Source organism: Neodiprion fabricii, chromosome 3 (assembly GCF_021155785.1).
Source record: "Neodiprion fabricii isolate iyNeoFabr1 chromosome 3, iyNeoFabr1.1, whole genome shotgun sequence".
NCBI lineage: Eukaryota > Metazoa > Arthropoda > Insecta > Hymenoptera > Diprionidae > Neodiprion > Neodiprion fabricii.
The window spans coordinates 13463634-13535722 of record NC_060241.1 but is presented as its reverse complement, the minus strand read 5'-3'; the positions used below and the strand labels follow the sequence as shown (position 1 = coordinate 13535722).

At 37.3% G+C, this 72089-nt stretch overlaps 1 protein-coding gene across 1 annotated transcript; it reads left to right on the top strand.

Annotated features, from left to right (window-relative positions):
* Positions 1-46322: 46322 nt before the first annotated feature.
* LOC124178246 lies at positions 46323-50542 on the top strand. Its single transcript, XM_046561484.1, has 4 exons — positions 46323-47047; positions 47549-48330; positions 48382-48666; positions 49005-50542. The coding sequence occupies exons 1-4, from the start codon at positions 46323-46325 to the stop codon at positions 50540-50542; spliced, it is 3330 nt and encodes a 1109-aa protein (XP_046417440.1).
* The last annotated feature ends 21547 nt before the right edge of the window (positions 50543-72089 follow it).

The following is a 72089-nucleotide window of genomic DNA, read 5'->3' as shown; positions in this document are numbered from 1 at the left end:
ATTCTTGTACTTGCTGATTCGAACTCGATCGTCTACACTGAATTTCCGCGCTCGATCACTTCGTTTGATTTGCCGAGGCTTGTACACGCTACGATACAGCTGTTTTTCATTCTCCGTGCTAACATCCTGTAAGTTTTATTTGAATCGTGCGATGTTTGGTGTTGTTGTAGGACTTCATTAAATCATCCAAAATATTAATCCACTTGTGAAATCCTAAGAGAGTAAACCACATCCACATTTTATTTTTTCAATGTTCGACTAAAAACGTTCGCATATCGACGCCTTTATGTTGCTGAGTGTCAAATACATGTTGATATTGTGCTGCATCATGAGGGCTTTCAATTTGCTGTTGTGACATTCTTTGCATTGATCAACGTATAGATGTGCAGGTATACGGCTCTGGGTTAGTACAGATTTCATAGCAGCAGCCGCATCTTTCCCCCTCCCCACCACGGATGAGGATGAAACAAAAATGTGACAACGGTGTTAAAGTGGGTAAGCGTGTCAAGGATGCGAAAACTGCAACGATAAATAACATCACGTTTAATGATTATAAGAACCGTCTGAGGGGCTTACCAAGAGTTGATCAACCCCACAGTGCTTAATACGTAGTAAAAAAAATGCGAGGTTAGCTCCAATGTACTGAAAAAATTGATCATGAGTTGACAAGACGGTAATATGCAACCGATACCTGGGCAAACAGGCACCAGAACTTGGAGCGTGTGCTGCAACCCCGCAATAAACTAGCCGTAGGCTGGAACTGAGGGCATAGAACCGTTGTAAATATATGCGTTTGACACCCATGGCGATAGTTCATGAAGCAGAGACGTTTCGCCGGCAATACGATATTGAGCAGATCGAAGTTTTAAAATTCGAATACCGTGTAAATTCATGTATTCATCAATTATTTATTTATTCATTATTAATATATTGAACAATTATTCATATTTATTCGTTTACCACGAGAAAAATTTTCAGAAAATGGAAAAAAGTTTCCAGAAAACGAAAAAAAGTTTTCAGAAAATTAAAAAAAGTTTCCAGAAAACGAAAAAAAGTTTTCCGAAAACTTTTTTCCCATTTGATTAACACGTAAAAAAAGTTTTCAGAAAATGAAAAAAAGTTTCCAGAAAACGAAGAAAAATTTCAGAAAATGAAAAAAAGTTCATCAAAAAATAAAATGAGCATTAATCGTATCGAAAAATTATAGATTATCATTATTATTATTATTATCATCATCATTATTATCATCATTTGAAGGCCTTTGATCACGGCAGGCGATGGTGAAGGTGCCCCCCTGCTACCAGGGTCCGGCACTATCGACGTCGAGGCCGCCTGCAGCCCCTCTCTTCCGCAGTCTAGGAGGACCGCGATCCTCGCCCCTTCCAAGGTCGTCGCAAGAACTGTCATTGCTCGCGAAGTAATGACCCCTGGATTTAGAGTTCGCATGATTGAGCTACGCATACGACGTCCTGGCGCGGAGCTTCAGGGGCGGCTGTGTCCTAGCATTTCACAAGTGGACTAATATTTTGGCTGTGCCGCCTCGAAGCTCCGCGCCAGGACGTCGTATGCGTAGCTCAATCATGCGAACTCTAAATCCAGGGGTCATTACTTCGCGAGCAATGACAGTTCTTGCGACGACCTTGGAAGGGGCGAGGATCGCGGTCCTCCTAGACTGCGGAAGAGAGGGGCTGCAGGCGGCCTCGACGTCGATAGTGCCGGACCCTGGTAGCAGGGGGGCACCTTCACCATCGCCTGCCGTGATCAAAGGCCTTCAAATGATGATAATAATGATGATGATAATAATAATAATAATGATAATCTATAATTTTTCGATACGATTAATGCTCATTTTATTTTTTGATGAACTTTTTTTCATTTTCTGAAATTTTTCTTCGTTTTCTGGAAACTTTTTTTCATTTTCTGAAAACTTTTTTTACGTGTTAATCAAATGGGAAAAAAGTTTTCGGAAAACTTTTTTTCGTTTTCTGGAAACTTTTTTTAATTTTCTGAAAACTTTTTTTCGTTTTCTGGAAACTTTTTTCCATTTTCTGAAAATTTTTCTCGTGGTAAACGAATAAATATGAATAATTGTTCAATATATTAATAATGAATAAATAAATAATTGATGAATACATGAATTTACACGGTATTCGAATTTTAAAACTTCGATCTGCTCAATATCGTATTGCCGGCGAAACGTCTCTGCTTCATGAACTATCGCCATGGGTGTCAAACGCATATATTTACAACGGTTCTATGCCCTCAGTTCCAGCCTACGGCTAGTTTATTGCGGGGTTGCAGCACACGCTCCAAGTTCTGGTGCCTGTTTGCCCAGGTATCGGTTGCATATTACCGTCTTGTCAACTCATGATCAATTTTTTCAGTACATTGGAGCTAACCTCGCATTTTTTTTACTACGTATTAAGCACTGTGGGGTTGATCAACTCTTGGTAAGCCCCTCAGACGGTTCTTATAATCATTAAACGTGATGTTATTTATCGTTGCAGTTTTCGCATCCTTGACACGCTTACCCACTTTAACACCGTTGTCACATTTTTGTTTCATCCTCATCCGTGGTGGGGAGGGGGAAAGATGCGGCTGCTGCTATGAAATCTGTACTAACCCAGAGCCGTATACCTGCACATCTATACGTTGATCAATGCAAAGAATGTCACAACAGCAAATTGAAAGCCCTCATGATGCAGCACAATATCAACATGTATTTGACACTCAGCAACATAAAGGCGTCGATATGCGAACGTTTTTAGTCGAACATTGAAAAAATAAAATGTGGATGTGGTTTACTCTCTTAGGATTTCACAAGTGGATTAATATTTTGGATGATTTAATGAAGTCCTACAACAACACCAAACATCGCACGATTCAAATAAAACTTACAGGATGTTAGCACGGAGAATGAAAAACAGCTGTATCGTAGCGTGTACAAGCCTCGGCAAATCAAACGAAGTGATCGAGCGCGGAAATTCAGTGTAGACGATCGAGTTCGAATCAGCAAGTACAAGAATGTATTTGAAAAAGGCTATACATCCAATTGGACGACAGAAATATTCACCGTGAGTGAGGTGAAAAATACCAATCCATCCACCTACAAACTTACCGATTATCAAGATCATCCCATCGAGGGGGGCTTCTACGAGGAAGAGCTCACCAAAGTGAAATATCCCGACGGCTACCTTGTGGAGAAAGTGTTACGCAAATGGGGGAATCTGTTCTATGTGAAGTGGTCGGGTTTTGATAATTCGCACAATAGTTGGATAAATAAAACAGACATGTAACATAATTTGTATGTATTTTCCGAATTACAATAAAAGATTTTGAATATACAAATATTTCCACATTTTATCTCCTTTGTGCGCGCATGTACTACGAAAATAATAATAATAATAATAATGATAATAATAATAGTGATAATAATAATGATAATATGCAATTTTGCCGTACGATTGTTACACGTTTTATTTTTTGGAAAACTTTTTTTCATTTTCTGAAAACTTTTTTTCGTTTTCTGAAAACTTTTTTTCATTTTCTGAAAACTTTTTTTCGTTTTCTGAAAACTTTTTTTCATTTTCTGAAAACTTTTTTTACGTGTTAATCAAATGGGAAAAAAGTTTTCTGAAAACTTTTTTTCGTTTTCTGAAAAGTTTTTTTCATTTTCTGAAAAGTTTTTTTCGTTTCCCGAAAATTTTTTTTCATTTTCTGAAAACTTTTCTCGTGGTAAACGAATAAATATGAATAATTGCTTGATATATCAATAATAAATAAATAAACAATTGTTGAGTATATGAATTCGCATTTTGAAACTTCAAATCCATTAAATATCGTATTGATCATGAAACGTTTTCGCCCGATGGTGGATCGTTCGAGGCGTCAAACATCAAATATTTACATCAATTCTATGTTTAAAGTTTATCCTATAGCTATTGGGAGGCTGGGACAAACCCCCAAGGTACGGTGTCGGTCTGTCCAGGTATCAATTGCCGCTTGTCATCCTGCCAACTCAGAGCCAATTTTTTTGTACGATCGTGCTTACTTCGTGTTTTTTGCTGCGTATTAAACACTGTAGAAGAGTCAACTCTCGGTAAGCCGTCAGACAGCGCTTATAATCATCAAACGTGATGCTATTTATCGATGAATTTCTTACACCCTTGGCACGCTTACTCACTTTTACGCCACTGTCATATTTTTCCCCATCCTCGCCCATCGTAGTAAATGTGTACAGCTTTGCTCGCAGTCCCATAAACTCTGTCATAATTTTACCATTATTTTCATCCTTCATTAGCCCTAGTTGTTTTTTGTTTTTAAGGGGAATACCATACACATTGTCGGGCGGATAGTCAGAGGTGTCAGTGACGACGCGCTGCACATCGTCCAGAAAGGCGTCCAAATTTTTATGACGGAGATTTGTGACAAACCCCGTTCTGATTCGGCTGGCAAAAGCGCTATCCACGTCGTCCCATTGTACACCCGCAGGAGTACCGATATTTCCACCCGTCACCACTGTGCGCACTGCGTTCTGCGCATATCGGAGAGTAAAATGACGTCAGAGATGCGCATATCGGAGAGTAAAATGACGTCAGAGATGCGGTGCGCACTGCGTTCTGCGCATCTCGGAGGGAAAAATGACGTCAGAGCCGACTGGGCCCACCCTTTATCCGACCGGCCATCCCTAAATTTTTGAGTTTTATTGCCCTCCCGGCTCTGCAGTGAAGATGAAATTCATGTGAAAAATGAGGTCAGAGGCGACGGGGTCCGCAGTCCCCCTCCCGCCATCCCTAAATTTTTGGGTTTTATGAGTCGTTAAGCAGCGTGAGCCATGTGGTGGGAAAAATCGGTCAACGAAAAGCGAGTGGCGAACAGTGTTTGGTGTCAGAAAAATCTTATCTTGCCCGCTCTTCACCGGATGGTATGTGCACATGCAGTTTTGGGGTTTTACGACTCTTGATAGCGAGCAAGTCCGAGCCTGCACATCCCCAACCATATTAGCGTGGGGTATGCAATGGAAAGCTGGCGAGCTCTTGAGAAAATTTTCTCCTAGCTTATACCGCCTCCCCCGCGTTACTCTTTCGTCGAAAAATCGGTCAACGAAAAACGAGTGGCGAACAGTGTTTGGTGTTAGAAAAATCTTATCTTGCCCGCTTTTCATCACCCTCCCGACTCTGCAGAGAAGATGAAATTCATGTAAAAAATGGCGTCAGAGGCGACGGGGTCCGCAGCCCCCCTCCCACCATCCCTAAATTTTTGGGTTTTATGAGTCGTTAAGCAGCGTGAGCCATGTGGTGGGAAAAATCGGTCAACGAAAAGCGAGTGGCGAACAGTGTTTGGTGTCAGAAAAATCTTATCTTGCCCGATCTTCACCGGATGGTATGTGCACATGCAGTTTTGGGGTTTTACGACTCTTGATAGCGAGCCTGCACATCCCCAACCATATTAGCGTGGGGTATGCAATGGAAAGCTGGCGAGCTCTTGAGAAAATTTTCTCCTAGCTTATACCGCCTCCCCCGCGTCACTCTTTTGTCTCTATGTCACGTGATGCGTGCTCTACGAATGATTGGCCGGCTGGGTTTTGCTCGGTGGGGGGCGGGTGCGAGTCCTTTAGTATTTATTCAAACAGTGGTTTGAAAACTTCTCTAGTAATTTTGAAAAATCCTTCGTGTCAAAACAGACGTTTTTGATAAAGTGAGCTGTGAGAAAGAAAAATATCGGTGTTCATTGGAAAAACCTCAAGACTTCAACGAGTTTATATTTTTTTGTGAGTACTTTATAGAATACACATATATATATGTATGTGCTGCTACGCCAATCCTCTTACGATAATGTTGATTTGAATTCCGTAATGATTATCGCATTTGATTAGTATGTTAACAAAAGTTTTTTTCGATTTGTTTTAACTTTTCTGTATTCCCTATCATCGTATCCATAAAAATTCTGGAAAAATTTTAGAATCATATCGAAAAAGTATGAACGGACAGAAAAGGGGGCCATCAGACTCCCCACCCCATTCATCACCACGATCGCCGACATATAAGCGGGTGTGCAGAGGGGCGGCTTATTATGAGGAGGATGATGAGGATGAATTGACTGATAGTGATGCTGATACGCTAATTATCAACCCCGAGCGATGTATTGACGATAGTGTTGGTGATGATCATCGCGAGTTTGAACATAATTTGGCTGGCGAGCATCATCTCGAATCATCATCATCATCGAGTGATGTGGAGGATGAGGAGGAGGAGGAGGAGGAGGAGGAGGAGGAGGTGGAGGAGGTGGAGGGTGTTTGGAATGGCGGTAATGACGCACGCTTTGAATTCGGTTTACTTCTGGATCAGATTGATGAAATCCGTGAAATCCTGGGAGACATAGATAGAGCTGACGATGATGGTTATTATTCGGGCGAGGATTGGTGAGTAGCACTACATTAAAATAAAATTCTAGTATCTTCCACACCTTCTCCGTATCACTCATTTTGAATAGGTGGAAACTTTTTTGAATTGGAGATTTATCATGCATATAAATGATGAGTGCAGCAGCATCAACTTTTCTATTTCGACTTGCTCTTTTTACAGATTTTTCATCGCGAATCAATTTTGGGAAGAATGTCATCTCATTCGAGTGATGATAACGACGAGTGGTCGAGCATTGATTGGGGCGAGGATAAGGAGGCTGAGGAAGAGATAATTATAGGCTTTTCCGAAGCAACACGCGAGTTCTCGTTGGAGGAGCTTCGGGATCTCGTTGAGGATGCGCGAGCTGCTCGAGTGAGACCAAACAGCCAATATTATATAAATTACGGTGATATATGTATGCAAATAATTGTAGAAAAATGGGCGAATGAAACTATTGTAATAATTATAGATGATGAAAATAGCGATGATGATGATAATGTTAACGAACAGGATAGCGATAATGATTTTATGGATGATTTCGAGGAATAAACCACGCAAAATTCATAATTATTGATTATATATTTTTTCACAAGTAAAAATTCATAACATTTACATTTTGTATGAGGAGAATGGGTAAAAGTTATAAAGATATATATTTGTAATGTATCCTATTTCTAGATTATAATTTTATCGAATAGTAAATTTTTTTAATTCTATGTATAAGCTATGATATAATTGACATTAATTCTATCGAATATTCTACATATAAACGCGAATATATTTGTATATATCGTAATAAATTCTATTGTTATTTTGGTAAATATTGTCCATATTATCTATACACACGATTGCAAGCTAAACAGTCTTTAATTAGAGGATTCGGTCCATTCACGATATCGCCATCAGGTCCTGGTGTATAATGTATGCTACATCTGCGGAACCTTGCGACGGCGTGGTCCATTTTCATATTCTCTGGTAGTTTATCCCACACATCATTGATGGAGTTTGATGCGAACGTGCAGATAAATTCTTTTGGTAAAAAAGCTATATCCTCGGACATCATTCCCCTTAAACCATCCAATTCTTTGTACAGACGGAAGGATTTCTCGAGGGAGCTGGTACACTCCTTCGAATACCAACTCCTTAGTCGCTGCACATTTTCAAACGCGCAATTGTATGCCGGGATGTATTCAGAGTTGTCATCATACCAAATTGAGCCTGGCGCTGCTGCTTGCTGGAGGTTATTCGCTGGAGAGTATCCATGGTTCGCGTCGTGCCACGATGCCGCTTCCATATACCTCAATTTTTCCAGTGCAGGGGGTATGATATGCAAATCTTCCATATTAATAACCCTCGTTGTACCATCGACGATCTCCGTCAGCCATGCTTTCTTCTCCGCCCCTTTGACGTATACGTAACACGCATTTTCAACCATTTTTCTCACAATCTTCGTCACATCCTCGTGAGATTTGTTGCCTGCGTTCCATGATATTCCATGATGATTGTGCGTCAACCATACATTGGTAGCTCTACATTCAAGTGGTAGGCTTGCCAAATCATAGGGCGGCTTGAAAATGATGTAATCCAGACCCGACCCGTTTACATTCACGACTGCGACTTCCTTGGGTACAAACTTCATGTTATGACCGATAAAACATTGCACGTCTAGGATCATCGCCATGTTGAGGAGTCGGAATGTTGCGCTCGATTATATACTGACGGATTGTATGTGGAAGACTGACTATTCCATCTCCAGCACACCCGCTTTTACCCCCTCGTGGATGAATTTTGTGGAAGTAGAGGGGGGTCGCATAGTTCATTTAAGGCGCATAACTGCATGAAAATTCGAACTTGTTGAATTCTCCACCAAGGTATTTCATTTGCAGACGATTTTCTCCGGCCATGCTACACATTTCAGTCAGCTGACTGGAATCTTCTTGTAGAACTCTTGCGATTCTCGGCGGTAAGAAGACGTTGTATTCTCCATCGATTGTCGCCAGAACACGTACCCCGAATTTTGTTTTGACCAGTCGTAACCCGATGACGTCATACACTCCCCCAATTTCGAGTTCCGACATCTTCTTGGTTGGCAGATTCTCCAGGCGGCTGACGTGGTTAACTTTTGCTAGATCCATCGCGTTTCGAGGTTATTTCACGAGCGAGAACAGTTCACAATGAGAATACGATGAGAACAGAGTGACGATCACGATAGACGTACGCTTTATATACCACCCACCACCACTACAATTTTTCCATTGGACAAGTCTCGACACGCATATTGTGCGAGGAATTTTTATGGGGACCACTGCCCCAGATTGGTTTAAGTGCATTGTCGGCACCATCTCAAAGAGCAATTTCCTGGAATTTTTTCAATAGATCTAGCGGGTTTTTACCCTATCCGATTTGTGTGCGGCTTTCCGGCGCCAAACAAGTCTCGACAGGAATTATTTAGTGTGTGTGTGGGTGTGTGTGTGTGTGTGTGTGTGTGTGTGTGTGTGTGTGTGTGCGTGCGCGTGTGTGTGTGTGTGATCCTATGGAAATAGCCGCCGAAAATGACCGGGGCGGGGGGGGGGGGGGGGGAGGTGCGCCGCGGGTCGGGGGGGGGAAGGGTGCACGTGGGGAGACGGTGCGCCGCGAGTCGAGGGGGGGGGGAGGCTAGGGGGGCGCTAGGGGGGAACTAGGGGGGAACTAGGGGGGAGCGCCGCCATCTTTGAGTTAGAACTCTCATATATATACTACTCACACAACCGTTATTATTTCTAGTTTACGCGTCCTCAGCGGGGTACTCCAACCGAACTCGATACAAAATAGGCAATAACTACTCTGAACTAATTCTTTCTTTGTGAATTCTGTATTTCGCGCTTCGGCGCACGCTCATAAGGTACTTGGACGACAACAATCCCGACCACCGAGGGACCGATAGCTATCGTCTCCAGCTCTCGACGACTTCGCCCACCGACGGTCTAACCAGATTATACTGGCTACCTTGGTGCACTTCCTTTGCTACCGGGGTAGCATCCACCCGAACCTTCCCTATCGCCACGACTGCCGGTGAACAGGAAGATGAAAATCCTCCCGACGGCCGAGGGCACCGCTCTTCAAGAAGGAACCAGCCGCCCGCTCTATCGGGTGCCGTAAGGATGGCGTGAAGGGCAGACCGTAGCCTGCCATCTTCCGACTTACCGGCCTGGTGCTGGACCGACCCCAAACCACTACGTCCAGATTGATAAAGACATCGTTCCGAGGATCGACGCAGCCTTCCTGTCGGCAACAGCGAGGCGTCACTTTCCACCCGGTAATTCTGACCGAGAGGCACCCTGTGTATGCCTCTGTCAAAGAAGTCCGCGATGATAGGCAATCTGGACAGTAAACCGAAGCAGCTATTAAATCGGACGAGTTGGTGTCAATGACGAGATAATGGGCAGCACATTACGCCACATCTAGCGGCAATCGTCGAAAACGCATGACCACGCCGTAACCAATCTTCGCCACAGGGGGATGACCTATTTGCGGTGGGGGTCAACCAACCAATCAAAGGGAAGAAGACTCACGTCACGACAACCGCGAGATCGGCTAGCCGAACTCCGACCTCCTTCTATTCTACGCCTGACCCGCTGAGCGACAGCTGTCTCAATCCGTATTCTTCCGATTATTCTCCCGTTTCGAGCTACCGATCCTTCCTCCTTTACCGCTATCGATTTTATCACCACTATCGTTTGTTCTATCGCTAAATTTCTCCTGTAAATCCGTTTCATCCTTCCATTCTTCTGTTCCGTTTTGCTAATTCTAAGTTAAAATTAAAAATAAATTCAGTCTTGTGTGCCTGAAGTCACCGATTAAGGTAAGGCTTCTGCCTCAGTATTGTATCGTTACGAAGTTGCTCATAATTTCTATTCTTTCTTATGGTATTCGTCGACTTTGTGTGAATCATGGTCCACGAATTGAAGTTGCAGTAAGCCGCCGTGTGACTGCATGATTTCAGTAATTAAATATTTTCGTGTCTGAGTGACCTCGTAACTGCCGAATAATTAATTCTTCTGTATTTATGACTTTTCTGATTATTCGTGAATTTCTATTAGCCTGCTTCTGTATTTTCTATCGTATTTTGAGCCCTATTGGCTTTACGTTTCATTTCATACTTTTTTTTGTGATAGTAGTGTGCCTTATATTTTATTTCTGTTATAGCTTATTATATTATTATTCATTTTTGTGCCTATTGTATGGTATATCGAGTTCCTTGGAGTACAACCGAGCGTAGAATCAGCCTCTAAATATTACCGCACCTTTTTCCTATTCCTATTGGCAATTTTATATTATTTTCGCCTGTTATTCTTTTCTCCGTATCTTGCTATGTTAAGTTCTGCGTATTGTTATTGATTCTTTCGTACTGCGCGGCTGCGGTGTATTTAGTGTATTTCTTTATTTTGTGAACTCTCCGAAATTTTCACTCTCTCATAATTGTGTATTTTGTATTCTCTCGAAAGTTATGTTTAGGAATTCATTATTCAATTCCCCAGGTCCGTAATCATTACAAATTATTGATTCTATCGTTTATGAATAATTGCACCGAAAGTTATCCAGTCGATCGTTTACGCTACAGATTTTGTGAATTGTTGATAATTGTCAACCTCTCGTACTGGTTATAATCTATGGTAAATTCGTCGTATTATCTACCGAGCTATCGTTACCGTGTTTTCTACCGATTGCAGTAAAGTTCTCTTGTTTCTAATTGACAGAATAATAATTTTCGTAGCGTCATTTGCACCTTGGGTAAGATCACGTCGCGCAGTGACGTATAGTTTCAAGTAAATTCTTGCATTATATCGCTTCTCCCGACCTACGTTCGTTTTTCTCTGTTAACTACCGTCTCTCGTTTCAAAGTTACCGTTTCATCCTATTCTACCGGAATTATTGTGAACAACGATTGATTATTTTATTAACTACCGCTGTCGATACTATTTCATTTGCCTGTCTCAACCATGTAACCTTCTTGACAATATATGATCGATTGACCTGTTCATTTTCCTTCTGGCTTGAGTTTATTCTTTATTTCATTATTTTCTTTAAGGGGACCCGGTGGTCTAGAAATTACAAAAAATCGATTTTTTTTTTTCGATATTTCGAAAGTATAGTATCTTAAGAATATATTGTGAAATTTTCATGCTGAAATTCCGAATATTATAGCTTCTACAGCCCATTCCAGGTAGAGAGCGGTCCGCGCGATCCTAACGGGTTCAGCACTCGGAGCGCGGCAGCTTCCCGACCCTTCTCCGCATTTTACCTTTACATTTGTAACCGAATACAATATAATCCCTTCGGAATACAAACGTTCCGAAGGGATCCTCTATGGTGCCGGAATCGTGGATTAACTGTAAGTATTCAAAATTTGCCCAATTTTTGAAAATATCTGTACCTCAATCTTTAAACTCATTTATCTCGAAACGACTTTTTTCGGCACTGCGGGGGTGAAAATAAAAAAACTATTCAACCGAATGACTTGAAATTTGGATATGTTGTTCACAACATGTATGGCTATCGTCGGAACTAGAATCATAATTTTATTTAAATAATTTCCTATTGTTTACACTAAAAAACTAGTGAAAAAAACCTGATTTTACGAACTTTTTTTTTTTACGCCCGCCATTTTGTCAACTTTCAATTTTTTCGATTTGTTCTAGTTCCGACCATAACTGCACTCTTTCTGATTAAGAATGTCTTTGAATTTTTTGTTTCTGATGAGTAGAAGTCTCGAAATCACCTCCGCAGTCCGGATCCAATTTTTCGAGAGGGTCATCTTTAGCGGCATTTTTATAATAATAAATATTGTTTTTGAAAGAAAAAAAAATTTTTTTGTATGATTAATAAACGTAGTAATAAGCTTGAAAAGTTAGAACATCGTTTTTTTTATTTTTAATAGCAAAAAAAAAATCGTGAAAATAGGTGTCATTTTCGTGCGCTAGACCACCGGGTCCCCTCAATTCTGTAATTATTGTTAGCTGCCTTGAATATCGCCACTCTACCTGTTCGTACGTGTACGTACCTGAGCCGAGCCAGCCATACAACGGGTTCTCTATTAATCTTTTTTGTACGGTTTCGTGTTATTTTTATTGATTTGTATTATTGTTTGAAAATTGACGCTAACGCGTCTGGCGCCCAACATAATTGATTTTGTTATAGTTTGATATTTTGAATAAGTGGAGAATCGCGCCAAAGTGTCAACAGTAAGTCCTCATCCGAGGGTGACAGAATTTAGCGTTATATATATATATATATACAGGGTGACCACGATAAGGTGGCCACCCCCCTCCAAAATCTAGCCGTGTGATAATTTGAGAAATTTTTTGCATGATTTTTAAAGGATTTGCAACGATCTCTCCGATAGTGAAGTCGAAATTTTTTTAGAAACAGCCGTTCTTGCGCGCGAAAAAAAAGTTTTCGATTTCGAGACCAAAAATAGGGTTTGATTTTTTTTTCTGAAAATACGCAAGATCCTGAGCGCGGATATCAAAAATTTTCCGGGATTCGTCAAGCCAATCACCCAGAAATAAATCTCAAAATTCGAACTTTTTGTCGAAAATTCGGTACTAACTGGCGGAACAGGTGGAATTGAAATATCTGGCAAAATCGACCAGCGCCAACTTCACCCGAGTCCAGGTAGCGGTATACGATATGTCATTGACGATTCTGCGCGATGAGTTTCGTTGGACTGACTTTCTCTGTTTGCAGCTAGGCGAGCAGCAAGATTAGTAGTTTGAAAATATCTGCATTGAGAGAAGCGTGACAAAAACGTCCGCATTTAAAATTATCAATGATAATTACACGAAAGCAGCATAACGGGAGGTTAACAAGCATTTTGTTATCATCGGTTGCCAGTGACAACCGTTGTAGCACGGAGGTTAGCGAACGCTCGCGCGTGGCCGATCCGGCCGATCAAGATCCCGCTATTACCGTTTGCCGACGCGGCGACGTCGAGATGATGTAGCGCAAAAATTGAAATTCTTTCGAAAATGATCATCGAATCATCCCGATTCCGTCAAAGTGCAGCATTATTGACAGAGGCTTATCACTCTTTTTTTACACAAAAATGATTTGAAGAAACGAACAGAATCCACCCGAATTTTGACAGTGTATTGCTTGTTCGTCGCAAAATTCTAGGTCAGTTTATTTATATTCTGGAGAACGATGCGCGAAAATTGGTTAATTCTGACACCGTGTATTTACTTTCGTACGTCGAATATTTCCGCGGCAACAAAGCACATGGGTGGCCGACTTTTCTGTGATTCTAGTAGTAACAATGAGCGCAATATTGCCACGACCCAGCGTTATTTTCACGCAATGATCAAACCGGGGTCAGTAAACCACGGTTCGAAATTATTTTCGATGAAAATATGCCGTTGCATTCTGGAATTTCGTTAATTGTCCGACAAATTGATACGTAATGCGTAAGAACGAAATGACTCGCATTTGTTTAGAACGAAACCCTTGCATTGCTCTTTACTTCAATACGAAAATCGTACTATTCTTATCCAGATGACATAAGTATGTACGAAGCACGACAGGCTGAGGTATCGTTAAAGTACGGCGAAAGTATGGCCGATGTTATGACAGAAGTAGAAGCATGAAGGAATAATCGTCAGGTTATGATTCATCTCCCTTTTACCTGTGATTTTTCCGTTTCGTGGGCGACAAACACAGTATTTTTTCGTAAATGCGACCGCCACGCTTCACTTTACATTTCAATTCAATGACAGTTCGTCAATGACAATAATTAGCAAAATAATATTGAGTTTGTAAACCGATGCAGAGATTTGATACTTAATTCTATACAATTCCTTACAGATATGGTAATACAAATGTTTGATTGGTTTTTACATGTGCAATGAAATATTTTGTTTCATTCAAAATATGTACAATGCGTAAATTCGGGAATCCGTTATTTTTTTGGGATCGCGCATAGTATTGCACAACAGAATTATGCACCTTCGATACTCTTCTTATGTTAATCCGTCCTCCTCGCTGAAAATTTTTTCAACGAATGCTGAAATTTACAGGGACGCGGGCATAATATTTGCAATGTTGCCCGCTACATTTCATACATTGAATAATGCGTAATTACTTTTCACTGCGTAATAAATATTCTCCGGCATTGCTTCGTGTTTGCCTTTCCCGGTTGGACTCATCTCTGTCAAACTATCGTTGTCTAAGATAATTTTGAAGAGTGCTCGGTTCGTTTCTTTCCGACTCTTGTACATAATCTCTGTGACGGCGGCCATTTGCACATTGTCAACCCACACGTCGTACCCTATGCTCGACCGTACTTGACGACAATTTGAAAATGATAATTATCTTATCAAAATTAGTGACCATTTAGTGTAAAAGTATTACCAACAGATCGTTTTCCGCTACTCGGTGCTGTTACTTTCAGGACAATTTGAAAAGTGTTCCGTGAATTCGATTGATTAACGCATTTGTTCGTTTCTTTGTTTTAATTGCGACTGTAGTCGCAGTTTCATAATGTAGCTACACAACATTTTGTTGAAGACATTGAATTGAAGCATTATTTACTGAAATTTTAATGCATTATGAAACGGACGCAGCATTATTGTAAATGGTGTATTTTTTCACAGATCACGAGTGCACCACCTCGACATACAAGTTCAAATTTCTGAATCGACGTGATCTGAGATACTGTATTCGTGCGTGTACATATAATTATTTATAATTATTTGATTTATTTATTTGTTCATTCATTCATTCATTCATTCATTTAATTATTCATCGATTCATTCATTCATTCATTGATTTAATTATTCATTGATTCATTCATTTATTTATTCATCAATTCATTCGTTGAGTCGTTCATTTATTTATTCATTCATTTACTTATTTCTTTATTTTTTTTTTTTTTTTTGTTTTCTTTGCGTATGGCCAAATCGGTGGGGAAATCCTTTATGGACCACCCTAGGTAGGGTACCGTCACTCCCAGGAGTGTGGGACTCGCCTTACAGAATACCCACTAAAACCACCACCAAAAACCGTTCCTTGCTGTCGTCCACATCCCACGGAACTGTCGTCGTACCTGTTTTTGAGAATCAAATATCACGATTAGAACAATACGAGGCAAATATTTTGATGAAATTAAATCTAACAAACGGATGTGAACTAGACTTCTCACCATTTTCGTGACACCATTCTCGCGTTACAGAAACGCTGAAACTCAGGCTTATTTGCAATAAGATTCATTAGAGTTCAGTAGTATTCAATACGAGCCTGTAGTAAAAAGAAACTTGTCTTGTATTTCATTTCTGGTCTCGTTCTGTGTTATCGTCCGCCAAAAGCCATTCCTAGCTGTCGTCCACACCACACGGAATTGTCGTCGCATCTGTTTTTGAGAATCAAATATGAGGATTAGAAAAATACGAGGCAGATATTTTGATGAAATTAGATTTGACATTTTTGAAACTACAGATGCAGTTTAACGTGCATCAAAAACAAACGAATGTGCACTCGACTTTTTACGATTTTCGTGACACCATTCTCGCATTACAGAAACGCTGAAGCTCAAATTTCTTCGCAATAAGAATCAATCATTAGAGTTTTGTAGTGTTTAATACGAGCGTTTAATAGAAAGAAACTTGTCTTGCATTTCATTTCTCGTCTCGTTCTGTGTTATCGTCCGCCAAAAGCCATTCCTAGCTGTCGTCCACACCACACGGAACTGTCGTCGCATCTGTTTTTGAGAATCAAATATGAGGATTAAAAAAATACGAGGCACATATTTTGATAAAATTAGATTTGACATTTTTGAAACTACAGATGCAGTTTAACGTGCATCAAAAACAAACGAATGTGCACTCGACTTTTTACGATTTTCGTGACACCATTCTCGCATTACAGAAACGCTGAAGCTCAAATTTCTTCGCAATAAGAATCAATCATTAGAGTTTTGTAGTGTTTAATACGAGCGTTTAATAGAAAGAAACTTGTCTTGCATTTCATTTCTCGTCTCGTTCTGTGTTATCGTCCGCCAAAAGCCATTCCTAGCTGTCGTCCACACCACACGGAACTGTCGTCGCATCTGTTTTTGAGAATCAAATATGAGGATTAAAAAAATACGAGGCACATATTTTGATAAAATTAGATTTGACATTTTTGAAACTACAGATGCAGTTTAACGTGCATCAAAAACAAACGAATGTGCACTCGACTTTTTACGATTTTCGTGACACCATTCTCGCATTACAGAAACGCTGAAGCTCAAATTTCTTCGCAATAAGAATCAATCATTAGAGTTTTGTAGTGTTTAATACGAGCGTTTAATAAAAAGAAACTTGTCTTGCGTTTCACGTCTGATTTTGCCAGCTCTTCGTGTCCGCCGATAGCCGTACCTTGCTTATCCTCGAGATCCCACGGGACCATCGTCTAACCTATTTTCAACATTAAACAGCACAATAAGAAAAATACGAGGTGCCTTTTCGATGATAACGATTCCTATGTTATTCAAATATCATATACAGTTTTGTGTGCGGTAGCAAACAAAGAGAGTTTTGACGTCCCACCACTTCTGTTATATTATTTTCACACATCTGAGGATTTTTTTTTAACCCTCTATATAACAATAATAATAATTCATGACAGTTTCGCGTTGTCAATCATTGAAGATTTGTAAAAAGATTCATATCTCACATTTCATTCCTGGTTCCGTTGCCTGAGGAGATGCTCGATGTGCCCTCCGTTCTGCTGGACAGTAAGTGCGAGCCGTTTCCGGATCGACTCTCGCACCCGTTGCATCTCCCTAACAGGAATAGCGGCACACGCTTCGGCGATGCGGTGGCGCATGTCGTGTTTTGTTGTGGGGGCCCGTTCGTAGACGATTTGCTTGACTCTACTCCAGAACCAGAAATCACAGACGGTGAGATCTGGTGAGCGCGCTGGCCACCTAACCGGACCTCTCGTACCGATCCAGCGCTCCGGGAACATGGCGTCCAGGATTGCCTTGTTCGCGTTACTGTTGTGAGCAGGGGCCCCGTCCTGCTGCCACCAAACCTGGTCCATACCGATGGGGTTTCCGTCCATCAGGCGGAGGAGTTCCTCGGTGAGTACGGTCGTGTACTTGGCTGACGTGAGATTTCCGTCGAGGAAAATGGGCCCGAGGATCCTGTCCTGTAATACTCCAACCCAGACGTGGAGCTTCCAACGGTGCTGGTTGTCCTGTTCGACGATCCAGTGTGGGTTTTCCGGAGCCTACCAACGACAGTTCTCCTTGTTGACGAGTTCGAGGTTCGTGAACAGCGCTTCGTCCGTGAAGCACACCTTCCTGAAGAAATCGGGATCCTCCTGCAGACGCTCCAGTCCCCAGCGACAGTACGTCAGTCTTCGTTCGGCATCACCTGGGCACAGCTTTTGCACCGGCTGGTACTTGAACGGACGGTTCAGCTCGCGTGCGATTTTTCTCACAGATTCTCGAGGAACCTCTGCAGGGAATTAATTACTCCTTTTAGAAAGCACGAAGAGACAATTATCGCATTGACCCCTAAATATACGTTGAATTTGTGTCCAGGATTATCTCGTCTCTAATAAATCTCACCCAACAGAACGAGGTATGACTTGGTAATAAAATTTCGCATCAAACCGACGGGGAAATATCTCGCCGAACTGACGAGTCAATGGATTTTCGGCTCAATTACAATTCACCTGGACGAATGTAAAATAACTTGATTAACGAGAATTAACTGAATCACTGAATATAACTGAAATGTTGAGAATTAACTGAGACACAACTGAATTACGGAAAATTAAATCAAGTATATGGGCTTCCGCGTCAACCGGATCAGTCATCTCTCAGATATTTTTTTAATTTGGCATGTGGATTGTGTGGGAGAAGTTGGATTCTTGTGCCAAAGCGCGAATCTCATAATGCAAAATTCGATTTTTTATTAACAATAACAAATTAGACTCCCATTTTTTTCAAAAATTCATAACTTTGGCAAAGAATTAGATACAATATATTTTTTTCCAAATCACGCGGAAAGCTCCATAGAATTAAAAAAAAATACGAAACGGTAAAAAAAAGTTGTTATCAATTGTTTATTCAACAATTAATTTTTCAAAGATTTTTAAAACAGCGACTGACACGATCAAAAAATTTTTTTTCAAATTTCGACATGTTCCGTGAACTGTACTACAACCTGTGAATTAATTCCAGAGAGGTGTTTTTTTTCGTTTCCGAGTTAAAAATCATTAAAGGTGTCGATGCGCGTGAAATTGCGGCGCGCCGAGTCTCTACGTAATGGCGGGCGGCCGGTTGCCGTCCACCGCTACACCGCGGTGGCGTCGCAGCGTTATTTCAGTCATTTTCACGATGTAGGACACGATTGGAGAATCTGAAAAAAATACTGTACCTTCACAAGGCCTGCTCAAAGCGATAAGTGAAGTTTCAAGAATGTGTTTTTATTTTAAAATAAGTAGCAAGTTATGTAATTATTATCATTTATGTGCCCTTTCATGGTGTGTAACCGTTATTTTGAATCTCTGTAATAAAAAAACGGTGAAAAACACATTCCTGAAACTTCACTTATCGCTTTGAGCAGGCCTTGTGAAGCTACAGTATTTTTTTCAGATTCTTTAATCATGTCCTACATTGTGAAAATGACTCTAAAATAACGCTACGAGGCCACCGCGGGGTAGCGGTGGACGGCAACCGGCCGCCCGCCAATACGTAGAGACTCGGCGCGCCGCAATTTGACGTGCATCGACACCTTTAATGATTTTTAACTCGGAAACGAAAAAAAACACCTCTCTGGAATTAATTCACAGGTTGTAGTACAGTTCAAGGAACATGTCGAAATTTGAAAAAAATTTTTTGATCGTGTCAGTCACTGTTTTGAAAATCTTTGAAAAATTAATTGTTGAATAAACAATTGATAACAACTTTTTTTTACCGTTTCGTATTTTTTTTTAATTCTATGGAGCTTTCCGCGTGATTTAGAAAAAAATATATTGTATCTAATTCTTTGCCAAAGTTATGAATTTTTGAAAAAAATGGGAGTCTAATTTGTTATTGTTAATAAAAAATCGAATTTTGCATTATGAGATTCGCGCTTTGGCACAAAAATCTAAATCCTCCCACATAATCCACATGTCAAATTAAAAAAATATCTGAGACATGACTGATTCGGTTGACGCGGAATAGCCCATATTCAAATAACTTTGGGTTCATGCCAGAATTATATGTTTACAGAGAGTAAAAATTAAATAAAAATGTGAAATGAAGTAGAGTTAAGAAAAATAATTTGAATTAATTGGAAATGCGATAGAACGAATTCAAAACTTTTCAACCTCACTTGAATTAGCGTGAATTATCAAGAATTGAAATTTATGAATTGAAACGAATCAAGTTGAATCATATGAATCTACCTCACTTAAAAGAATTGATTTCAAATAAGAAAATTAATTTAAACAACATTAATTTATTCAGATTAATTCAACTCAAACAATTACCGTGTTACTCAAATCTCGAATTATTTCCCCCTCGCATGAAACGAACAGTTCAGGCTGCCCGCGCACGATTGATTTTAATGTGAATAACTAAAATACGGTTAATTCTGGTCAGTTGGAAATTTCTGGAAACGCCGGAAGCAATATTTAAAAAATCATCTAATCACGGGGTCGATCTGAAATTGATGAAAACACCAAATTGAATTTTTTAGCGTTCTCACAGATCCTGGAAAAGGTTTGGATATTCTTCACCCCGAAGCGGGTACACGGAAAAATGTTACACGGCAATTGGTAGTTTTATAGACACTATTGCGTCAAAAAAATTCAAGAAAACCAATAATAGAGAGTGTTGAAATTAGCGAATTTGGCACGGAATGCCCCATACGTACATCTCAGAATAAATTAAATTGAGAAAAAATATAACGAAGAAAAAAGGAACGTACGCAGTGTCCTCGCGAGGCGTCTGAGGCTCTGTCTTCCGTTTTCTTGGACGGCGTGTTCCACCGCTGCTCGGAGTGGGCCATCCCGCACCGGCTTGATGCGCTGCTCGCGTGCCCGCTTCAGCACGCCGTGCTCCTGCTCCGTTGCCGCCAGCCTAGAGATGAAGTTTCGCATACTCGAATCATACATTGTTGCAAAGTTTCACAAGCATCGGCTTCTTGCCGGAAAAAAATTGACGTAGCCGACAGTTATGTCGCATAAATGTTTAAAATATATTATTCAGGGCAATGCGCGCAAGCTGCATAGAGTTCTAGTGCAAATTAACACGATTATGCAATTCTGAAAATTATTTCATTGCGAACATCGTACCTTCGAAAAGACTGCCTCGACGGTGGCTGCCCGTCCTCCGGGAATCGCTCTCGGTACATCCTCGCCGATCCTGTGAAGTTGTTCCCGGTCTCCGCCAGTATCCGATGCATCCTGGTCGTCCGCACGTCCCTGTCCATCTTAATCTCTAATTTTCTAGTACAATTATTCTAACAATACAGCTACAGTAAATCAACGTTGGTAAGATTATTGGTAAAATAAAAATATTCCTTAACAGCTAACTACGCTACAGTTAAACGTGTAAAATTAACAATTCTCACAACACTTCACGGTAACTTAACGATTATAAACGTAATGAGAATATTTAAACGATTAAAACTACGGGTAATGCAACGAATAAACGTGGCGATAATCTCGATTTTTTGTAAGTTTTGGGTGAAACTGTGCTTTGGTTGTTGATGCTTCGAGTGAATCTTAGCGTCTGTTTGCTGAAATTAGCTCGAAACAATGCCAGATCTTCGATTGTCATTTACTACGCCTGACGCGCCGAGCTGCGTCTGTTGGTTATTTCACGAACTATCGGACAGCAGCGTCTAATAACAAATGAATACATTCGGGATCGTACGATATCCTAATTATTGTGACCAACGGACGCAGCTCGACGCGTCAGGCGTATTAAATGACAATCGAAGATCTGGCATTGTTTCGCGCTAATTTCAGCAAACAGACGCTAAGATTCGCTCGAAGCATCACCAACCGAAATCATAGTTTTACCCAAAACTTTCACAAAATCAAGATTATTGCCACGTTCATTCGTAGCATTACCCGTAGTTTTAATCGTTTAAATACAGGATGTCCCTAAATTGGTGGACACGGACCAGCCAGCGTGATACCTGACTCAAATCCAACCGAGAATTTCTTTGCCGCAAGCTCGTCCGACGCATAGTTTTTTAATTATAAACGATAGCGTTAGGCTAATCAGAGTGCACCATTTCATCTGGATTTGCCGCCACGGAAATTGCTGTTTTTTTCGTCTGGGTGAATTATTATTATTCGGTTACAAAGTAAATATCGGCACCCCCCCTCTCTCCCTGTTGTACCCCTTCTCGAGCGCTGACCTCGGTATTGTTGCCGCGGCACACGCTGCCGGCCGCACACCCACGGACGCACACTCGTGTGTGTGAAACATAAGCGAATGCCCAGCTACACAATACTACGAAAAACACATCTACGAGTGAAAATAAAAATAAATCTCCAAATAAATCAGCGGATTTAAGATTTAATGTTACAAAACACTTCCAATCATCGATGTATGCATAAAACTAGAGATTTTAGACGATTGATATGCCGTTAGGGTTCATAATTAGTCATTCAATCAATCTGAATTATGCTTTCCGAAAATTTTTTGTGTCTTTGCAACATAATTTTTCCACTAGTTTGAAATTCATCATTGACATCCGATTTTTCAATAATGCGAGGGAAAAATAACTCGCTGAATTGACGTGTCAATAGGTTTGTAAATCAATTACGATTCACCTGAGTTGACACGAAATAACTGAATAAATGAGAATTCACTGAATCACTAAAAATGATAACCGAAATCATGAGAATTATTTGAGATATAACTGAATTAGGAAGAGTTGTAATAAGTCAAGTTACTTTGAATAACTTTAGATTCGTGCCAAAATTTTATGTTTAGAGAGAAAAATAATTAAATTCAAATAAAAAAGTAATTTTAAATCAGGAAGAACAAAATTTCCAAATACCTGAATTCAAATGAAGCAATTTGAATTTGATAAATCTATCCGAATTTGAGGAAAAATAATAATTATTATTTGGAATAGAAAAATGAAGTCGAATTACATGAATAAATTCAATTAATTCAACTCAAAAAAATATGGTGTCATTCAAATTCCCAGTTATTTCCTCGTCGATTCATTGTGGGTCTGGAGTGGTAAGTAACGTTGAAACTGTTAAGATCAATGCTAGTGATGGCCACTTATCTGAGAATAATCGATGTATCGATTAATCGATTTAAACAAAATAATCGGACACGGTTCCATTGAATTGGTAAAAATTAATCAATTTGGTACATTTCTGTGTGCAGTCTTAATATCAGAAGAGATACACTCAGCAAAAGAATTAAAGGAACAGTAGGATTTCTAACTTTTTTGAGTGATTTTTGAAGAGCTGTAACTTGGTGAAAAATAGTCGAATCGTAAAAAACCAAGAAGCATTTCGAAGCTTGAAACGTCTAGTTTGAAATCCTCATCAGTTATTTTTCTCTTAAACATCACGCTAAGTGTGACCCTCAGAAATAGCGCAAGGCGAACTTCCTCACAATTTCTGTCTTTTTCAAAAGCGTGCACGAGCTCAAAAAAAATTTTCACCGCTTTGTCAATATTGGATTCATCTAGCCTGATTCTTCAGCTTCAAAACGATCGGTTTTGAACCTCTGTACGACCATTTGTTGTTGAGATATTGGCGTTTGAACAAAAAAGGAGCTCTTTTCGTTGATCATCAATATCTCATGAACTAATTATCCCACAGCAAGCTGAACCTGAGTTCCGTGAACGGTAAGAAACGCTCTCAAAGTACGTTCGATAACTTAGTGCAAGATATTTTTTTTTCTAATCTCATTGTTCAACTGAAAAGGTACAAACAAATCGGTTTCTTCTTGAGTTTGGAAAATCCACGTCAACTTTACAAATATTGCGAAAATGACTCATGTTTCCAGGTTTTTTTTTAGTTCAATACATGCCTAAAAACCCCTCGAAATTTAAAATTGATCGGCTGAACCGTAATTGTGGACCGAACCGTCAAAGTTTTATTAAAAATTAAAGGAACATTTTTGTTGTTTCTTAAATGGCAAGTAATGATGATTAAAGTGGAAAAATGACTATTCCGTTATTTTTCTTCACAATTTCCCAACAAGTACGCTTGAAATCTTGGACAAAGAGAGAAATTTGAAATTTTATTTTTCTTTAGTTTTTCAAAATTCTAAATCTTTTTTCTTCAGATTTCAACAAAAATTGTGCTCTTTTACTTCCAATTATTCATGAACGATGTTTCAAATACTCGAACTTTTTTTAAATTGTCAAGAAAATCGTTTTCACGCAATTTTTCACCGCCAGCATTAGCATTACCTAAAGCGTGCCGCGTGGAGGTTGCATGGTCGGATTTACGCTTCTCGTCTGTCTGTCTGTACGTCTGTACGTCTGTATGTCTTTATGACTGTCCATCTGTCCGAATTTGGAGGACTATTCCTCAAGCGGTGATAAGAAGATGCATCATATGACGGACAGATTGAACGCCGTAATGCAGGGCCGTGGTGGACATACGCGTTTTCGAACAGACAGACAGACGAGAAGCGTAAATCCGACCATGCAACCTCCACGCGGCACGCTTTAGGTAATGCTAATGCTGGCGGTGAAAAATTGCGTGAAAACGATTTTCTTGACAATTTAAAAAAAGTTCGAGTATTTGAAACATCGTTCATGAATAATTGGAAGTAAAAGAGCACAATTTTTGTTGAAATCTGAAGAAAAAAGATTTAGAATTTTGAAAAACTAAAGAAAAATAAAATTTCAAATTTCTCTCTTTGTCCAAGATTTCAAGCGTACTTGTTGGGAAATTGTGAAGAAAAATAACGGAATAGTCATTTTTCCACTTTAATCATCATTACTTGCCATTTAAGAAACAACAAAAATGTTCCTTTAATTTTTAATAAAACTTTGACGGTTCGGTCCACAATTACGGTTCAGCCGATCAATTTTAAATTTCGAGGGGTTTTTAGGCATGTATTGAACTAAAAAAAAACCTGGAAACATGAGTCATTTTCGCAATATTTGTAAAGTTGACGTGGATTTTCCAAACTCAAGAAGAAACCGATTTGTTTGTACCTTTTCAGTTGAACAATGAGATTAGAAAAAAAAATATCTTGCACTAAGTTATCGAACGTACTTTGAGAGCGTTTCTTACCGTTCACGGAACTCAGGTTCAGCTTGCTGTGGGATAATTAGTTCATGAGATATTGATGATCAACGAAAAGAGCTCCTTTTTTGTTCAAACGCCAATATCTCAACAACAAATGGTCGTACAGAGGTTCAAAACCGATCGTTTTGAAGCTGAAGAATCAGGCTAGATGAATCCAATATTGACAAAGCGGTGAAAATTTTTTTTGAGCTCGTGCACGCTTTTGAAAAAGACAGAAATTGTGAGGAAGTTCGCCTTGCGCTATTTCTGAGGGTCACACTTAGCGTGATGTTTAAGAGAAAAATAACTGATGAGGATTTCAAACTAGACGTTTCAAGCTTCGAAATGCTTCTTGGTTTTTTACGATTCGACTATTTTTCACCAAGTTACAGCTCTTCAAAAATCACTCAAAAAAGTTAGAAATCCTACTGTTCCTTTAATTCTTTTGCTGAGTGTATCTCTTCTGATATTAAGACTGCACACAGAAATGTACCAAATTGATTAATTTTTACCAATTCAATGGAACCGTGTCCGATTATTTTGTTTAAATCGATTAATCGATACATCGATTATTCTCAGATAAGTGGCCATCACTAGCATTGATCTTAACAGTTTCAACGTTACTTACCACTCCAGACCCACAATGAATCGACGAGGAAATAACTGGGAATTTGAATGACACCATATTTTTTTGAGTTGAATTAATTGAATTTATTCATGTAATTCGACTTCATTTTTCTATTCCAAATAATAATTATTATTTTTCCTCAAATTCGGATAGATTTATCAAATTCAAATTGCTTCATTTGAATTCAGGTATTTGGAAATTTTGTTCTTCCTGATTTAAAATTACTTTTTTATTTGAATTTAATTATTTTTCTCTCTAAACATAAAATTTTGGCACGAATCTAAAGTTATTCAAAGTAACTTGACTTATTACAACTCTTCCTAATTCAGTTATATCTCAAATAATTCTCATGATTTCGGTTATCATTTTTAGTGATTCAGTGAATTCTCATTTATTCAGTTATTTCGTGTCAACTCAGGTGAATCGTAATTGATTTACAAACCTATTGACACGTCAATTCAGCGAGTTATTTTTCCCTCGCATTATTGAAAAATCGGATGTCAATGATGAATTTCAAACTAGTGGAAAAATTATGTTGCAAAGACACAAAAAATTTTCGGAAAGCATAATTGAGATTGATTGAATGACTAATTATGAACCCTAACGGCATATCAACCGTCTAAAATCTCTAGTTTTATGCATACATCGATGATTGGAAGTGTTTTGTAACATTAAATCTTAAATCCGCTGATTTATTTGGAGATTTATTTTTATTTTCACTCGTAGATGTGTTTTTCGTAGTATTGTGTAGCTGGGCATTCGCTTATGTTTCACACACACGAGTGTGCGTCCGTGGGTGTGCGGCCGGCAGCGTGTGCCGCGGCAACAATACCGAGGTCAGCGCTCGAGAAGGGGTACAACAGGGAGAGAGGGGGGGTGCCGATATTTACTTTGTAACCGAATAATAATAATTCACCCAGACGAAAAAAACAGCAATTTCCGTGGCGGCAAATCCAGATGAAATGGTGCACTCTGATTAGCCTAACGCTATCGTTTATAATTAAAAAACTATGCGTCGGACGAGCTTGCGGCAAAGAAATTCTCGGTTGGATTTGAGTCAGGTATCACGCTGGCTGGTCCGTGTCCACCAATTTAGGGACATCCTGTATTTAAACGATTAAAACTACGGGTAATGCTACGAATGAACGTGGCAATAATCTTGATTTTGTGAAAGTTTTGGGTAAAACTATGATTTCGGTTGGTGATGCTTCGAGCGAATCTTAGCGTCTGTTTGCTGAAATTAGCGCGAAACAATGCCAGATCTTCGATTGTCATTTAATACGCCTGACGCGTCGAGCTGCGTCCGTTGGTCACAATAATTAGGATATCGTACGATCCCGAATGTATTCATTTGTTATTAGACGCTGCTGTCCGATAGTTCGTGAAATAACCAACAGACGCAGCTCGGCGCGTCAGGCGTAGTAAATGACAATCGAAGATCTGGCATTGTTTCGAGCTAATTTCAGCAAACAGACGCTAAGATTCACTCGAAGCATCAACAACCAAAGCACAGTTTCACCCAAAACTTACAAAAAATCGAGATTATCGCCACGTTTATTCGTTGCATTACCCGTAGTTTTAATCGTTTAAATATTCTCATTACGTTTATAATCGTTAAGTTACCGTGAAGTGTTGTGAGAATTGTTAATTTTACACGTTTAACTGTAGCGTAGTTAGCTGTTAAGGAATATTTTTATTTTACCAATAATCTTACCAACGTTGATTTACTGTAGCTGTATTGTTAGAATAATTGTACTAGAAAATTAGAGATTAAGATGGACAGGGACGTGCGGACGACCAGGATGCATCGGATACTGGCGGAGACCGGGAACAACTTCACAGGATCGGCGAGGATGTACCGAGAGCGATTCCCGGAGGACGGGCAGCCACCGTCGAGGCAGTCTTTTCGAAGGTACGATGTTCGCAATGAAATAATTTTCAGAATTGCATAATCGTGTTAATTTGCACTAGAACTCTATGCAGCTTGCGCGCATTGCCCTGAATAATATATTTTAAACATTTATGCGACATAACTGTCGGCTACGTCAATTTTTTTCCGGCAAGAAGCCGATGCTTGTGAAACTTTGCAACAATGTATGATTCGAGTATGCGAAACTTCATCTCTAGGCTGGCGGCAACGGAGCAGGAGCACGGCGTGCTGAAGCGGGCACGCGAGCAGCGCATCAAGCCGGTGCGGGATGGCCCACTCCGAGCAGCGGTGGAACACGCCGTCCAAGAAAACGGAAGACAGAGCCTCAGACGCCTCGCGAGGACACTGCGTACGTTCCTTTTTTCTTCGTTATATTTTTTCTCAATTTAATTTATTCTGAGATGTACGTATGGGGCATTCCGTGCCAAATTCGCTAATTTCAACACTCTCTATTATTGGTTTTCTTGAATTTTTTTGACGCAATAGTGTCTATAAAACTACCAATTGCCGTGTAACATTTTTCCGTGTACCCGCTTCGGGGTGAAGAATATCCAAACCTTTTCCAGGATCTGTGAGAACGCTAAAAAATTCAATTTGGTGTTTTCATCAATTTCAGATCGACCCCGTGATTAGATGATTTTTTAAATATTGCTTCCGGCGTTTCCAGAAATTTCCAACTGACCAGAATTAACCGTATTTTAGTTATTCACATTAAAATCAATCGTGCGCGGGCAGCCTGAACTGTTCGTTTCATGCGAGGGGGAAATAATTCGAGATTTGAGTAACACGGTAATTGTTTGAGTTGAATTAATCTGAATAAATTAATGTTGTTTAAATTAATTTTCTTATTTGAAATCAATTCTTTTAAGTGAGGTAGATTCATATGATTCAACTTGATTCGTTTCAATTCATAAATTTCAATTCTTGATAATTCACGCTAATTCAAGTGAGGTTGAAAAGTTTTGAATTCGTTCTATCGCATTTCCAATTAATTCAAATTATTTTTCTTAACTCTACTTCATTTCACATTTTTATTTAATTTTTACTCTCTGTAAACATATAATTCTGGCATGAACCCAAAGTTATTTGAATATGGGCTATTCCGCGTCAACCGAATCAGTCATGTCTCAGATATTTTTTTAATTTGACATGTGGATTATGTGGGAGGATTTAGATTTTTGTGCCAAAGCGCGAATCTCATAATGCAAAATTCGATTTTTTATTAACAATAACAAATTAGACTCCCATTTTTTTCAAAAATTCATAACTTTGGCAAAGAATTAGATACAATATATTTTTTTCTAAATCACGCGGAAAGCTCCATAGAATTAAAAAAAAATACGAAACGGTAAAAAAAAGTTGTTATCAATTGTTTATTCAACAATTAATTTTTCAAAGATTTTCAAAACAGTGACTGACACGATCAAAAAATTTTTTTCAAATTTCGACATGTTCCTTGAACTGTACTACAACCTGTGAATTAATTCCAGAGAGGTGTTTTTTTTCGTTTCCGAGTTAAAAATCATTAAAGGTGTCGATGCACGTCAAATTGCGGCGCGCCGAGTCTCTACGTATTGGCGGGCGGCCGGTTGCCGTCCACCGCTACCCCGCGGTGGCCTCGTAGCGTTATTTTAGAGTCATTTTCACAATGTAGGACATGATTAAAGAATCTGAAAAAAATACTGTAGCTTCACAAGGCCTGCTCAAAGCGATAAGTGAAGTTTCAGGAATGTGTTTTTCACCGTTTTTTTATTACAGAGATTCAAAATAACGGTTACACACCATGAAAGGGCACATAAATGATAATAATTACATAACTTGCTACTTATTTTAAAATAAAAACACATTCTTGAAACTTCACTTATCGCTTTGAGCAGGCCTTGTGAAGGTACAGTATTTTTTTCAGATTCTCCAATCGTGTCCTACATCGTGAAAATGACTGAAATAACGCTGCGACGCCACCGCGGTGTAGCGGTGGACGGCAACCGGCCGCCCGCCATTACGTAGAGACTCGGCGCGCCGCAATTTCACGCGCATCGACACCTTTAATGATTTTTAACTCGGAAACGAAAAAAAACACCTCTCTGGAATTAATTCACAGGTTGTAGTACAGTTCACGGAACATGTCGAAATTTGAAAAAAAATTTTTTGATCGTGTCAGTCGCTGTTTTAAAAATCTTTGAAAAATTAATTGTTGAATAAACAATTGATAACAACTTTTTTTTACCGTTTCGTATTTTTTTTTAATTCTATGGAGCTTTCCGCGTGATTTGGAAAAAAATATATTGTATCTAATTCTTTGCCAAAGTTATGAATTTTTGAAAAAAATGGGAGTCTAATTTGTTATTGTTAATAAAAAATCGAATTTTGCATTATGAGATTCGCGCTTTGGCACAAGAATCCAACTTCTCCCACACAATCCACATGCCAAATTAAAAAAATATCTGAGAGATGACTGATCCGGTTGACGCGGAAGCCCATATACTTGATTTAATTTTCCGTAATTCAGTTGTGTCTCAGTTAATTCTCAACATTTCAGTTATATTCAGTGATTCAGTTAATTCTCGTTAATCAAGTTATTTTACATTCGTCCAGGTGAATTGTAATTGAGCCGAAAATCCATTGACTCGTCAGTTCGGCGAGATATTTCCCCGTCGGTTTGATGCGAAATTTTATTACCAAGTCATACCTCGTTCTGTTGGGTGAGATTTATTAGAGACGAGATAATCCTGGACACAAATTCAACGTATATTTAGGGGTCAATGCGATAATTGTCTCTTCGTGCTTTCTAAAAGGAGTAATTAATTCCCTGCAGAGGTTCCTCGAGAATCTGTGAGAAAAATCGCACGCGAGCTGAACCGTCCGTTCAAGTACCAGCCGGTGCAAAAGCTGTGCCCAGGTGATGCCGAACGAAGACTGACGTACTGTCGCTGGGGACTGGAGCGTCTGCAGGAGGATCCCGATTTCTTCAGGAAGGTGTGCTTCACGGACGAAGCGCTGTTCACGAACCTCGAACTCGTCAACAAGGAGAACTGTCGTTGGTAGGCTCCGGAAAACCCACACTGGATCGTCGAACAGGACAACCAGCACCGTTGGAAGCTCCACGTCTGGGTTGGAGTATTACAGGACAGGATCCTCGGGCCCATTTTCCTCGACGGAAATCTCACGTCAGCCAAGTACACGACCGTACTCACCGAGGAACTCCTCCGCCTGATGGACGGAAACCCCATCGGTATGGACCAGGTTTGGTGGCAGCAGGACGGGGCCCCTGCTCACAACAGTAACGCGAACAAGGCAATCCTGGACGCCATGTTCCCGGAGCGCTGGATCGGTACGAGAGGTCCGGTTAGGTGGCCAGCGCGCTCACCAGATCTCACCGTCTGTGATTTCTGGTTCTGGAGTAGAGTCAAGCAAATCGTCTACGAACGGGCCCCCACAACAAAACACGACATGCGCCACCGCATCGCCGAAGCGTGTGCCGCTATTCCTGTTAGGGAGATGCAACGGGTGCGAGAGTCGATCCGGAAACGGCTCGCACTTACTGTCCAGCAGAACGGAGGGCACATCGAGCATCTCCTCAGGCAACGGAACCAGGAATGAAATGTGAGATATGAATCTTTTTACAAATCTTCAATGATTGACAACGCGAAACTGTCATGAATTATTATTATTGTTATATAGAGGGTTAAAAAAAAATCCTCAGATGTGTGAAAATAATATAACAGAAGTGGTGGGACGTCAAAACTCTCTTTGTTTGCTACCGCACACAAAACTGTATATGATATTTGAATAACATAGGAATCGTTATCATCGAAAAGGCACCTCGTATTTTTCTTATTGTGCTGTTTAATGTTGAAAATAGGTTAGACGATAGTCCCGTGGGATCTCGAGGATAAGCAAGGTACGGCTATCGGCGGACACGAAGAGCTGGCAAAATCAGACGTGAAACGCAAGACAAGTTTCTTTTTATTAAACGCTCGTATTAAACACTACAAAACTCTAATGATTGATTCTTATTGCGAAGAAATTTGAGCTTCAGCGTTTCTGTAATGCGAGAATGGTGTCACGAAAATCGTAAAAAGTCGAGTGCACATTCGTTTGTTTTTGATGCACGTTAAACTGCATCTGTAGTTTCAAAAATGTCAAATCTAATTTTATCAAAATATGTGCCTCGTATTTTTTTAATCCTCATATTTGATTCTCAAAAACAGATGCGACGACAGTTCCGTGTGGTGTGGACGACAGCTAGGAATGGCTTTTGGCGGACGATAACACAGAACGAGACGAGAAATGAAATGCAAGACAAGTTTCTTTCTATTAAACGCTCGTATTAAACACTACAAAACTCTAATGATTGATTCTTATTGCGAAGAAATTTGAGCTTCAGCGTTTCTGTAATGCGAGAATGGTGTCACGAAAATCGTAAAAAGTCGAGTGCACATTCGTTTGTTTTTGATGCACGTTAAACTGCATCTGTAGTTTCAAAAATGTCAAATCTAATTTCATCAAAATATCTGCCTCGTATTTTTCTAATCCTCATATTTGATTCTCAAAAACAGATGCGACGACAATTCCGTGTGGTGTGGACGACAGCTAGGAATGGCTTTTGGCGGACGATAACACAGAACGAGACCAGAAATGAAATACAAGACAAGTTTCTTTTTACTACAGGCTCGTATTGAATACTACTGAACTCTAATGAATCTTATTGCAAATAAGCCTGAGTTTCAGCGTTTCTGTAACGCGAGAATGGTGTCACGAAAATGGTGAGAAGTCTAGTTCACATCCGTTTGTTAGATTTAATTTCATCAAAATATTTGCCTCGTATTGTTCTAATCGTGATATTTGATTCTCAAAAACAGGTACGACGACAGTTCCGTGGGATGTGGACGACAGCAAGGAACGGTTTTTGGTGGTGGTTTTAGTGGGTATTCTGTAAGGCGAGTCCCACACTCCTGGGAGTGACGGTACCCTACCTAGGGTGGTCCATAAAGGATTTCCCCACCGATTTGGCCATACGCAAAGAAAACAAAAAAAAAAAAAAAAATAAAGAAATAAGTAAATGAATGAATAAATAAATGAACGACTCAACGAATGAATTGATGAATAAATAAATGAATGAATCAATGAATAATTAAATCAATGAATGAATGAATGAATCGATGAATAATTAAATGAATGAATGAATGAATGAATGAACAAATAAATAAATCAAATAATTATAAATAATTATATGTACACGCACGAATACAGTATCTCAGATCACGTCGATTCAGAAATTTGAACTTGTATGTCGAGGTGGTGCACTCGTGATCTGTGAAAAAATACACCATTTACAATAATGCTGCGTCCGTTTCATAATGCATTAAAATTTCAGTAAATAATGCTTCAATTCAATGTCTTCAACAAAATGTTGTGTAGCTACATTATGAAACTGCGACTACAGTCGCAATTAAAACAAAGAAACGAACAAATGCGTTAATCAATCGAATTCACGGAACACTTTTCAAATTGTCCTGAAAGTAACAGCACCGAGTAGCGGAAAACGATCTGTTGGTAATACTTTTACACTAAATGGTCACTAATTTTGATAAGATAATTATCATTTTCAAATTGTCGTCAAGTACGGTCGAGCATAGGGTACGACGTGTGGGTTGACAATGTGCAAATGGCCGCCGTCACAGAGATTATGTACAAGAGTCGGAAAGAAACGAACCGAGCACTCTTCAAAATTATCTTAGACAACGATAGTTTGACAGAGATGAGTCCAACCGGGAAAGGCAAACACGAAGCAATGCCGGAGAATATTTATTACGCAGTGAAAAGTAATTACGCATTATTCAATGTATGAAATGTAGCGGGCAACATTGCAAATATTATGCCCGCGTCCCTGTAAATTTCAGCATTCGTTGAAAAAATTTTCAGCGAGGAGGACGGATTAACATAAGAAGAGTATCGAAGGTGCATAATTCTGTTGTGCAATACTATGCGCGATCCCAAAAAAATAACGGATTCCCGAATTTACGCATTGTACATATTTTGAATGAAACAAAATATTTCATTGCACATGTAAAAACCAATCAAACATTTGTATTACCATATCTGTAAGGAATTGTATAGAATTAAGTATCAAATCTCTGCATCGGTTTACAAACTCAATATTATTTTGCTAATTATTGTCATTGACGAACTGTCATTGAATTGAAATGTAAAGTGAAGCGTGGCGGTCGCATTTACGAAAAAATACTGTGTTTGTCGCCCACGAAACGGGCCCACGAAATGGAAAAATCACAGGTAAAAGGTAGATGAATCATAACCTGACGATTATTCCTTCATGCTTCTACTTCTGTCATAACATCGGCCATACTTTCGCCGTACTTTAACGATACCTCAGCCTGTCGTGCTTCGTACATACTTATGTCATCTGGATAAGAATAGTACGATTTTCGTATTGAAGTAAAGAGCAATGCAAGGGTTTCGTTCTGAACAAATGCGAGTCATTTCCTTCTTACGCATTACGTATCAATTTGTCGGACAATTAACGAAATTCCAGAATGCAACGGCATATTTTCATCGAAAATAATTTCGAACCGTGGTTTACTGACCCCGGTTTGATCATTGCGTGAAAATAACGCTGGGTCGTGGCAATATTGCGCTCATTGTTACTACTAGAATCACAGAAAAGTCGGCCACCCATGTGCTTTGTTGCCGCGGAAATATTCGACGTACGAAAGTAAATACACGGTGTCAGAATTAACCAATTTTCGCGCATCGTTCTCCAGAATACAAATAAACTGACCTAAAATTTAGCGACGAACAAGCAATACACTTTTTCGGGTGGATTCTGTTCGTTTCTCGAAATCATTTTTGTGTAAAATAAGAGTGATAAGCCTTTGTCAATAATGCTGCACTTTGACGGAATCGGGATGATTCGATGATCATTTTCGAAAGAATTTCAATTTTTGCGCTACATCATCTCGACGTCGCCGCGTCGGCAAACGGTAATAGCGGGATCTTGATCGGCCGGATCGGCCACGCGCGAGCGTTCGCTAACCTCCGTGCTACAACGCTTGTCACTGGCAACCGATGATAACAAAATGCTTGTTAACCTCCCGTTATGCTGCTTTCGTGTAATTATCATTGATAATTTTAAATGCGGACGTTTTTGTCACGCTTCTCTCAATGCAGATATTTTCAAACTACTAATCTTGCTGCTCGCCTAGCTGCAAACAGAGAAAGTCAGTCCAACGGAACTCATCGCGCAGAATCGTCAATGACATATCGTATACCGCTACCTGGACTCGGGTGAAGTTGGCGCTGGTCGATTTTGCCAGATATTTCAATTCCACCTGTTCCGCCAGTTAGTACCGAATTTTCGACAAAAAGTTCGAATTTTGAGATTTATTTCTGGGTGATTGGTTTGACGAATCCCGGAAAATTTTTGATATCCGCGCTCAGGATTTTGCGTATTTTCAGAAAAAAAAATTAAACCCTATTCTTGTTCTCGAAATCGAAAAATTTTTTTTCGCGCGCAAAAACGGCTGTTTCTAAAAAAATTTCGACTTCACTATCGGAGAGATCGTTGCAAATCCTTCAAAAATCACGCAAAAAATTTCTCAAATTATCACACGGCTAGATTTTGGAGGGGGGTGGCCACCTCATCGTGGTCACCCTGTATATATATATGTATATACATATATATATTTATATATATACACACACACACATGTGTGTATATACATTTATATATATTTATATTATACATGAATATAATAGAATATAAACGCAGGTAATTAAGTTGAATCTCTCTATCTAATAAAAAAGTTTCAAACAAACGAACGTAGAAAAAAATTATAATAACAATAGTAAAAAAAAGATTATAATAACAATAGTATACGCATGAAGTTGGCGGTGGGGTGAGATGCCGAAAACAAAACAAAAAGCATCTAGCAAGCCCTTCGACAGCTGTCATCGGCTGTTTATGACAGTCTTCGACAAATATCTTTATAGGTGTCTGTTTCTAAAGCGCAAAAAATGAACATGCAAACGAAAATTATCAAGATGATTCCCGACGGGAATTGTCTTTTTCGCGCGTTGGGGTATTGTGTAAACGGCACTCAAGAGCGACACGCAGAGGTGAGACTGAGTATCGTTTCAAATATAGTGGATAATTGGTCTACGTTTGCGGGTTTTATTACAGGTAATGAGTCAAACGGTGATGTGATTAGGTCACCTGGTGATTACAAATCACATATGAATAAAAATGCAATATATGCAGCTGCGGACATTTTTGAGATATATTTGATCGTGTATCGCGAAGAACAAATTCATCCACACCGGATCGGATCACAAAATGGAACACAATTCTCGCTTCTCTTCACCGGCGACGGAGACAGTGGACACTTTGATGTCTTGCAGTACCAAAATAAAATTCAGATAGTGAGTAATAAGTATGAAAAGTAACAATCAAATAATAGTAAATCTAAATATATCACCAAACAGTCAAAAGGACAGCCAGGATTTACGATGACAATGGGGAAAGGAGGAGTTCCAACCAGCAGACAAGGCGATGGAGACGGTGGATGGTCGGACGTATCACAAAAGAAAAAGGAAAATAAAATTGCAAGTGCGAATAACCAAATAAGCCAGAGAATAATAATAAAAAAATATTCTCATAATCAGGCAAGAGGACGACCAGGATCTATGTTAACCACAAGAGAAAGAGGTGTTTTGCAGAGTGAACAGCAACACAAATATAGAGAAAAAAATTATATAAAGAAGGTGATTTTGGAGAATAACGGGCAGAGCGGTAGTAAAAATAATTCAGCAAGTCAAGGAGATAGATCGATATCAATAGAGAAGGAACACCAATTTTCAATCAACGAATGGAAGCTTCGATTGATGAAAAAAAGAAAAGTGAGCACAGAAGCAATTGAAGTGGACAGCAAGTGCAGACTTGTCATCAAATCAACATGCAGGAATTCGCCTGTCTACTAGACAATGCGTAAGGAAAAAGTAAGGCGCGAAGCGCCGAACAACGAGGCGCGTAGCGCCGAACAACGAGGCGCGTAGCGCCGAGATGGGGTTAGCGCGCGAAGCGCGCAGGGGCGAAGCCCCTAGTAATTTAATAAAATAAAAAATGACTCCTTTGAATAAATTTTTTTCCTTGAATTAAAGTTCAATCAATTTCGAAAAATTAAAAATATTAAATTAAATGAATAATAATTTATCTATTTGTATGTTATCTTTAAATTTCGTAATAAGTTCTAATCCATTGCATAAATGTTCCAAATTACAATTCTTAAAGTAAATTGAATGGCATTTTCCTAATGAATAATATTTTTATTTCAATTAATATGAGAGCAGATAATTAAAAAATACATGGGATTTTTCGAATAATTACATATAATTTTAGAAAATTTAAATCACGTGAAAAATTTTTTTTTTTTAAATTTCTTTTTTTTTTAAAAGTGAATTAAAAGTTATCACATATATATACACACACACATATATATATCTATATATATTTAAAAATTTTACATATTATACATTAATATAATAGAATATAAATGGTGGTAATTAAGTTGAATAATTCAATGAAATAAAGAATGATTTATTAAAATGAATTATTTTTCTTAAACTATTCAATAATTAGTTTTTAAAAATTAAAAATATGCAATTGAATAAACAATAATACATCGATCTGTATGTTTACTTTGAATTCCATAATTAGTTCTGATTCATTGTATAAATGTTCGGAATTCTAATTCATAAAGTAAATTATATGGCATTTTTCTATTGAGTAATATTCTTACTTTAATTAATATGCGAGCAGATTATTAAAAAATATATAGGAATTTTTTAATAATGAGATAAAATTTTACAAAATTTCAATAACGTGAAAAAATTTCCCTTTTTTTAAAAAGTAAATGGAAAATTATAATATATATATACACACACATATTTATATACATATATGTATATATATTTATTTTATACATTGATATTATAGAATATAAATGGGGGTAATCAAGTTAAATAATTTAATAAAATGAAAAATGATTTATTTTGATGAATTATTTATCCTAAATTTAAGATTTATTAATTTTTAAAAATTAAAAATATGAAATTAAATAAATGATAATTTATCTATCTGCATGTTTTCTTCAAATTTCATAATTATTTCTAATTTATTGTATAAATGTTCCAGATTTTAATTCATAAAGTAAATTAAATGGCATTTTTCTAATGAATAATATTTTCATTTTAATTATTATGTGAGCAGATGATTAAAAAATATATAGGATTTTTTTAATAATTATACATAAATTCAAAAAATTTAAATCATGTAAAACAAAAGTTTTTTTCAAAATTTCTTTTTTTTCAAAAGTAAATTAAAAATTATAATATATATATATATATATATATATATATATATATATTATATACACACACATTATATATAGATTTATATATACTTATATTATAAAATAATATAATAGAATATAAATGGAGGTAATTAAGTCAAATTATTTAATAAAATAGAAAATGATTTATTTTAATAAATTATTTTTCTTAAATTACAGACTAAATAATTTTTAAAAATTAGAAATATGAAATTAAATAGATAATAATACATTCATCTGTATGTTTTCTCAAAATTTAATATTTAGTTCTAATTCATTGTATAAATGTTCCAAATTACAATTCATAAAGTAAATTGAATGGCATTTTTCTAATGCATAATATTTTGATTCTCATTAATATGTGAGCAGATAATTAAGAAATATGTAGGATTTTTTTAACAATTATATATAATTTTAAAAACTTTTAATAACGTAAAAAAAATTTTTTTTTTCCAAATTTTTTTTTTTTTTCTTTCAAGTAAACGAAAAATTATAATATATATATATATATATATATATATATATATATATATATATATATATATATATATATATTTATATATATATATATATATATATATATGTCAGAAACACACAAATAACGTGTGTTAAAAATAAACTAGAGAGAGCGAGAGTGTGCTCTCAAGACACAATAAATATCTCACTGACGGCCGCAGTGACACAGCGTACAGAATTTATTAAATGATTCGATACAAAGATTAAAAGATGCAGGATAATCGTTATAAGGAGATCTCTCGAAGGTGGTGCTAGCGGAGTGTATCGCACAGAGCCTATTTTCAAAGTATATTTCGACTCGATGACTCGAGCGAGAGTGTCCGGAATCCATTTCCCAAAAGCCTGAGACCTCTTCGGCCTTCTCTATTCTTTATGACCTAGGCCTCTACGCGACACAACCCACTCGTGGTACCTGCACCACGCACCCGCAATAGGCTAAGTATTTCTTAAACATCCTGACAACATCTGGTCACTCGATGTTCGACTTATGACCCTCCATAAACGTCATAAAAAGGTCGAGTGCGTCGTCCGGACTTCGTCCTCGACCGCGATGCGACACGGCCATACTGACTAGCACGCGTCTCGAGTGCCCAGTATTCAACCATTTAGTTCACTTCTGAAACACAAAAACAAGCATCGAACGATCGAGCATTAGTTTACGTTCGGCTTTCCTGACTCTACAAGTTCGTCCGTGTCCTTTATGCTTTTGCTGTATTTTTCTCTTAAATACTCTACAGTCACACTGTAGGTCCTATTACCAAGATACAAATGGCTCTGCAGGCATGCCCCACGCATCCGTGCAATTTCTAACCATTGTCCACTCACAATAGCTCTGTAGGCATGTCTTCCACATCCATACATGTTCTAACTATCGTTTTTACTTACAATAGCTCTGCAGGCATGTCTTCCACATCCATACATGTTCTAACTTTCGTTTTCACTTACAATAGCTCTGCAGGCATGCCGTACGCATCCGTACATGTTCTAACCATTGTTTCCATCCACAATAGCTCTGCAGGCATGCCGTACGCATCCGTACATGTTCTAACCATTGTTTCCAACTACAATAGCTCTGCAGACATGCCGTACGCATTCGTACATGTTCTCACTATTGTTTCCATCCACAATAGGTCTGCAGGCATGCCTTACGCATCCGTACATGTTCTAACTATTGTGCCTCGTCGAATCATTCTCAAGTTACATTTAGGCTTTGGGTTCGAGGATTCTGGGTGATCAAGTCCAGCGAGCATCGAGAGCCAAAGTCGCACTCTCGAATTGAAACAACGATAACCCACAGAGCGCCCTGCTCTCTTTCGGATTTCTACACATAAATCCGACTCAACCAGAACCACATGTTCTCTCCGAATTCTCAGCTACACGATTCTGTGGTCGTCTTCTTCATTTTCTGCGACACAGCTGTCCTGACTTGTCTCATCCCCTGGAGCTGCGATCAGTTTATCATGAGATACCTTAATGCTACTGCGACCTCTCAATCCAGAGCCTACTTTCTTGACAAGATACCTATCGTTCTGAAGCACCGCAACGACTTCTACGGGACCGCGATATTTCGCGTCCAACTTCGTCTTTATCCTGTCATTGTTTCTCACCATTACAAAATCTCCAATTTTGAATGGCTTAACCGGTTTGTTCTTTCTATCGAACCTCTCTTTCTCCTTCGTGGCTTCCGCTGTCATGCTACTTGCAGCCTCTGCCCTAAGTTCATTGAAATTATCGTTTTCGGCTTCCACGCTACCGTGCTTCACGCGTTCAATCTCAATTGCATTTATTTTTGTACCAAATGAAATCTCAGCGGGACTCTTCCCTATTGTTTTGTGAACAGTCGAATTTATCGCAAGCTGCACTCTGCCTAACTCATTTTGCCATCTCTTTCCCTGGGCCTTGCTTACCGATAGCATATTCCTCATGGTCCACATGACCCTCTCAACCTGACCGTTAGCTCTCGGCGTCCCTGAAGCTATTAGGTGTAACACGATATTCTTTTCCTCACGAAATTTCTTAAATCGCGCATTTGTAAACCCTGAACCTTGGTCACAAATGATTCGTTTCGGTACCCCAAAAGTAAACGAGTGTTTCTCAACCTGATCAATTGTTGTTTCCGCGTCCAAGCGGTTTATCCAATTTCGTGTCACGAATTTCGTAAATCCGTCTATAATTACGAAAACGTACTCTTTCTTCTCAGAAGGACCTGATAATTTGCCTGATATGTCTATGTGAATCGTACGCCACGGAGTCTCGTCTTTTTCTATCGGATGTAGCTGTGCTTGAGATGGTCTCGATACTGATTTGCAAGTTTGACACAGAATACAATTAGCTACAAATTTCTTTACTTGCTTTGACATATGAGGAAACCAATAAAGCTCGTACAGTTTGTCTAAAGTCTTTTCCCAGCCTAGATGGCAAATATTCGCGTGTACGTGATGTATGAGCGACCATACCATTAATCTGGGTACTATGGGCAATGTGAATTGCCTACCCTTCCTCTCTATTGTTCGCATCAAGATTTTATCCTTTATCGTATAAGTTTCGCAGCCTCTGATCCGTCAGGTACTTCGCGGTATAAGGTTTTTATTTCGTTGTCTTTTTGTTGAGCTACAATTAACCAGTCGTCAGCTAGTTCTATTATTTTATTCGCGTCGACTTTATTAACTTTCATTACGGTTCCCTTCGAAACAGGGTTTCTTGACAAGAAATTGGCGTGCTTCATTCTCTCTCCCGCGCGATATTCAATGTCAAAGTCGAAGGATTGTAAAAATGCCCACCAACGGTAAACTCGTGGCGTTAAATCTTTTTTAAGGCTAGCAGCCTTGAGTGAGTTACAGTCCGTTACAACTAGAAATTTGCGTCCAACTAGGTACTGTCTAAAGTGCTTTATTGCATTTACAACTGCAAGGCTCTCGAGTTCATACGAATGATAATGGGTTTCAGCGTCTATGGTACGTTTGCTATAATAAGCGACCGGATGTTTTTCTTTGTCATCGCGTTGGAGTAATACAGCGCGATACCCGAGGGCACTAGCGTCAGTATGCAGTTCGATCGGAAGATTAGGGTCGAATATTCGCAGCAACGGTTCTGATGTTAAATGTTCAATGAGCTTGTTTCTAGCGTCGGTGTGTTCGTCTGTCCACGTTATCGTCTTGGTGCTACCTGCAGTCAGTTTATAGAGAGGAGCTGCTACCTGCGAGAACCTTGATATAAACCTACGAAAATAAGATGCTAATCCTAGCAATTGCCTTACCTGGGTCTGCGTTCGGGGGATGGGCGATTGCACCAGTGCTTCGATTTTTAGAAGGTTGGGCCTCAGCTCTCCGTTCGATACAGTGTATCCCAGGTATTCAATTTGCGTTTTCAAGAATTTACATTTATTCAAATTAAACGAGAACCCATTCTCAGCCAGTTTTGTCGTTACAATTTTCAGTCTATCAAAAGCTTCTTGTTCGGTTTTGCCAGGTATAAGGACATCATCTAAATAAACAATCGCATACGAGTATCTCAATTCTCCCAGTGCGTTGTTAATTGCTCTTTGATACACGGATGGTGCGTTCATCAGCCCAAATGGCATTGTCAAGTATTCGTAATGTCCGTCAGGTGTAATAAATGCAAGTTTCTCTATCGAGTTCTCCTCTACGGGTATCTGATGGAAGCCCGCTACCATATCTAACGACGAGAAATAATGCGCTTTACACAGACGATCTAATTGGTCCTGTATCAGCGGTAGTGGATAACGGTCTGCTACCGTATTTGAGTTTAATTCCCGAAAATCCACGCATAGCCTATCCGATCCATCCTTTTTCTTTACTAAGATGATTGGACTAGAAAACGGACTTCTACTTTCTCGAACAATTCCTGCCTTAAGCATTTTGTCAACCAAACCTCTCACAGTTTGCCGTTCTACATCGCCTAGCTTGTAAGGGCGTCTCTGCACGAGTTTGTTTTCGTCTTTCAATCGAATCTCAAGACTACCGGAAGTGACTCGAATCTTGGGGGACTCAACACTCATATTTTCCTCATACATTCTCAAAAATTCAACGAGTGCTTTTCTCATATTAATTGAATCACAATCGACAGCATTGATACTAATTTCCAAGTTACACGAGCCGATGAATTCGTCTACTTTTGCAAATTTTATCACGGATCCGTCCAACGTGACTGAGACACCGTCTGCTAACAATTCTTTACCCAGAATTATATCCTCGGACGAAGTTTCGTCCGCTACCACATACAAATCAATCTCAACATTTATGCCATTTAAATCGGCCAAAACAGAGATTTGCTCACAGCAATCTACATATCCATTTCCAAGGCCTCTTAACCGCGTTGAGACGCACCGTTTCCTACCGGGCAGCCTTTCCACCAAACTCGCTTTTACCAACGAGCAGTCTGAACCAGAATCGAAAATAAATGTCAACACCCTACCGTCAGCCAGCTTCAAAGTACTTTTGGTAGAGGTCAAATTGCAAAGCCTCACGATTTTCTCTTCCTTCTTTGGACAGTTCGTGGAGATGTGACCCTCTTCCTTGCAGTTGTAACAGGTCAACGCCTTCTTGAAATACGCGCCCTTGCCGTCCCGTGACTTGCTGCTGTGTGACTTCGAGGATGATCTGCAATCGGCCTGACGATGTCCCTTCCTTCTGCAACTGTAGCACTCGATATCCGAACGGTGCGACTTCCCATCTCGCGGCGTCGGAGTCTTAGTGTGTGGACCAGGGGCTCCGAAGGATGCACGCGGTCGATGGTGATTGGTCGTTTTTCCATCGAGGTACGACATTGCTTCTTGTAGGTTGCGAGGTGATTCGCGTACGAAAATATTTCGCACAAATCGGTTCTGGAACGAGTACGACAATCCAGTCAGTTGGGTAGCGGTCTCGTCCACCGATTTCCGTTCCTTGAGCGACGCTTTGATCTTCCTCCCCCTCTTCATGAAATTCTCGATCGTGAACTCGGCGTCGTCGGTCCAAATCGAATGGAGTTCTGAAGCGACGTTTTTGTTCTTTGCATACGCGCTCATAAATTCAGCACGAATTTCAGTCCAGTGTTTTCCAGAAGGGTCCATACCGGTGAACCACTGAGCTGCTTCGTCCTTGAACGCTTTAGCCAGATGCTGGACGACTTCCCAATTGTCCGGTTTGTAACGTCGAATCCATTCATCAACCATCTTTGCCCAGCCAGTGGCGTCCGTCGTTTTTGGATCGAATTTAACAAGGTCCATCGGTGCCCGTACTCGTCGAGTAAGCAAAGCAATCAGTCGCAGATTCTCTTCCTCCAGCCTTGACCTAGGTTCTCTCCGTTTATGTTTTGTGCGCGCAGAATCATCAGATTCAAGTTCCGATTCGGATGTAGACGGAGATCGTTTTCTTTTTCGTTTTCGAGATCGTACACTGTCTGTCTCAATAGCATTTTTTTACTGACCCTTGCTACCACACCGGCATTGTTTTCATCAGATTCAACCACATCACTGGCACTGTTTTCGCCGTCTTTTGTCATAGTCGTATTTCAGAGTTTTCACAATTTTCACGTGAACTATATCGTCTAATATCTGAGTTGAAAGTTCTTTATCCCACTTCTGATGTCAGAAACACACAAATAACGTGTGTTAAAAATAAACTAGAGAGAGCGAGAGTGTGCTCTCAAGACACAATAAATATCTCACTGACGGCCGCAGTGACACAGCGTACAGAATTTATTAAATGATTCGATACAAAGATTAAAAGATGCAGGATAATCGTTATAAGGAGATCTCTCGAAGGTGGTGCTAGCGGAGTGTATCGCGCAGAGCCTTTTTCAAAGTATGATCTTTTCGACTCGATGACTCGAGCGAGAGTGTCCGGAATCCATTCCCCAGAAGCCTGAGACCTCTTCGGCCTTCTTCATTTTTTATGACCTAGGCCTCTACGCGATACAACCCACTCGTGGTACCTGCACCACGCACCCGCCTGAGGCTGAGTATTTCTTAAACATCCTGACGACATCTGGTCATTCGATGTTCGACTTATGACCCTCCATAAACGTCATAAAAAGGTCGAGTGCGTCGTCCGGACTTCGTCCTCGACTGCGATGCGACATATATACATATATATATATATATATACACACACACATATGTGTATGTACATTTATATATATTTATATTATACATTAATATAATAGAGTATGAATGCAGATAATTAAGTCAAATAATTTAATCTCTCTATCTAATAAAAAAGTTTCAAACAAATGAACGTAGAAAAAGATTATAATAACATTAGTAAAAAAAAGATTATAATAACAGTAGTAAAAAAAGATTATAATAACAATAGTATACGCATGAAGTTGGCGGTGGGCCGAGATCCCGAAAACAAAACATAAAGCATCTAGGAAACCCTTTGACAGCTGTCATCGGCTGTTTATGACAAATATCTTCATAGGTATCTGTTTCTGACGCGCAAAAAATGACAATGCAAATGAAAATTATCAAGATGATTCCCGACGGGAATTGTCTTTTTCGCGCGTTGGCGTATTGTGTATACGGGACTCAAGATCGACACGCAGAGGTGAGACTGAGTATCGTTTCAAATATAGTGGATAATTGGTCTACATTTGCGGGTTTTATTACAGGTAATGAGTCAAACGGTGCTGTGATTAGGTCACCTGGTGATTACAAATCACACATGAAGAAAAATGGAATATATGGGGGAGAAGCAGAATTAGCTGCAGCTGCGGACATTTTTAAAATATGTTTAATCGTGTATCGCGAAGAACAAATTCATCCGCACGGGATCAGATCACAAAATGAAATACAATTCTCACTACTCTTTACCGGCGACGGTGACAGTGGACACTTTGATGTCTTGCAGAACCAAACTAAAATTCAGATAGTGAGTAATAAGTATGAAAAGTAACCATCAAATAATAGTAAATCTAAATATATCACCAAACAGTCAAAAGGACAGCCCGGATTTACGATGACAATGGAGAAAGGAGGAGTTTCAAGCAGCAGACAAGGCGATGAAGATGGTGGGTGGTCGGAAGTATCACAAAAGAAAGAGGAAAATGAAATTGTAAGTGCGAAGAACCAAATAAGCCATAGAATAATATCCATCAAATATTCGTATAACTAGGTAAGAGGACAACCAGGATCGATATTGACCACAAAAGAAGGAGGTGTTTTGCGGAATGAACAGCAACGCAAATATAGAGAAAAAAATAATATAAAGAAGATGATTTTGGAGAATAACCGGCAGAGCGGTAGTAAAAATAATTCAACGAAGGGTGTAGAAGAATTAGAAGAATCGATTGTGATGATTGATTTGGAAAATAAATTAAGAGGACGACCAACCAATGTGATAGACATAGAAGAGCGAAAAATTAGACGACGAGAACAGCAGCGAAAATATAGGGAAGCGAATGAAAAATATCATACTGGCTTTTCAACCAACGAACAGAAAGGAAGAGTTTCAACCAGCAGACAAGGCGATGGAGACGGTGGATGGTCGGACGTATCACAAAAGAAAAAGGAAAATAAAATTGTGATGATTGATTTGGAAAATAAATCAAGAGGACGACCAACCAATGTGACGGACATAGAAGAGCGAAAAATTAGACGACGAGAACAGCAGCGAAAATATAGGGAAGCGAACAAAAAATATCATACTGGCTTGTCAACCAACGAACAGAAAGGAGGAGTTTCAACCAGCAGACAAGGCGATGGAGACGGTGGATGGTCGGACTTATCACAAAAGAAAAAAGAAAATAAAATTGTAAGTGCGAATAACCAAATAAGCCAGAGAAGAATAATAAACAAATATTTCTATAACCAGGCAAGAGGACGACCAGGATCTATGTTAACCACAAAAGAAAGACGTGTTTTGCGGAATGAACAGCAACGCAAATATAGAGAAAAAAATAATATAAAGAAGGTGATTTTGGAGAATAACGGGCAGAGCGGTAGCAAAAATAATTCAGCAAGTCAAGGAGATAGATCGATATCAATAGAGAAGGAACACCAATTTTCAACCAACGAATGGAAGCTTAGATTGATGAAAAAAAGAAAAGCAAGCATAGAAGGAATTGAAGCGGATAGCAAGAGACAACGAGATAAAACGACAGACGAAAACGTGTGTCGACGACTTATAAGCAAGAATAACGTGTCGGAAATTCATGTTTGTGATGAAATATTAAGTGACAGTGATACGTTGAATTCGATGGAGAAGGAACTGTGTGTATTCAGCCAAACAATAGAAGATAACAGAGACAGGTTGGAATTAGACAGAAACAGAAAACGAGTGGAAGCAATGAACAGTGAATCAATCATTGCTGAGCATCGTTACAACGGGGATATTGAAAAAGGCACTTTTAAAACTGTAGAACAACTACACATGGGTGAAATGAACGTAAAATGTGAACATTGCAATGCAGAAAGGTTCAAATATGAAACAGGAAGGGTGGCAAATAATTGCTGTCATGGAGGAAAAATAACATTACCACCATTAACGGAATATCCTGATGTACTTCAATGTCTGCGAGAAGGGAATGACGAAGTATCAAGACACTTCAGACAGCATATACGATCATATAATGACGCGTTTGCGTTTGCATCATTTAATTGTACCGTGGCAGATATGGGGAATTCAGGACCATATGTGATGAAAATAATCGGGGATGTGAGTTACAAAATATCTACGAGTTTAGAGACCGCAAACAATAACCGACCGAGATATGGACAAATTTACATCTACGACGTACAAACTCAGCTAGCGCTGAGAGAAAATGATGCAAGAAGAGCAAATCTGTTAGAAATTATTGGTAGACTGATAATAGATATCAATCCTCATGCAGCAAATTTTAGAACAACGTACGAGCGATTTGTTAAGGGAGAAAGCCTGGTGAGATTAAACTTTATAGCACTTAAGGAAGACGATAGACGGCGGTAAAATGCGCCAACTTGTGGTGAGCTAGCAGCTCTGATCGTTTCAGATGACGGGGCAGTATCTGAAAATATAGAAGTACAAGTATTTCCAAAACAAGACCGTGCAGTTGGATATGTGCCGAGATATTCGCATCACGTTGATCCAATGACTTTTCCATTACTATTTCCGAGCGGTGATTTAGGATGGAGCTATAATATGAAACACGTAGGAACAAACAAGAAAATCTCTCCTGTTCAATATTATGGACATCGATCGGCCTTACGTCGAGGCGAAGCACAGAATCAGTTGTTGCGGAGCGGACGATTGACACAACACTATGTGATTCACGCATATCTCACAATTGAATCGCAGCGTTTATTGTTTTTAAGAAATAATCAGAAGCAATTGCGTGTAAAATGTTACAAAGGAATGACTGATCACATATCAAATAGTGAAGCGAATGCGTCGGATCGAACAAGACTTGGGAACCAAATGATTTTACAATCATCATTTTCCGGCAGCATGCGACATATGCAACAGCAGTACCAAGATGCAATGGCAATAACAAGGAAAGTTGGACGACCGGATTTATTTATTACAATGACATGTAATCCTAAGTGGCCGGAAATATGTACGGTATTGAAAGATTTTCCTACAGGTACCACTGTAAATGACATTCCAACAATAGCTTGTCGAATATTCAACATGCGGCTACAACAGGCACTAAAGGAAATCGAAAGCGGTTCAGTATTTGGAAAGATTGAAGGATACGTATACACAGTTGAATTTCAGAAAAGAGGCTTACCGCATGCTCACATACTATTTATCTTAAATAACAATGACAAACTTTTGACTCCAGAAGCAATTGACAGTTTTATATCTGCAGAAATACCAGACAAACGAATACATCAACAACTATATCAATCTGTCACATCACACATGCTACACGGCCCTCACACATCCAAAATACCATGCTGGAATTCGGTAACGAAGTCATGCTCAAAGAAATTTCCGAAAGACTTAGTGGAAAATACTGATATAAGCGGTGGCGGTTTTCCAAAGTATCGCAGACGAAAAAATACAGACATAAATTATTACCGCAACCGCGTGGAAGGAAGAAATATCCAAGTAAACAACAGCATGGTTGTGCCTCACAATCCATACCTACTTGCAAAGTACGACTGCCACATGAACGTAGAATATTGTGCGTCAATAATGGCTATTAAATATGTCTTCAAGTACATCCACAAGGGACATGATCGTGCAAGAGTACAGATAACTGATTCAAACAGCGAGAGTGATGGTCAGCCAATAATCAACGAAATATAGGATTATGTAGATTCGCGTTACGTAGGACCGATGGAAGCAGCTTGGCGTATACTAGAACTGCCAATGCATGGACGAAGTCATGCCGTCACACGCTTACCTGTACACCTACCGGGGCAGCAATACGCAACGTTTGAGGAAGGTAGAGAAGTCGAAGCCGCTACAAATGAAAAAAAGTGGAGAACCCATCTTATTGCATGGTTTGAATTGAACAGCATAGATGAAATGGCAAGAAATATAACTTACGCGAACACGCCAGATTACTATTCGTTTCAAGAAACAACAAAAACGTGGAAAAAAAGAAAATATGCATGTAAAGTAGTTAGTAGAATGACAAATGTTTCACCAAGGGATTCCGAAAGATTTCACCTCAAACTAATCCTTGGACATGCGACAAATGCAAGGAGTTTTATAGACTTACGCACTGTAAACGGGAAGTAATGGAATACATTTAGAGAGGCTGTAGTGGATATGGGTTTAACTGCGACAAATGACGAAGCTTTCAAAATATTCGACGAAGCTGTTTCAATACTTATGCCGAAACGGTTACGTCATTTTTTTGTGTGGTATTTAATCGGTGAAATGCCATCGAACGCGATAGATTTATGGAATACTTACAAGAAAGCACTATCTGAAGACTTCGTGGATCAGCTGGAAATAGAGCACTATGTGCAATTGAGCATCTTCTCAGAGCTGAGGCAAGATCATGTGCAGATTTTTACTTACCAATACCGGAGATAATTTTCGAAAATGAAGCGGAAGAAATAACAGTGGAAAATATAGAAACCTTTTCAAAGAAAGGCAATGAACTGGTGAAGCAATTGAACAACGATCAGAAAATAATTTATACACAAATTTTTGATAATATTATGGATAACAAAAGTACTGATAGAAAGCAAGAAAAATGCTTTTACATCGATGGATCAGGAGGAACAGGAAAAACATTTTTATACAACGCATTGTACTACATGTTGAAATCTGAAAAAAAAAATGTTGCATGTGTTGCTTGGACAGGTATAGCAGCCATCTTACTACCATATGGCACAACCGCGCACAAAATATTTGGCTTACCATTGACACTGCAAAAGGAAGGAACAATTTTCACAAATGCAACGATGAAGAAAAAAATACGAAGTATAGATGTAATTATATGGGATGAATGTTCGATGATACCGAAAATTGCTATAGAATTGATCGACAGAACGTTAAAAGATATAATGGAAGACGCATCACCGTTTGGTGGGAAGACTATAATACTAGGTGGAGACTTCAGACAAGTTTTACCCGTTGTGAAACGAGGAGGTAAACAACAAATAATAGAGGAAACAATTAAATACTCTACACTTTGGAGTATATTTGAAAAATTAAGCTTGAAAAAAAATATGCGAGCAAAGGAGGATGCCGCAAAGTTTTCAGAATGGTTACTTAATATAGGTAATGGAGAAGTGGAGTTGTTTGTACCAGAGAAAGAAATACAAAGCAACAATTTAATAGACGATTTATATCCAAGAAATTTGCCACTTGATGAATTAACAAACAGAGCCATCTTAGCTCCATTGAATGTCGAAGTTAATCAGTTAAATACAGAGATACTACGCAGAATGGATGGCAATATATTCGAATCAAAAAGCATAGATTACGCAACATTACAAGGAATTGATACTGCAGATGCAGCACTTGACGAAGAAGCTACTCTGCGATATCCGATAGAGTATTTAAATGGATTAACGCCATCAGGTTTACCACCACACAATCTACAGCTGAAAGTCGAAGCAATTGTGATGTCATTGCGAAATTTATCAATATCAGATGGTTTATGCAATGGAACACGGTTAGTTGTAAGAGAAATGCACTCTAGAATTTTGATTGGTGAACTTCTAATCGGAGAGCGAAAAGGGCAAATAGTAGAAATACCAAGAATTAAATTAGATACGCGGGGAGACACAGATATGCCATTTATCCTCCATAGGCGACAGTTTCCAGTCAGGTTGGCATTTGCAATAACTATAAATAAATCACAAGGACAAAGTTTTGACCACGTGGGAATATTCATTGACCGACCAATCTTTGGTCATGGTCAAATCTACGTTGCATTGTCACGATGCAGGTCGAAGAAAGGTATGAAAATTCAACTGAAAAAAAATGAAAATGCAATAAAGAACATTGCGTACAAGGAAATTATTGAATAAATACTGCATAATGTATATTCATCAAGGCCACAAACGAACAAATAAGCATGGATGAACTTAAAAGAGAAATGCACAGGAGGTGATAGGAGTTCGAGAGGCCGAGGGGTTGACCCCCTCTACTAACTCCACCGGGACCTCATACGAAGAAGGAAAAAAAAGTACATATAGAGGAGAAAAGAAGCAAAAGTGGAAGAAAAAGGAGAAGAGAATACAAATGAAAGGAATACAGAATCAGCAACGAAAGGAAAACCAACAAGAATATAAAAATCACTGAAAAAATGGACAACAGAGAAAAGAGAAAGAAAAGCCAAGAGGAGCAAGAAGATGCAAAAATAGGTAGCAGCATAAAACGATAAAGAGGAAATAAAGCACAACGTATGGAAATTTAAACAATCGCGATTTGTAATTGGATGTTCAAATACATAAATCATTTCCACTGAGTATTTTCTTATTTTGTGATTATTCAGATGTAAATTCACACGTGTCGGTCATTTGGTGAAAAAGCCGAAACGCATACAATGAAATAGAAACTTGTGAAAAAATAAAAGTTAGCCTATGAAATTAGGAAACAAATAGTAAGATTTGAAAAAAGATATAAAGATGTATTGACTGAGTTGAAGGTGAGAAAAAAATGTAAATTATCAGAAATAAAAAAATGATAAAAGTACAAATTTGTTGATGTAAAATTGCAAATATTTCTACGATATTCATACCATATTAAATTTCTAGATAAATAAAAGAAATATATAAGTACATATCTATCATACCTATACATGCAACAACAAAATTAATTACAAATAATTATATTCCAACATTTGACAGTTCAAATGAAACAGCGTAGCTAATAAAAAGAAGCAAAAAAATAAGAATAGGTGAGCGCTACCCAGTTTAGTGATATTTTGTTTTGTAAACAGATAAATTAAATCAAACATGCCGAACAAAGTAAGTATATCATTGGAAATATGAATGAATAAATAGCAAAGTAAGCAGTATGATAAAATTAATGAAAATTTCTCGAAACAGGACAGCGACGAGGTTTTGCAGCGGTCGTGCGAGAAAATACCAGGTGAAGCATATCGATATAATATAATAGTATGTAAATCCAAATTCAACTCGGCAGACCAAAGAGCAGGACACTTTTTGAGAATCATTACCAGTGAATTCTACAGCTAGCCATTAAAAATGGAAAAATAATTACTTATATACAATCATTTGTCAAAAAAAGAAAAAAATATCGACATTTTAAAATACAGTCAAACACGTATGAGTCCCTAAGCAAATAATTTAACGCCTATTTTACCAAAACAAGATGACGGATTAGATGATCTGCTGTGCGCAGCAGCAGAAGCAGTAGAGGAGGAGCTGTTGCTTGAGACGGACAACGAAGAGTGGTCCGTGTATGTATGGTAAATGAAAATTATACAAGGAAATGTAAAGAAAATGATAAAAAATTCATCATTCCACAGCAAAAACATCCCGAAGTCCCAAAAACGAAAGAGGTCAACTTCGAACTAAATTTCAAGTAAAAAATGTAAAATAAATTTATTTGAAAAGCAAAAAGGATTGATATCAATTATTTGTACATTATAAACCAGACACAGTATATCTATATGTAAAGCCTATCCAACACAAAACTCGATTCAAAAGAAGAAGTTTCTAGAAAGAAACAAAACTCATGGAAAAACAAAAGACCAATACAAAACAAACAACTTCAATTATTGAAAACATCAGTTCGTTGTTGTTCTCCGGCCGGCATGCACGCCGGCCGGGGCCTATCCTATACTCCCCAACTCCTCAACTCCTCGACTAATCAATCACGCAATTGCACAACTCTTCAATTCCCTCAAGAGCCCTTCTAAATATTGGTCAATAATGTGTGCAACAACTCGACATCGTTCAAAGAAAAATGATAATCGACTGAGAGCCCGAAGGAGATACATGACCAGGACTCCGTATTCACAGCTCAACATCAGTCCGCGCAATGGGATCTCAACGGTCCAAGGAGCTGCGCCCGCATCTTGCTCCGCCTTGATGGCAACGAATGTAAGCTCTTTGAGAAGTTTGTTAATTAATGAAAAATAATTCAATTCTATTTTGAAAGACCCGTAAAAGAAGAAGAGATTGTGTTTCAAAATTTGCTTGCCAAAGAAAACACAAATATTACATGAAATTGTGTTTCAAAAATTGCTTTCTTGCAATCATTATTTTGTACAGCTGGTCTCCATTTTGTAGGTTCGATGCGGGGTAACGCTTTATTAGTTGAAATCGGGTTTCGGTCAGTTTGATTTTCTACGTTGTACCCAATGCTTCGTTGGAATCGGGTTTCGGTCAACTTTATCTTCTGCGTTGTACCTAACAATCGCCCCGAGCGTTGCCCTATAATTAAAAGAGAATGATTTTTAAGATAGGCTTGTTCTTTCACGGATCTTTCGAAATAGAATTGAATTATTTCTCATTAATTAATAAACTTTTCAGAGCTTACATTCGTTACCATGAAGGCGAAGCAAGATAGGCGAAGCTCCTTAGACCGTTAAGATCCCATTGCACGGACCGAAGAAAGTACATATTCACGGCTCAACATCGGTCCGCGCAATGGGATCTTAACGGTTCAAGGAACTGTGCCCGCATCTTGCTTCGCCTTGATGACAACGAATGTAAGCTCGTTGAGAAGTTTGTTAATTAATGAAAAATAATTCAATTATAATTCCGTAAAAAATCAAGCCTATCTTAAAAATCATTCAATTTTAATTATAGGGCAACGCTCGGGGCGATTGTTCGGCACAACGCAGAAGATTAAGTTGACCGAAACCCGATTTCAACTAAGCATTAGGTACAACGCAGAAAATCAAACTGACCGAAACCTGATTTCAACTAATAAAGCGTTACCCCGCATCGAACCTACAAAATGGAGACCAGCTGTACAAAATAATGATTGCAAGAAAGCAATTTTTGACACACAATTTCATGTAATCTTTGTGTTATTTCAATATAGAGAATCTATTTTACTTTTTTTTTGTCTTTCATTTGATTAGCTTTATTCCTTCATAAAGTAAGTATAGGTTAACCTACGCATGTCAAGAAAGTACAAAGATCTCTAAAAACTTGATCAGCCGTAGCTTCTGCATTAATAACCAAGATCGGAGCTGATAAAGAAAAAAAGGTTTGTTTTATCAACCAATCCTCACGAACCTCATGAATAGCTCTGAGGAGCTCTAAAGAAATGTTCGATTCTTCTTCACGAAAACGAGAACTGACTCGGGCGAAAATAGTTTCTGGGGAAACTCGCAAATAAACAATTGAATCTACTCTGAGCTCAGACGAGCGAAAGCGAATATCGAAATTTTTCATCAATCAATGAAATTCGAAGTCAACTTCGAACTAAATTTAAAGTGAAAAATGTTAAATAAATATATTTAAAAAAACAAAGAATTGATATCAATTATTTGTACTTATAAACCAGACGCAGTAGATTCTATATCTCTATACGTAGATATACGTAAAAAAATCTGAAAATAATAACTATAGCAAAATAAGTCGCCGGATGCAATTGGGGTTGCATGGCATCGGGAGTTTTGTACATGTGAGTGGATTCGTTTACGAAAATAATCTGAGCAGACCTACATAGGGAGCCAATAGCAATGTCGGGTTGATCGGAAACAACCGACTAGACAATACGTAAGGAAATAGTGAGGCGCGAAGCGCCGAACAACGAGGCGCGTAGCGCCGAGATGGGGTTGGCGCGCGAAGCGCGCAGGGGCGAAGCCCCTAGTAAAATAAAAAATGATTCGTTTAAATAAATTATTTTTCTCTAATTGAAGAATTATTAATTTTTGAAAATAAAATATGAAAATAAATAAATAATCATTTATCTATCTGTATGTTGTCTTTAAATTTCATAATAAGTTCTGATCCATTGTATGAATGTTCCAAATTACAATTCGTAAAGTAAATTAAATTGCATTTTTCTAATTAACAATATTTTTATTTTAAATAATATGCGAGCAGATAATTAAAAAATGTATAGGATTTTTCTAATAATTAGATATAATTTTAAAAAATTTAAATAATTCGGAATAAAATTTTTTTTTTTCAAAATTTCTCTTTTTTTGAAAGTAAATGAAAAATCATAAAATATATATATATATATATTGGAAATTTTGAAAAAAAAAATTGTTTATATATATGTATATATACACACACACACATATACACATATATATATACATATGTTTATATACAGGGTGTCCCTAAATTGAGGGACACGGACCAGCGAGCGTGATAGCTGACTGAAATGCAACCGAGAATTTCTTTACCGGAAGCTCGTCCGACGCATAATTTTTGAATTATGAGCGATAGCGTTAGGCCAATCAGAGTGCACCATTTCATCTGGATTTGCCGCCACGGAAATTGCTGTTTTGTTCGTCTGGGTGAATTATTATTATTCGGTTACAAAGTAAATATCGGCACCTCCCCTCACTCGCTGTTGTACCCCTTCTCGAGCGCTGACCTCGGTATTGTTGCCGCGGCACACACTGCCGGCCGCACATCCACGGACGCACACTCGTGTGTGTGAAAATAAGCGAATGCCCAGCTCCACAATACTACGAAACACACATACACGAGTGAAAATAAAAATAAATCTCGAAATAAATCAGCGGATTTAAGATTTCATGTTATAAAACACTTCCAATCATCGATGTATGCATAAAACTAGAGATTTTAGATGATTGATATGCCGTTAGGGTTCATAATTAGTTATTCAATCAATCTGAATTATGCTTTCCGAACATTTTTTGTGTCTTTGCAACGTAACTTTTCCACTAGTTTGAAATTCATCATCGACATCCGATTTTTCAATAATGCGAGGGAACAAAAACTCGCTGAATTGACGTGTCGATAGGTTTGTAAATCAATTACAATTCACCTGAGTTAACACAAAATAACTGAGTAAATGAGAATTCACTGAATCACTAAAAATGATAACTGAAATCATGAGAATTATTTGAGATATAACTGAATTAGGAAGAGTTGTGATAAGTCAAGTTACTTTGAATAACTTTAGATTCGTGCCAAAATTTTATGTTCAGAGAGAGAAATAATTAAATTCAAATAAAAAAGTAATTTTAAATCAAGAAGAAGAAAATTTCCAAATACCTGAATTCAAATGAAGCAATTTGAATTTAATAAATCTATCCGAATTTGAGGAAAGATAATAATTATTATTTGGACCAGAAAAATGAAGTCGAATTACATGAATAAATTCAATTAATTCAACTCAAAAAATATGGTATCATTCAAATTCCCAGTTATTTCCTCGTCGATTCAATGTGGGTCTGGAGTGGCAAGTAACGTTGAAATTGTTGAGATCAATGCTAGTGATGGCCACTCATCTGAGAATAATCGATGTATTAATTAATCGATTTCAACAAAATAATCAGACACGGCTCGATTGAATTGGTAAAGAATAATCGATTTGGTAAATTTCTGCCTGTAGTCTTAATGTAAGAAGAGATATTTTGATAACTCATAGTCTTATTGAAAATATTTTCAAGTTTGATAAATTTTGAGTAATTAATACTTAAACCACATACATCGATACTGTATTGCATCGTTCTTATGAGTAAACAAGCGGCTTAAGGCTGACCGTGAGCCAGCCCTCGAACTTTCCGTTTTCACACTACAAATTCAAGGTTCATGGAACAAATAAATATTAATATCCAATTCCAATTTTCCAACTACGAATTCAGAGTCGTGATTGACGATTCAAAAGCCCTCGCATATCATATTACATAAAAAAATATTACGATTGTTTTTATTTTGAACTACTAATAATAGATCGACCATCATAAATTTTAGAAATCTGACCTTGGATCGGTCACTGATGACCGGAAAAATCTCCACTTACGCATTTCTACCAAAATCCGAATATTTTAAGATTTTGTTTCACCATGTGAGTTCGCCATTTCGAATTTTTCAAATCTAACCCCAGATTCGTGATCAGCGACCCCAAAATCCTCATGGTACCAATTTTCATTCAAATCCGTGAATCCATTCTCAATAATATGTAAATTTCCTTTTTTAAAAATTACCTCAATTAAAGACCTATCCGATGAGGGGGGATGCCAACAAGATTTTTCATAAAAAAAAAAAACTTCTAAACATCGAATTTAAAATCGAAAAGCGATGAGTCTCAGTATCCTTTCGTGCTTTTGCTGCCTATTTTGCGACAAAAAATGTATTTTATAGCCAGACAAATCAATGCTCGAATTAAATGGGATTTCGTAATTTCGACAATGCTTCATTTTACCTAGAAACATCTTTTCTTATACCCGGACATTGCCAAATTTTCGAAAGAAATTTCGATTATGTAGACAGAGAGAAGCATTGTAGGGCACAATATCCTTTCACGGCAAAGAAGGAATGAATTCAAAGACACGAAAATTCAGATAAACCAACTGAGTGATAAGTGAGTCATACCATACATTATTTCACTGAATAAATTATTGATTATTCGGAAAAGGTTAATTTTGCTAAATTCATGTTACATACTAGATTTATTCGCACTGTTTTCGGCAACACTCAATTGTTCCATAAATCAGTTTACGGCGCTACAAATGTTATTGGATAAAAAAAATTCTCATGTTCTTTCCATTCGAAGTCACAAAAAATCGATGTACTCCAATTCCAGAAACATAATTTTAATCATGTTTCATGATTCTGTGTTATTATTACTAGGAAATGAGAAACATCGTACGGCACTCTGTTTTGTTTTCGGTATTGACAACTAATCGTTCTTTGCGAAATTATTTGGTGGCTCTGAAAAGTGCCGTTTTTGATCGGGTCTGTGTGACGATACGTTACAGGGGCTGCAGGTTCTCGAAATGGCCGCCACCTACTGCGATGCAAAGCCTGCAGCGCCCAACTAAATTTTCCATCGCTCCACGAACGATTTCCGGAGTCACCGTCGCTGTCGCTTCTACGATTTCAGCCTCCAGAGCTTGCAAAGAATTCGGTGGGTCCTGGTACACGAATTCTTTGATCAACCCCCGTAGACAATAATCCACAGGGTTCAGGTCAGGTGATCGCGGTGGCCAGGCGATGGGACCCCCACGGCCTATCCACCTCCCCGGAAACCGTTCGTTGAGAAACTGACGCGTACGCGCACTGAAGTGCGCTGGAGCACCATCATGCTGAAAAGTCAGGGCGGCTCGGCGATCAAGCGGAACGTCCTCCAGCAGTTCCGGAAGCTGATTTTCAAGAAACTCGTGGTACGAGTTTCTATTTAATCTTGCCGGCAGAACGCAGGGGCCAATCTGTGTCAAAAATTACCCCGTATTGTGTGATTGCATAATTAAACGATAATCCTTGCTCCATCACTGATTGCTCAAATATTATAATTATTGATAAAATATCTTGACTGTAGTGATTCAACAAAGTTATTTTCATCAAAAGCAATAAAACACGTCTTTAAAGAAATTTTTCTAAGTCAAGCAATAAAACTGTAGCAAATTATATCTGTTTCCATGCATTATCAAACAAGCTTACCAACTTATCGCCAAGCATGCCGCACCACACGTTGATACTCCAGCGAACTTGGTGGCTTGATTCCCGAACATTGTGCGGGTTTTCTTTTGCCCAATGATGGATCTTATGGCTATTGAAAACCCCGTCGCGATCAAAATTCGACTCATCCGTAAATAAGATGTTAAATACGAACATCGGGTCTGCTTGATGCTGTTCCAATATCCACTCGCAAAAAGCGGTTCTTGCCACACGGTCTGGACCGTCCAGTGCTTGAACCTTTTGCGAGTGAAATGGTTTCAGCTCGTGAGTTCGCAAGACCCGGTGTACGCTTGACTTATCAGTCTCGTGTTCCGCGGCCAAACCCCGAGTACTTTTAGTAGGCGCCCTGTCAACATTGTCGAGGATACGTTCTTCGAACTGGACCGTCCGTCTGGATCTCGGACGTCCAGCGTTAGAACGATCAGGGACGAAGCTGTCAGTTTCGCACAGGCTTCGCTCCAAGCGGCGGAAGACCTTCGCAGACGGATGCCGCCTCAACGGATACCGGTCCGCGTATTCGCGAGCTGCGCCCCCGCAACGTTGCCACACCTTCCCATCATCAGCACCATATCGTACATCTCGCGATTTGAAAAATCCATGGTAAAGACAATTGTACTCGAGCGATGCTGAAGACAATATGAGCAAAATATGCCATTTGCCAGTCAAAGCGCGTTGTTTATAACAATTGACTCTCGAGTTGCTATGCAACCGTATTACTTTCCGTACACAACGGGTGTAAAATAGAATTCGATTGAAAACGAAAGACTGAACTTATTTCAGCAGCATAATATTGAAAATGTCTGAAAGTCGTTAATCTATGATCTGAATAATGAGTAACTACACGGAAAAAATGGAAAAATTGCAATTGTAACTGGCGCTTCGTAAATAAAACTGGAAAAATTACAGTTTGAGATAACATTTTTATGAATTCAATTTTAAAAATGAATTCTTAGAGTGACAAATGTAATTTCACATTTTTAATATGTAATTTCGACAGAAAATGTAAAATCTACACCTAAAACTTTGATTTTTCAAGTTGCTTTCGAAGCGCTATGTTACATAAAAAACTGTGAATTTTCCATTCTTCTTTTTTCTGTGCATTGCAACTTTGAATTCGCGGTCAATCAGCTTCATTTCAGATTTTTAGTTACCCGGAAAGTAGTATTCGAAGAATTATTTCTGAATAATCTGGGTTTAATCAGCTAGTCTTCCATTCTTAGCAAAGGTTCAATCACTGTATGGGTCAGACCATGCGGAGAGAATAAATTCTTGCGACAACGCATTACAGCAGCATAAAGCGGAACCGCTGTTCATGTTTCATATCTTGTTTGCACATAAGTAGAATTTCGATCTGGTTTGAATGGTAAACGTTCACAACGTTTATCACTGGGCTAAATGAAATCCACGCAATGTTCGTAAGTCGAGCCATCAAGTTCTATGGATTTATCAATGTGTTTTTGCAGCATGTTGGATGACGAGCTGGAAAGCTTGCTTAATAATTCTTCAATACAGACATAAATTGCTATAATCACATTGGCTTGATGTTGAACTTCATAAGTGGAGACCTGTTTTATGACTGTTCGGAAAAATTCAAATGGAATATTTGACCAATCAATGATTCAGCGAGCATTATGGGTTGATTATTCATTCAATCAATGCGAAGTTATTCGTACGACAGATTGGTCTCTGCTTTTTACGCGCAAGATGGTATTGAAGAACTTACCTGAAGTTTCTGAGAATCAAGCTTCCAGATCTGCTGAATAATCGTCTACTTAAACGTAGAGCAGAGATATTCGTTGATCATGGTAATTTGTGAATGACAGATTTCAGGACAGGTATAAGATACGCCGTAGACGCCGATCGCTTGGCCACTACGATCAGCGGAAGTGAATCTGTTGAATTCTTTCGTGTAGAGCATGACTTAGAAGTACATACAAGGATCCACCTAATTTCTAAGAAGCCCTGGAGAAAAAAATCGTGGAGGTAACGACAACGGCTACCCCGGACGTCGGTCGAAAAGTTATCGGTCAGCTGGTCGAATGTTGCAGGAGAAATCGCTGCCCCAGTAACAAGCGAAAAGCCGCATTTTTCGAAACCGCAAATCAATACCGAATGGAACGATTAGTTGTCAATACCGAAAACAAAACAGAGTGCAGTACGATGTTTCTCATTTCCTAGTAATAATAACACAGAATCATGGAACATGATTGAAATTATGTTTCTGGAATTGGAGTACATCGATTTTTTGTGACTTCGAATGGGAAGAACATGAGAATTTTTTTTATCCAATAAAATTTGTAGCGCCGTAAACTGATTTATGGAACAATTGAATGTTGCCGAAAACAGTGCGAATAAATCTAGTATGTAACATGAATTTAGCAAAATTAACCTTTTCCGAAAAATCAATAATTTATTCAGTGAAATAATGTATGGTATGACTCACTTATCACTCAGTTGGTTTATCTAAATTTTCGTGTCTTTGAATTCATTCCTTCTTTGCCGTGAAAGGATATTGTGCCCTAAAATGCTTCTCTCTGTCTACATAATCGAAATTTCTTTCGAGAATTTGGCAATGTCCGGGTATAAGAATAGATGTTTCCAGGTAATATGAAGCATTGTCGAAATTACGAAATCCCATTTAATTCGAGCATTAATTTGTCTGGCTATAAAATATATTTTTTGTCGCAAAATAGGCAGCAAAAGCACCAAGAGATACTGAGACTCATCGCTTTTCGATTTTAAATTCGATGTTTAGAAGTTTTTTTTTTTTTCTGAAAAATCTTGTTGGTGTTACGCCCCGACGTACCGCCTTGGCGTACCTGTTTCAAAATTCCATTTCATTTCATTTCTTTAATTATTTCATAACAATCTCATATTCTAATAAGGTCACGTACAGTCCTCGGCATCCGCTGACATTGTATCTTATTTGCTGACACCAGGAATCGCGCTATAAAATTACTGACCTAGTAACGGCGGCGCTCAGGCCGGGAATATCTCTCTTTTTAAGTCAAAATTATCATCAATAATTAGGATAAACCACTACCTTTGGAACCACCAAATTAAAATAGATTATTTGTTAAGATGTGTGGATGAATGCGTGAGAATTATCTTAAGATACCTTCTGTTAAGATCTTGTACGTAGAAGTGACGAGATTGAGAATCGTCGGAATACCATCGAATGACGCGAACTAACGCTGACCGTGTAGATTTGGACACCGGGAGGTCGCCCCCGCACTTAATTGGCTAATTACTGTTGCAACTTGTTGCAACTGCAGATTTTTCCCTATTAATACCCTCTGGCCCAAGCAGCCATGTCTTACGTCTGTCAAGTCGCGAAGTGCGTGGACGTAAACCCGGATTAGCCCTCTCGAGCAATAGTAGCGTTCGGAAAATCTTAGTTGTGACCGGCCTAAAGTCTCGCGCTAATTCGTCAAATTCGAGCATTCAGTTATTCTATTAGCTGCAAGAGACTCACTTTCTCCTACATTTCCATCTTTTCTGTTCTTTACTAAATCTCATCTTTTCTGTGAATAGACATTTTTATGATATTCCATTTTCCATAATCAAATTGAGTTCGGCCCTGATTCAATCGAATCAGGTAATCTTAAATATAATTCCAAATCTAATACACTAAGTGACCGACGTTCAACACCGTTCGATTGATCAACTCTTCCAAACTTGAGGTGAGGCTCCTGGTCCAGCATTCTACCGACGCAGACCGACACGATCCGACGGCTCTCAATCTCGTCGACCGATTCACCTGAAGCTAAGTCAATCCGAATGTTAATCTTCGAAATTAAACGAATTCTTGTTTCACCTCTATAATCAAAATCTACTTCAGTAATTTTCATTCAAAATCAAGTCTAGAATTGGTGGCTAGCTTCACTACCCCCAATTAAATCGTACTTATTGTTTCCAAGAATTAACGAATAAGACTTAACCAATATATATATATAATTGATTCAAGATAATCTAAAAAGAGAGATACAATCCAATAATCACGACCAACTAGTTAACCATCGTTCAGAGTAGATGTTCCTGGTACCAAATATTAATATCCTTTAGAATATTATAACACACGATTTGTATGAACTTGAACACTTTATAAATTGTTATTTTCGGCTCACATACAGAAACAGAATATACTTCATCTTTTACCAGTTGAATCATATTAAACATTTATTTTGAACGACCTTCTTCCCACTTTCTTTATTATAAAATTGCCTCAACAATTTAAACAAACCTCACAGACCTGTACAGGACTATAGCAACACAATCCTACAAATTACCGGCTTATCGAAAGGTAGGTCTTCTCTTAGTTTTAATAATTATTCATTGTCGTTACGTGGGAGCTCGATTATTCAGTTAATCATTAACTACCACCGCTCAGTACACCCTCACCCCCACGTAACATTGGCATCCCCCCTCATCGGATAGGTCTTTAATTGAGGTAATTTTTAAAAAAGGAAATTTACATATTATTGAGAATGGATTCACGGATTTGAATGAAAATTGGTACCATGAGGATTTTGGGGTCGCTGATCACGAATCTGAGGTTAGATTTGAAAAATTCGAAATGGCGAACTCACATGGTGAAACAAAATCTTAAAATACTCGGATTTTGGTAGAAATGCGTAAGTGGAGATTTTTCCGTCATCAGTGACCGATCCAAGGTCAGATTTCTAAAAGTTATGATGGTCGATCCATCATTAGTGGTTCAAAATAAAAACAATCGTAATATTTTTTTATGTAATATGATATGTGAGGGCTTTTGAATCGTCAATCACGACTCTGAATTCGTAGTTGGAAAATTGGAATTGGATATTAATATTTATTTGTTCCATGAACCTTGAATTTGTAGTGTGAAAACGGAAAGTTCGAGGGCTGGCTCACGGTCAGCCTTAAGCCGCTTGTTTACTCATACGAACGATGCAATATAGTATCGATGTATGTGGTTTGAGTATTAATTACTCAAAATTTATCAAACTTGAAAATATTTTCAATAAGACTATGAATTATCAAAATATCTCTTCTGATATTAAGACTACACGCAGAAATTTACCAAATCGATTAATCTTTACCAATTCAATCGAGCCGTGTCTGATTATTTTGTTGAAATCGATTAATTAATACATCGATTATTCTCAGATGAGTGGCCATCACTAGCATTGATCTCAACAATTTCAACGTTACTTGCCACTCCAGACCCACATTGAATCGACGAGGAAATAACTGGGAATTTGAATGACACCATATTTTTTGAGTTGAATTAATTGAATTTATTCATGTAATTCGACTTCATTTTTCTGGTCCAAATAATAATTATTATCTTTCCTCAAATTCGGATAGATTTATTAAATTCAAATTGCTTCATTTGAATTCAGGTATTTGGAAATTTTCTTCTTCTTGATTTAAAATTACTTTTTTATTTGAATTTAATTATTTCTCTCTCTGAACATAAAATTTTGGCACGAATCTAAAGTTATTCAAAGTAACTTGACTTATCACAACTCTTCCTAATTCAGTTATATCTCAAATAATTCTCATGATTTCAGTTATCATTTTTAGTGATTCAGTGAATTCTCATTTACTCAGTTATTTTGTGTTAACTCAGGTGAATTGTAATTGATTTACAAACCTATCGACACGTCAATTCAGCGAGTTTTTGTTCCCTCGCATTATTGAAAAATCGGATGTCGATGATGAATTTCAAACTAGTGGAAAAGTTACGTTGCAAAGACACAAAAAATGTTCGGAAAGCATAATTCAGATTGATTGAATGACTAATTATGAACCCTAACGGCATATCAATCATCTAAAATCTCTAGTTTTATGCATACATCGATGATTGGAAGTGTTTTATAACATGAAATCTTAAATCCGCTGATTTATTTCGAGATTTATTTTTATTTTCACTCGTGTATGTGTGTTTCGTAGTATTGTGGAGCTGGGCATTCGCTTATTTTCACACACACGAGTGTGCGTCCGTGGATGTGCGGCCGGCAGCGTGTGCCGCGGCAACAATACCAAGGTCAGCGCTCGAGAAGGGGTACAACAGCGAGTGAGGGGAGGTGCTGATATTTACTTTGTAACCAAATAATAATAATTCACCCAGACGAACAAAACAGCAATTTCCGTGGCGGCAAATCCAGATGAAATAGTGCACTCTGATTGGCCTAACGCTATCGCTTATAATTCAAAAACTATGCGTCGGACGAGCTTCCGGTAAAGAAATTCTCGGTTGCATTTCAGTCAGCTATCACGCTCGCTGGTCCGTGTCCCTCAATTTAGGGACACCCTGTGTATTTATATTATACATTAATCTTATAGAATATAAATGAAGGTAATTGAGTTAAATAATTTATTATAATAAAAAATGATTTATTCAAACAAATTATTCTTCTTAAATTAAAGAATAGATAATTCATAAAAATTAAGAATATTAAATTAAATAAATAATAATTTATCTATCTGTATGTTTTTTTCAAAATTCATAATTATTTTTAATTCATTGTATAAACGTTCCAAATTACAATTTATGAAGTAAATCAAATGGCATTTTCCTAAAGAATAATATTTTCATTTTAATTATCATGTGAGCAGATAATTAAAAAATTTATAGGATTCTTCCAGTAATTAGATGTAATTTCAAAACATTTAAGTAATTTAAAAAAATTATTTTCCGAAATTTTCTCTTTTTTCGAAACTAAATGAAAAATCATAATATATATATATATATATTTATATATATATACACACACGCATATATACATATATATATATATTTATATATATTTATATGATACATTAATATAATAAAATATAAATCGAGGTAATTGAGTTAAATGATTTAATGAAATGAAAAATGATTCATTTGAACAAATTATTTTTCTCAAATTAAAGAATAATCAATTTCTGAAAGTTAAAAATATGAAATTAAGTAAATAATAATTCATTTATCTGCATGTTTGCTCTAAATTTCATAATTATTTCTAATTCATTGTATAAATGTTCCAAACTACAATTCATAAAGTAAATTAAATGGCATTTCTCTAATGAATGATATTTTTATTTTAATTAATATGTGAGCAGATCATTGAAAAATATATAGGATTTTTCTGATAATTATATATAATTTTAAAAAATTTAAATAATGTGAAAAAAAATTTTTTCTTCAAAATTTCTCTTTTTTTGGAAGTAAATTGAAAATTATAATATATATATATATATATATATATATATATATATATACATACACACATATATATATATACATAAAGATTTATATATATTTATATTATACAATAATATAAGAGAATAATAATGGTGGTAATTAAATTAAATAATTCAATGAAATGAAAATTGAGTCATTTCAATAAATTATTTTTCTGTAATTAAAGAATAATTAATTGTTTAAATATAAAAAATATGAAATTAAATGACTAATGATTCATCTATCTATATGTTTTCTTTAAACTTCATATTAAGTTCTAATCCATTGTATAAATGTTCCAAATGACAATTCATAAAGTAAATTAAATGGCATCTTTTCAATGAATAATATTTTCATTTTAATCAATATGTGAGCAGTGAATTGAAAAATATATAGGATTTTCCTAATAATTATATATAATTTCAAAGAATTCAAATAATGTGGAAAAAAAAATTTTTTTCTTAAAATTTCTCTTTTTTTAAAAGTAAATTAAAAATGATAATATATGTATGTATATACGCATACACATATATATATATGTATATATTTAGATATATTTATCTTATACGGTAATATAATAGAATATAAATGGAGGTAATTAGGTCAAATAATTTAATAAAATAAGAAATGATTTATTCAAATGAATTATTTTTCTTGAATCAAAGAATAATTGATTTCCAAAAATCAACAATATGAAATTAAATAAATAATAATTTATCTATCTGTATGTTTTCTTTAAATTTCATAATAAGTTCTAATCCATTGTATGAACGTTCCAAATTACAATTCATAAAGTAAATTAAATGGCATTTTTCTAATGAATACTATCCTTATTTCAATTAATGTTTGAGCAGATAATTGAAAAATATGTAGGATTTTTCTGATAATTATATATGATTTCAAAAAATTCAAATAATCTGAAAACAAATTTTTTTTTTCAAATTTTTTTTTTTTTGAAAGTAAATTGAAAATCATAATGCATATATATGTATATACACACACACATATACATATATATATATATACATATATATTTATATATACACACATATATATATATTAGGGTGATTCAAAAAAAAACAAAAATTTTTTTTTTCTCGCAAACAGGCTTAAAAGTTTCCTTTTGGCGTAAAAAAGTGCCAGTTAAAATTTGAGCCCTTAATATTAATATTAAAGTTGTCCGCATCGCGCTTTTCTATTTCCCATAAGAATAACATGGGAAAAATTTTTTTTGCACCTTCTGATTTTTGTTGCTAGCCTATCGTGTGTCATGAAAAAAAAACCATCACTTAATCTTGTAGAAAATTGAACGCTCTACAAAAAAGGTCTCTTATGATTTGTTGAGGAAACTCATAGTTCAAAAGTTATTCGAGGTCAAAATCCAAGTTATCGCAAATTTTACCGTTTTTAATGCATTACAGCGAATTTCATGATTTGATTAAAAAAATTTATCAGAAAATTTGTGTTCATCTTGAAGTTAGTCTTAAGGAATAATAAGTTTGTCAATAGTTTTTTTGGTATAGTGAGGCCAGTGATACTCGTTAAGAAAATTTTTAGCGTCAGTGAGCCTTAAAATCATAGTTTGTTTCCTTTTTGTTTAATCTAAGGGCAATAAATTTTCTTTTAGTCATTCAAAATACTTACATGAGGTATAAATTTAGTGACGATTGGTTTTGTTAAGAAAAGGAATTCATTTATTTTACTTGTACTTATAAATTATTGCGAAAGAACTTATTCATAAATCTGATCTAAATTATTATTATTGAAGATTTTTTTTTAAACAGTCTGGATAACGTTGCCGACGCTCTCGAACTACTTGTAATAAATACTGTAGTTGCTCTTCATCTTTAGTGAGGTAATTATTATATTCCTCAATCAACGCGATCCCTCTTTCAGCTACGTCATTTGTTACTTTTAATGTTTTAAAAAATTCAGCACATTCAATGTAACTATCATCATTAGACCAAGTTGAAATGTCTTTTTCTAAAAAATCGCTCGGCAAATCAAATTTTTGGAACAATTCCAATGATTTTTTTGATACAAAATCACTTAAATCTTTTTGCAATAACAATTCTAACTCATTTCCGAGTACTTTATACCGCTGATTTGTCGTTTTAGAAGCTGGTCGAGAATTAATTGCTTCAATCATCTTCCTTTTCACATCGACGGAGACATTGGTATCAAATAAAGAGATTACAGCTAATTCTTCGTTTAAGTACCACAAGTGGTTACTTATCTTGTCACAAGCTTTTTGTGAAACTGCCTGATTAACTCTATCATAGGAAATCAATTTTTTTAACAATTCTAAATCATTATTTGGTGCCAGAATAGCAGATGTCGACGTATACCACGCTTTGATGTAGAATAGGATAACAAAAATACAAACTTGCCGTAAACTGTTTGTTTCACGGGGCGAAAGATAGAATTGATCTCGAAACATGAATATTTTTAAGCTGTAGATAGCTTTCGACATCCATCGTGCATGATGCATGGCACCAGGACGCTTAAAAATAAATTTCTCTGCTGACCAGCTGTCAAGAAAAGCTAGTGATAGTAGTAACAATTCTCGATAATCATCTCGAGGTTGAGAAATCTAAAAAAACGTCAATAAATTATGTTATAATGAATTGTTTTGAGTAGACTAACAAAGTATAGTAATAGTAAACAATTTTCACCTGTAAGCAATTGTTAATATATATGATGATTTCAGCACGTTCATTTGTTAAGATGCTTGCAACAGTTTCATCATCCATTCCACTTCTATACATTGACTGATCAATTTCCTCCCAAGAATTTTTGAAACGACCAAATGTCGGTACATTAGGACCAGACGTCGTATTCCAATATACTTCAAAAACTCCCCGCAAAATAATTTCCATTATGTGATGGCGGCATGGGAGCCATACTAATTTCCGGTTTAATTCTTTTTCAATCAAGACACATGTACCTTTGTGAATACCTACAAATGAAAAAATATTTTAAATTATTAAAGAAGATTGAATATGAAAATTTTAGAGTAATTTATTTATTGCATAAACTTTACCGGTATTGACGAGCGGCGTGTCAAAACACATCGCTTTTACGTACGGAGCTACTTTCCATTGGTTTAAAGCTGAAATAACAGCTGAAGCTTGTTGATGTGCTGTCCCATCGTCAGCTTTTGGAACTGCAAGAAGCTGGTCAACCCCAGAAACGGATAGAAGAATCGCAATACGATCGACGGATTTCTTTTCAGAAATATCGCATAGAATCTTGCTGTCCCAATGCACAACATAACGGTCTTCTGTGCGAAATTCCTTTTTCAAATCCTTAGGGTTGAAATATCAATTCCTATACTCTTAAATGCAGCAGCCAATATGAAAAGAGCATTTCTATTACTAATTTTTGCTCGATCAAGTGCTCCAGCAAGTTCAGGTGTCATTATGTCAATTTTTTTTGGTTGACTCATCAGAATTTCAAAGTCAGACGATGGGTTTGATGTTTGACTAGACATCGTCGCTGATAAGTCAGATTGAAGTAATCCAGATTTTTGAGCGGCTAATAGCATATTACTTGCAACCTAACCTACGACTAAAAATAGAAATATTAATTTATCTTAAACTAATAATCATTTCAAATCAAAATAACTATCAAAAATGTAATAAACCTACCAGCACAGTCAACAATCATATGTTTATCGATCTCTTCTGATTTTGGAGTATTATCAATTAATCCAAATCGACTTTTTGATCTTTGACCGGCAAGGAATAATTTCTGATCATGATTGATAAATTTTTCGACATTAAATTGAGCGATGTCGAATAAACTTTTCAATTTGTGACCAAAATTTGACTCCTTCTGTTTTTGTGTCTTTGACCGTCTACGCTTAGAACTTTTTTGTAAATTTTTTACTTGATCTAGCAGCCCAGAAAGTTTTTTGACTGTATAATCTTTTCCACACGTTGGAATTCCTGCTTGTGACCACTTTTCTCGTACTTTATCGATGGTAATCAAAAGACTTTCTTTTCGTTGCAATTTTAAGTTTTTTTTATGATAAAGGTATACTGACATAGCCTCTTGTACCGAAGGAAGTTTACGTCCAACAAAGTCTTCAGTTGGATTGTCACCAACAACGCGACTTAAATAATCCATGGTTAATGAATTACTTATAACAAACAAAATGATCTTACGAAACAAAATTATTAAATAACCATCAGTATTTGAGAAAACTAGGATTTCAGAAAAACAATAAACTGAAGAGCACGCAAATATCAAGTTTCACAAGTATCAACAAACTAAACTATTTCATTTACAACTCCGCCTAGTAGAAAAATAGTTACACTATCGATTGAGTCCAAAAGTTTTCCTTTTTATCGATCAACCCATGATGATAAGACAAATGCTCAAATATAATTTTTAGTAATGAAATTTAACAGTCATAACTTTTGAAACATGTACCGAGACTACTGGAAAAACAGAAGAACAATTTAATGCAGTACTTGACTTGAAACAATTTTTTTTATTTTATAAAACAATTTTAAAAATTTACTTCGATAAATTGTTTTAAACAGTCCGCTTTTTTTAGATTATTGCAAAAAATTATTGACAAACTTATGTCTCCTAAAGACTAAGTTCAAGATAAACACAAATTTTCTGATAAATTTTTTTAATCAAACCATGAAATTCGCTGTAATGCATTAAAAACGGTAAAATTTGCGATAACTTGAACTTTGACCTCGAATAACTTTTGAACTATTAGTTTTACGCAACAAATCATAAGAGACCTTTTTTGTAGAGCGTTCAATTCTCTATAAGATTAGGCAATAGTTTTTTTTTTATGACACACGATAGGCAAGCAATAAAAATCAGAAGGTGCAAAAAAAATTTATCCCATGTTATTCTTATGGGAAATAGAAAAGTGCTATGCGGACAACCTGAATATTAATATTAAGGGCTTAAATTTTAACTGGCACTTTTTTACGCCAAAAGGAAACTTTTAAGCCTGTTTGCGAGAAAAAAAAAAATTTTTGTTTTTTTTTGAATCACCCTAATATATATATATATATATATATATATATATATATATATATATATATATATATATATATATATATATATATATATTTATATATATTTGTATTACACATCAATAAAATAGAATACAAATGGAGGTAATTAAGTTAAATAATTCAATAAAATGAGAAATGATTTATTTGAATAAATTATTTTTCCTAAATTAAAGAAAAATCAATTTTCAAAAATTAAAAATATGAAATTAAATAAATAATAATTCATCTATCTGTATGTTTTCTTTAAATTTCATAATAAGTTCTGATCCATAGTATAAATGTTCCAAATTACAATTCATAAAGTGAATCAAATGGCATTTTTCTAATGAATAACATTTCCATTTCAATTAATATGTGAGCAGATATTCCAAAAATATATAGGATTTTTCTAATAATTATATATAATTTTGAAAAATTTAAATAATGTGAAAAAATTTTGTTTTTTCAAATTGCCCTTTTTTTAAAAGTAAATTAAAAATCAAAATATACATATATACATATTCACACACACACATATATGTATATATGTAAAGAGAATATATTCTCTTTATAATTAGCGCGCTTAATGATCTCCACGCACGTTTATGTGACACCTGCTAGATGCCTCGTCCAGTGCGAAATGGATCGACAGGTAAACAGAGTCGAGATAGAGACAGGGAGATATAGAAAGGGACAGATAGAGAGAAGAGACAAAAGAGAGAGTACGTGCTAGGACAAAGAGCATAAACAGTATACAGAGCAGTGAAAGAGAGACGAATAAGTGGCCTTAATTGTTGTTTCTCTTATTTACAGGTAACTGGCCACGCGTGTAAATATTGTAAATAGTAACATCGGTTATAACATAAAAAAAACTCTTATTTACAGAGAAACAAATTTGGTTTGCTTATCCGCCAACCCCAACCCTCCTGTACAACAAACATTACAAAACGACAATTTTCGTCACAAAATGAAGTTGAAATTTGAATTCAAGGCGGTGGCTTCCCCAAAGGACAGTAGAAGTACAGTGATAGCCATAACCTCAATTACAACAGAACAAGGAGAAAAATATGCCATACCAGATGAACTCGTTTATGCAGAGTTTTACGAGGAGCTAAAAAAAACGAAGGCTTTCAAAAAGGTAAGAGAGTCATTAGGAAAAATGCATGATGAATTAAAAATATGGATAACGATGACGAAGGAAATGCAAAAAATATATTTGGATGATGAAGAAAATTTCCAGTTCGGAGGGAAATATTTAAGACAAACACCTCAAGGAAACATTAAAGAACACTCAGACTTGACAAAGATATTAGAAAAATTAGTTGAAAAATCAGAGAAAAAAGAAGAAAAGCAAAACTTGAAACACATTGCAGAAAATTTGTATTGGAAAAATTTAATTATAAAACATCGAATGTCAAGCAATGGTTAAACACATTTGAGAAAGAATGTGGAAGATTCAAAATAGAAAAAGACGAAACCAAAATCGAACTACTGCGAATATTCTTAGATGCAACTTGCCAGGACTGGTACACTTCTACAGCGATAAAAAGAGAGCATGAAAACGATTGGGAAGGATGGAAACAGACGTTAACGGAAACCTTTTCAAGTAAAGGATGGAGTAGCAGAACATATGCTCATTACTTTAAGTACAAAGAAGGCTCACTAGAACAATATGCAATAAAGAAGGAACGACTATTATTAGAAATAAATAAGAACGTGGACGCTGATACAATGATAGATAGAA

Bases quoted from the DNA above. Each gene is read 5' to 3' on its own strand.
- LOC124178246 (XM_046561484.1), top strand. From the start codon at position 46,323: ATGGAGAAGGAACTGTGTGTATTCAGCCAAACAATAGAAGATAACAGA. The intron at 47,048-47,548 runs GTAAAATGCGCC...ATTTTCCGGCAG, and splicing joins AAGGAAGACGATAGACGGCG to CATGCGACATATGCAACAGC. The intron at 48,667-49,004 runs GTAAAGTAGTTA...TTCGTGGATCAG, and splicing joins GAAAAAAAGAAAATATGCAT to CTGGAAATAGAGCACTATGT.